The 69,914-nt window shown below is 50.2% G+C and overlaps 2 protein-coding genes across 4 annotated transcripts; one reads left to right on the top strand and one right to left on the bottom strand.

Annotated features, from left to right (window-relative positions):
• The first annotated feature begins 81 nt into the window (after positions 1-81).
• Positions 82-7,775, top strand: C14H2orf49 (chromosome 14 C2orf49 homolog). Of its 2 annotated transcripts, XM_065891584.1 has the most exons (5): positions 82-219; positions 2,174-2,340; positions 5,062-5,188; positions 5,315-5,437; positions 7,719-7,775. In XM_065891584.1, exons 1-5 carry the CDS (start codon positions 118-120, stop codon positions 7,773-7,775), a joined length of 576 nt encoding a protein of 191 aa, XP_065747656.1. In that variant the 5' UTR covers positions 82-117. The 2 variants fall into 2 exon arrangements, with proteins under 2 accessions (XP_065747656.1, XP_065747655.1); XM_065891583.1 differs by having other exon boundaries at positions 121-219; positions 5,062-5,437.
• A 7,305-nt stretch (positions 7,776-15,080) lies between these two features.
• FHL2 (four and a half LIM domains 2) lies at positions 15,081-31,662 on the bottom strand. 2 transcript variants are annotated; one of them, XM_065891345.1, is made up of 5 exons: positions 31,491-31,662; positions 23,324-23,498; positions 20,094-20,263; positions 19,176-19,362; positions 15,081-15,375 (listed from the first exon to the last, which is right to left on the bottom strand). In XM_065891345.1, the coding sequence occupies exons 1-5, from the start codon at positions 31,644-31,646 to the stop codon at positions 15,368-15,370; spliced, it is 696 nt and encodes a 231-aa protein (XP_065747417.1). In that variant the 5' UTR covers positions 31,647-31,662; the 3' UTR covers positions 15,081-15,367. The 2 variants fall into 2 exon arrangements, with proteins under 2 accessions (XP_065747417.1, XP_065747416.1); XM_065891344.1 differs by lacking the exon at positions 15,081-15,375 and adding an exon at positions 17,061-17,212 and having other exon boundaries at positions 31,491-31,646.
• Between the last annotated feature and the right edge of the window lie 38,252 nt (positions 31,663-69,914).

Below are 69,914 nucleotides of genomic sequence, written 5' to 3'. Positions count from 1 at the left end.
CGAGCGGCCCACCCAGAGTGACGGCACACCCGAGGCCGCCGCGCCGGCCTGGACGTCACTTCCGGGACGCTTCCTCGCGGGGCCTTGTGGGTAGCCGGCCGGGGTCTCCTGGCGACGATGATGGCGGGGTATGTGGGCGGTCGCAGCTGCCCCGATTCGGAGCTGCTGCTGCACCCGGAGCTGCTGTCCCAGGAGTTCCTTCTCCTCACTCTGGAGCAGGTGCGGCGCGCCGGGGCGGGCGGGCCTGCTTGGGGGAGGCGCTGGGACTTGAGCTCGCCCCGGGGAGTCCTCGGCGGCGCCGGACACACCCGCCGCCGGCACGCCTGCCGCCAGGTCGAGCTTCTCTCCGCCCCGCTCGGGCCGGCCGGGTCTCCTCACTACCCTGTCCGGGAGAGAGACGTCCTCAGGATATCAGGAACTCCCGGGAGTTAGGACTTACGTTTTTGGGTCCTGGTGACTCGGGAAGGGGAGTCCAGGCGACCCCCGCGGTCTGGATGTAAGCAAGGGCCTCTGAAGAGAGGGGCTGGGGTAGGTCGTAGAAGAACGGAAAACACGGGTGGCGGTCCCCGACTGCCAGGGCTGGAGGGCATCGGAGAAATCGACTGTTCTCCACTCTCACCGCGTTCAAAGATGGGGAAACTGAGTCCCAGAGAAGCGGCATCACTTCTGTGAGGTCACACCGTTGGTAGATGGTGCAGACAGGCGAATTGGCCCTCAGTGCAAAGTTTGCTCTTTTTCAGCTGGTGTGGCCTCTGATAGCAGAAGAGAAATAAGACCAAAGAAGTGACGAGTTTTGTTCAAAGTGGTAGAGAATTACTGAAAGCTTTTGAAGGGGTTTAAGTAGCATGTTTTGTTGTTTTCCTTGTGTTTTTTTCCCCCCTCGGTACTCTTCCTCTGGTTTCCTCAAGCTCCCCTGCTAAGTAGATTATTTTAGGGATGTCAGTTACCTTTCTTACCTGTGGTTCTCAAACTTTTTAGATAGGTCACAGTCACCCCGGAGCTTGTGAAAGCACAGACTGCTGGGCTCCATATCCAGAGTTTCAGATTCAGTAGTTTGGGGTGTGGCCTGGAAATTGCCATTTTTAACGAGTTCTTGCTGCTGGTCCAGAGACCACAGTTTGAGAATCACTGTCCTGGGGCAGTGCTTCCCTAACTAAGGTGTTTATGGATTCTGTAGGAATGTTGTCCAAGAGAAGCCCTAGCGTTTCCCCGTTCTTCTGAGTGAGTACAGGTGACAATTGATAATAAAGAATGGTCCAGTATGAGAGATAAAAGAAGTAAAATTTGTGCTTTAAAATTTTGAAGAACAAAAGGAAGGGGGATCAATTTATCAGAGGGCAGATTGGATTTGTTTTGTCAGTTCTAAACACAAACGTTTCCAAGCCTTTCTGAATTGTTGAGCCCACAATCTCCTTTCCATCCTTACTTTCCTTCCTAAATCCCACTCTATCCGTAACTGCTCCTATGCGTCTGCTCTATGTTTTCTGTTGAGAATAAATCGGAAAGTGAGGTGACGCAGAGAGGGATAGCTGGACGATGACTGGGAGCCGTTGAAAGGACGGGTGCAGACATGAGGGGCCGCTTATTCTAGTGTGTGCCGTTATCAGGACCATCATCAGGAAGGGGAATGCAGCTTCCATCCATAGGGCCATTGAAGTCTGGGTGGTGAACTTCAGTTTAAGAAGCACTATTAGGGAAACATGGGGAATAATATACAGGGTGAGACCTCCAGCCCGCTAATCTGATCATGATAGTAACACTCTAGATAACTTTTTGACAGGATGTAGTAACTGTTATTGTTTGTTTTCTTTTGTCTGGTCTCCCCAGAAAGTCCCTCATCTTCAGTTTTGTTCATAGATTAAGATGCTGCTACTGGAAATGGTCTTTATGCCTCCTGTGTGGGCTGAGCAGTGTGGACAGCTGTCCTTGTCTCACTGAGGACATATGACCGCTGTCTTTAAGATGAAGCTGAACCAAAAATTTGAAGAGCTTAGTGTCTCTGTAATACTGTTTCTTGCCGTATCATATAGAATGTTAGGCATATGTCTAAACGTGAAAATGGTTTTATACTTGTAATTTAAGCAGTCGTGTTTTACCCTGTTAGGTGGGCAGTTGGTTAGTCATTAAAATGAGATGTTGTTTTGAAATTACTTTTGTTTCCTTTTTTTTACAGAAGAACATAACTGTTGAAAATGACATGAGAGTAAACAAAGACAGTCTGACCGATCTTTATGTTCAGCATGCAATACCACTGCCTCAGAGAGATTTGCCAAAGAATAGATGGGGGAAGGTGATGGAAAAGAAAAGAGAACAACATGAGATAAAAAATGAGACGAAAAGGTACTTTTCCTAACGAAAAGGTCTTATCTTATATGACTAAACAATTTTGCTTTTCTTTTTTCCCCAGATAAACTTAGGTAAACAATATTGACTCAGCGACCGTTTATTGAGTACCAGGTACTGTGCTGTAGCCTGAATAAAACTGACAGGATTCCTTGCTCATATCTTAATTGGGAGAAACACAATAAAAAGTTAAGTAAAATACAGGGTATGCTACATTGCGGTAAACGCTAAGGGAAAAGTGAAGCAGGGAAAGGGATGACAATTTTACGTAAAGTGGCCAGGAACAACTTCACTGAAAAGTGACATTTCAGTAGAGAGACCTGTAGAAAGTAGAGGGCAAGCCAGCGTCCGAGGCCGAACCTGAGAACCTGGTCAGGAGTGTGTCCACACGATGTGCCAGGAAGAGCCCAGAGGCCATCAGGCTGGGCAGGGAGAATCAAGGGCAGAGCAGGGAAGGAGGTGCACAGGGGTGAGTGCAGGAGGTGGTCAGTCGTTGTAAGAACCTTGGCTTTGCTCTGAGATGAGAGCCATCGGAGAATTTTGAGCAGAGTGATGGCACCATCTGATGTACATTTTAAGAGGTTTACTCTGGCTGCTGTACTGAGAAATGATTTAAGGTTGGGGGAGGGGAATAGGGAAAGCACTTAAGGGGTTGTGCTGTAATCCTAGCAGCCGATGGCAGTGACTTTGACTGAAGTAGTGGACTTGGTAAGAAGCGGTTGGGGTCTGGATGTGTTTTGGAGGCAGAGCCAATAAGATTTGTTGAATTGTCAGGAAAAAGTGGAATCAGATAAGACTCTGAGGTCTTTGAATAAAATAGAAATGAAGAGATGGTCGTGTAGCTTCAGGTACACTATTTTAAAGTTTTAAATTCCAGAAAATTTTTCATAAAACCACAAGCAAATGAATTTCCTTTTATAAAGAAAGTTACATTTAACTAATCAGTGTAGCTGGTTGGTGAGGACCAAGTATCCTAAGATCCCTAAATGAGCTAATTATTTCTTTTCTCGTGTCTGTTTATCACAAGTGGGTGCTATTGATTAATTGCTGAATTTCTTTTCAGAGCCTTACTGTCACAGGCAGTGCACTAGAGAAGGTGGGGGAAGATGGAGTGAGAGGGCTGGGTGAGGAGAGCTCTGAGTTAGTGGCTTTAATCTCTAGGTACAAAGAAAAATTCATGACTGATAGGGAGATTGTTCCCCAGGTCTGAGGGTAGTTGAAGAACGTAACGTGTGCTCACCTGCGTGTAGTCTTTTGGAGAAGAGGTGTGTGTAGTGTCACTGTTGGTCAGGAACACATCCAGTTCAGGGTGAGCATCATTTTGACTCCGTGGTTACAGGCCGTGCATTAGTGTTAGCTGTTGTAAACCTGTGAATTATGCCGTGTATACCTTTAATTTATTTTTGGTGACTCTTATTAAGAAAGTATTTTCTTCTTGACCTGCACATTCAGGCACTTGGTCGTAAGCAAAGCTTTCAATACTGTTACGTTTTACTTCCTATGGTAATCCCTCTTAGTTCCTCTGTATCATTTTGGCAAGGGTCTTTGACTGTTTGTAAACATCACAGTTTGGCTCTCAAATCAGAGCATTAAAGCTGGAAGGATCTAAGAGACCATCAGGCCTTTTGGAATTGCTTGTGCTTTTCCCGGAGGAGCTGAGCTCCAGAGGTGCTACGGTGTCCCCCAGGGCGCACCACGCAGGCCCGGCTCTCGGTGCAGCGCTTCTCCAACTTCAGCGTGCTCCTGAGTCTTAGGCCGGCCTCTCCCCAGCTGCAGTGTCCTGCCCTCAGTCCGGCTGTCTGTTCCCCTCTGAGGTGGCAGTGGGTGGACATTGAGCTTGTTTTTCATCTTCTACCAGATGGTGCTCACTGGTGACCTAAGACTTGGTGAGTCTGGCCAGGCACCTAGGATCTGGGTAAAAATGCAGCTTCTACACCGGTGCAGGTCACAGCCCAGGTGCTGCGTTTCTTTTGAGCTCCGAGATGGTGCTGAAGCTGCTGGCCCCTGAGCAGCAGAGCTGAAGTGCTCTTCCTGACGACTCAAGTTCTTTTACCATGTTTATTTTAAATAAACAGATCTGTGTTTCATTTGAATGCTTTTATTATTAACCTTTATGATTAAGAGTGGAAGTTAGGTTTTCGGAAGCTAAATGTGAAGACCTGCCAAGTTATAAACTTAAAATTATACAGATGTTACAGTTACAGTTAGTTTAGAAGATGCCGTGGCTTTCAAGACCTTTAATGAATGGAGTAGGATGTCCTGTCCCATTGTTTGTAGACTGCCATTATGGTAGTTTAGTATAGTTTTATAATCTATTTCCTTTCTAAATAATCATTGATACATGGGTAAGATAACCCTATCAATAGGATGGTGATTTTTAAAAATTTAAAAAAAAATTTTTTTGTTACTAAGAAATCCTGTTTTAAGTTTTGGGGTTAGTTGGTGGATTGATGCTTTAAAAATAACTATGTACACATGAAAGGTAACTTTAAATTTTTGTCAATAAATATTTTAAACTTAAAAGCACTGGAAAATTATCATTTCACTTAAACTAATCATAGAAAACTGCATTTCTTGTAGCCCTATTTCCAGTAGTCCTACTTAGAATAGATTAGTCTTATCAATAAATCTTTTTTGGTCATTGTTTTACCTTTGAGTCCCAGGGAACTGGTTTGCTGTCCAGAGGGTATTTTTCATGACGCATCTTTCCGATTTCAGGAGTAGCACTGCAGACGGCTTTCGGAAAAGACCCCTCATCGTGTTTGACGGGAGTTCAACAAGTACAAGCATAAAAGTGAAGAAGACCGAGAACGGAGACAATGACCGACTCAAGTCCCGGCCTCAGGCCGGCGCTACCAGTAATGCCTTTCGAAAATTGTCAGATTCCTCTTCAGGTGTTTCACCCCTAATTTTGTCTTCCAATTTGCCTACGAACAATAGAATGGAACACAGTAATAATGACACTCAACAGAACCATGACTTAACGCATAGGAAGAGTCCTTCCGGCCCTGTGAAGTCGCCGCCTTTGTCGCCTGTAGGCAGTACTCCGGTGAAGTTAAAGCGCGCCGCTCCCAGGGAGGAGGCCGAGGCCGAGGCCGCGGTGAGTGTGGACAGGACATGTAATCGTTCTGCAGCCCGGCAGTGATCCGGCTCACTTGTGCACCTCATTTCTCGTGTGTTTGAGCCCTGGAATCCATGATGATAAGCTAATGTTTCTTAAAGTGCACTCAGTTTATTTCTGCTTAAAATGTGTAAAGAGAGTGTCTCCTAGGCCCTTTTCCTGGATTTTCCTCACTTAGATCCTTTAACTATCTTGGAACTAAAAGAGAGAAATAGTCCTTTGTTAGCAAGGCTTAGAACGTCAACTCAGTTGCCTAGGGTCACACATTTATTAAGCAGCATTTTAGAGCTTGACCCTAAGTCTGTTTTGCACTTACCTTAAAATCACACCAGAATCTCTGGGAGTTACCCCTTGCCTCCTCTGCCCCTCACACGTGCCTGTCTTTAGAAGGCTGGAGTCTCCTCTGTTACGCTCTACTAGACTTAGTATTTGGGTGCTTGGATTTCGTACGGCAGATTTCTGTAGTTACCGTGGTTTATTTTGAGTTCAATTATGAGATTTTACATATCTATATATATTTGATCTTCCCATAGTCTTCTCAGAAAAGTGATTTCACTTTTAAACATCCAGCAGTTTTATAGCTTTTATTCCTTATTTTAGTTCATTCAGGCTGGTATAACAAAAAATACCATTGACCGGTGGCTCAAAATAAACACTTATTTCCTACAGTTCTGGAGGCTGGAAGTCCAAAATCAAGGCGCTGGCAGATTCAGTGTCTGGTGAGGGCCCACTTCCTGGTTCAGAGTCAGCTGCTTTTCACTGTGTCCTCACATGGCAGAAGGGGCAGGGGAGCTCCCTGGGGTCCCTTATGGGGGCACTAAACCCCTTCATGAGGCTCCACCCTCATGACATAAGCGCCTCCCAAAGGCCCCGCCTCCAGGTACCGTCACATGGGGGATTAGGATTCAACACAATTCTGAGGGGACACAAACATTCCGTCCATAGCATTCCTGTAAGTATACTTTGGCTTTATTATCATCTTCAAGTTGTGTGTCAAAGGGAGCAAAACTCTGAGTGGTTCAGACCTTCTAAAATAGCAGACCTGGGGCTTCCCTGGTGGCGCAGTGGTTAAGAATCCGCCTGCCAATGCAGGGGACATGGGTTCAAGCCCTGGTCCAGGAAGATCCCACATGCTGTGCAGCAACGAAGCCCGTGCGCCACAACTACTGAGCCTGCGCTCTAGAGCCTGCGAGCATTAACTACTGAAGCCCATGTGCCTAGAGCCCGTGCTCCGCAACAAGAGAAGCCACCGCAATGAGAAGCCTGCACACTGCAACGAAGAGTAGCCCCCGCTCGCTGCAACTAGGGAAAGCCCGCGCACAGCAACGAAGACCCAACGCAGCCAAAAATTAAATTAATTAATTAAAAAAAAACCCCTAAAATAGCAGTCCCTGGAAAAAGAAAGCTGCTCTGTATCTGAGCCGCCCAAAGTTATCGTGTTAGTTCTTCACTGACTCCTTCCAGCAGCTCTGTGAAGGAGGTGCAATAGCTTTTCCCCTTTCACAGATGAGGGCAAAGAAGCTTAAATAATCTAAATGACCTTGTCCAGGTTCCAGAGGCAGTAAGTGGCCGGCCTGCAGTTTGAATCGAGGTCTGTGTGGCCTCAGCGGACGCACTCCTGACGGCACCGTGCTGCCTCTGCCCTCACCCCGTCACTCCTGTGGGGCGAGCGGCACGAGCGGTCCAGACCGTGAATATTGGGATAAGAGTGAGCTTCGAGGAGTTTTTCCCCACTCTCTTGGAAAGCATTTTTCTACCCAGAAAGCTTTTACTGTTTCAGAGGTGTGATTTTTTTCTCTTTTAAATCTTGTATTAAGGTCTTAGATTGTGAGGTTGGGAGGAGATGGGCTCGGCAGGGAGGAAGCAGGTTGGGAGCAGTCAGTGGTTCTCAACTCCGCATGTGCCTGAGGTCACCTCGATGGGCTTCCAGAAAACCTGGCCAGAGCTGGAGCCTCGTCCCAGCCCCCTCCCGTGGCCGCTGACTGAGTCGGTTCTGCGATAGGGCCCAGGCCTGGGCATGTTGGTTAGTTGGTCAACTTTACCGTGGGTGAGTCTGCAGGGTAAACATCTGAGAACCACAGCTGGCAAAACGGGAGCCCGGGGCTCGCCTTATTTCCTCGCCTTCCCCACCAGATGGCAGCAGTGCCCCACCGTTTCTGCCTCAGTGGTCAAGCTTGGTGGTTTAAAATGTGCCTTTTGGGTATTCTCTGACATTTCTGCGAGTGTAAACTGACTTCTTTTCATGTCTTTTCAGAATAACCTGAAGCCCCCAGAAGCAAAGAGGAAGATACAGCATGTTACATGGCCGTGAAGGAAAGTTTCCAAAAACGTAAATATAACTGTAACTGTAGTTTTTCAAACAGGTTCACATTTACTGACAGTATTTACAGAGATCCTGATTATTGTGGAATTTTCTTAAGAGGTTTAAATTAGGTTCAAAGAAATAAAGTCCTTTCCTTTCCTTTTTCCCTCCTTTTCCTTCCTTTGGGGGGAAGAAATCTTGCCTTTCATGCTCCAATTAGGAAAGAATTTCTTTTTAAACAAAGGATTTAGTATAAGTCATTTATACTGGCCCTACTCAATTAGCTGCAAGTCTGGTATAAAGCATTTGATGAATTTTAGGAGTTATTTGCATTAGTCTCTTTTGGTCTTTGGGGAAATTTGAGGTTTTTTAAACTCGGATATTTTAGAAGTTCACAATTTTCATTTCTTTTCCCAAGCAAAAGAAAATGACAGTTCATTGCAATACTCTAGTGAATTCTGCCAGACTCCTCCTCAAGGTTCCCCGTGGAAAGCTGTTCAGAATATACAGATGAAATTGCTGTTCTTTAAGTGCTCATGTTGCCTCTTTCCCTAAAGATCGAAAGGGGAGCCAGTGCTTGCTATCGCTCCTTCCCCCTAATTGTGAATTGACTTCTGTGAGTAGACCGGCCCAGCCCTTGGACGCTCCTGTCATGTGGCAGCCCTGCCCCTCTTCTCGCGGTGGCTCTGACCTCCCTCTCAGCTCCGGTATCACTCTCTCCTGGGAGCTTAATCTTTTCCAAATGAGGCCGACTTCAGACTCTTCAGGGGAAGTAATCACTTTAGAGGTGGTACCTGATGGCAGAAAGCTTACAGGATAGGAAGGGTGGGTAGAATTCTAGAACCTGAGAATCCAGGAAGCCTGGCAGTGAGGGGAACTCAGCGCGTGTGCAGTCTGCAGAAGGGGGTCTGCTGAGTTGGAGGTCACGAGAGAGCAGCATGGGGGCAGGGCCCGGCACCCGTGGAGGCACTGCTGAGGTTTCGTTGGTGTTAAGTGGTGTCACTCCCGTTGTGTAGCAGAAGTCAGGTTCACGAGTTCTGGTGTCCACTTGCTGCTGTGTATTTCTAACCAAGGCCAAGGGTACTTTATACTCTTCCCTTGTACGACTGATCTCCGAATGGGGTTTGCCTTTCAACACTTTTTAGAGCAGTCCATTCCTTTTTTGATATGTTAAAACAAGCACTTTAGTTCAGCTGTTGAATAGCCTTACAAAAAATTAATCCAGCCTTGCAGGTAAGTACTGCACTAAAACTTTCACCCTACAGTTCTTAGCCTTCCTGCCTTTATCCAGACTAAGTCCATCCGGTCAGACGAGAATGAAAGACACTGAGTGTGGTGTAAGTTGTTAATGTTATGCTAGATTGTTAAACGTTTGGTTGTCTGCAGGGCTGATATTTGGAATATTGTTGAAGGACAGCCATAATCCTATACACAGCTGTGTGTTAAGGGAGATTTTAAAAGTGCAGATTTCAGGGTAGAATGACAAATTATATTCTACATTCTGTTGTCTCTTCTGCTTCCATCTGCATTTCTCTCTTAGTTAAGAGAGATTTAGCCATTTGACAGTTTTAAGTCAGCGGAAACTTGTTTTTAGTTACTCAATAAAATTAAGTTTTAATTTGTATATTTAACTTACAGAGTAGGTTGGTAATAACAGCTGAACTGTGTAACATTGTTGCTTCAAATTGAAGTTTATATTATGAACATTCAGAATCAGTGCTCATATAGCAGCATATTATTGAGCTATTTTGAGTTTGAAAAGTGGAGAAGCTTCAACCCTGTGCTGTGTGTCACGTACACTGACATCCGAGCGCTAGGCCTCCTCGCGGTGCGCGGACACAGCTCCATGGGCCATGGTAGGGATCCGAGGCGGTGCTTTGTGGGCTTTAGAGCTTCCACGGCCTTGGTGTGAACGGCGCACACCTGGACCACCCCTCGCTCCCTAGCGTGGGCTCATCTGGTGGCTTGGAGTCCTTCCTGGGGTCAGCGAAGGGCAGTCGGTCGAGTCAGGTGGCTCCCAGGGAATAGGCATGTGTCCACTTCCTGCCCTTAGCAGCTGGTCCCGTTCTTTTCTTCCTCCCCCTCTTTGTTCCGTTTTCCTTTCTCTTACTCTCCCCTCCCCCATAGTTCACTTTCTCTGCTCCTCCTCCTTCACCCTGCAGACCCTGAGCTCCAGGCTTAGGTTTACAAGTTGTATTGCCCCGGCCCGCTTAGGCGAGCGCCGTGCTTCTTGAGGACCACAGACGCTGCTGCGGGGGTCTGTGAGTCTCAAGGCCCTGCGGCACCAGGCGCTGAATTGCCGCAGTGGCTCTGGAGGCGGGGTGGTTTACCAGGGCCCACTCATTGATCTGGGCGGCTGCCAGGCACTCTGCAAGGCTGGCTCAACTACTGCTGGGAGGCTGTGATATTTCTGCTAGTATTAAAATTCTTCATGATTGCAGTTATTGTTTGAAAGAGTGTTTTGGTTACCTTAAGTTTTGAGAGGTGATTCTAAAACTGATCTAGAGACTCGTTTAATAGCAACGACCTGTCAAAAGCTTACATGAAGTGAAACTGCCAGTGGGTTAAATTGTACGTAAGAGCTTCCTTTGTTTACTACTGTGGGGCCTCAGTAGTCCTGAGGCTCCAGAACTGTCAAAGCGTTTTCAAGTGTTGTGCTCTTTTCATTAAATGCCTGTGCAGGTTTTGTAATTCGGTACAGAAGGGTTAACCTTGTAATGTACACTTTTGTATGTAAAAAGTCTTTTAAGGAGCCTTATCCTTATTTAAATAAAAGGAATAAAATTATTGAGTAGGTTTCTCATTCACAAAAAAATAAAATGGAAACACACTCTGTAGTGATTTGATCTCTTTCCATTTCACTAAACTATGTCAAAAAGTGTTGTTTATTCTTTATAGTACAGCCTTCTGTGCCCAGGTCAGTTGGGCTCAGCCCTGGTGCCAATAGTCCAGCCACGTCTTGGGCCTGCGGGAGGTGCTGGGTCGCCAGGGCAGCCTGCTGTACGGGAGGCCTCCTGCGCGGCTGACTCGCTGGCGGCCACTGCGCTTCGTGGGATGGAGACACAGTGCCCCGGACCTGTCCTGTGGAAGCTTTCCTACCCGGGGGGCACTGACCAGAGATTCGGTTGAGGGGTTATTTGTGTTGGGAGTGATCTTGAAAAAGTTAATATTTTTACTGGTATCTCACAGTTGGAGACTGAAGCTCTAAATTAACTAATTAACTTGGAAAAGCCTCAGGTAACTTTAATACCTTGAACTTAAAAGTAGATCTTTCATTTTTTGTCTGGACAGAAGAGACGAAAAAATCTCATTTCCCTTTAGATCGTTTTTTACTAAAGTGCCCTTTGCTGGCTCGCGTGCTCTGTGCTGTGGCGCTGAACTCGGTTGTCTTCCCTACTGCGGCAGGAGAGTTCAAGACGTGCGTTAGTAAGTTCCTGCGCAGTGAATGACAGGAAGAAAATCAGTCGTGAAACAGTTGAGGGATGGGGGAGGGGGAGGAGTGGTTAGGGAGGGCCTCCGAGAAGAGATGATGCTTTAGGGAAGGCGGTCTTGGAAAGCTCTCAGGAAGAGCTTCCTGTTGGCGGTGGGTTTTAAAGGGCTGCATGGTCTTTGTTGCTCCTCCCGTCGAAGGCGGAGTCCGTGTCCCCTGCTGGGTGTGGCCTGGCCTGGTAGTTTGTGTTGATCAGACTGGTTCTTCTCACTCGTGGAGCCCTGCAGCAGCCGTGGGAAAAGGCTGTGGGAGAAACGTGTCCCAGCCAGCAGCCAGCACTAACCCCCAGACCTGGGACTGCTTGTCACCCTTCCCCACTTGCTGCCAGGTGAGACCAGCCCAGGCAGCTGACTCAGAGCCATGAGGGAGCAGAGTGAGGAGTGTACGAAGCCACTAGGTGTTGGGGTGCTTTGCTCCTAGCCCTGGGTAACTCAGATGCCAGCCAGGGGCAGAGTGGAGCCCTGAGGCTGGACAGGATTTCACGGCAGAAAGGCTGGTGTGGCTAGGATCAGTGAGAGACTGGGGACGCTAGTATGAAATGACCCCAAGGCAAGGGGGCAGGAGCCAGGTTACACAGGACTTAAACGGGCCATGTAAGGACTTCGGATTTGATTCTAAGAGCAATTGGAAGCTCTTTGTTAACTGTGTTCAGACTTAACCAAGCGCTCAGTTTAATCAGAAGACTGAAATAAGACTAGTTCAATAAGTATATATGACAGCCCCAAACATTCTTTTATCTAGCAAAATTATCTAAGTTTTTGTTTTAGCATATTTGAATTAAAATATTCATTTTAAAAATATGACTAATAGAGATTCCCTGGTGGCGCAGTGGTTGGGAGTCCGCCTGCCAATGCAGGGGACACGGGTTCGTGCCCCGGTCCGGGAAGATCCCACATGCCGCGGAGCGGCTGGGCCCGTGAGCCATGGCCGCTGAGCCTGCGCGTCCAGAGGCTGTGCTCCGCAACGGGAGAGGCCACGGCAGTGAGAGGCCTGCGTACTGCAAAAAAAATGACTTAAGTACAGAAACTGTAAAAAGTGTAACATGTTTAAAATTTTTTTTATTTTGATTGAGATATCATAAAATACTATGACTTTTAAAAGTCTTATACAGCTCAGTGAATCTACATATATATGTATTTATGAATATATGTATATAAAAAAACACTGTCCAGATCAAGATACAGAGCAAGGTTGGCAAACTTTCTGTAAAGGGTCAGATAGTAAAAATTTTAGGCCTTGTGGGCCATGCAGTACATAGATGAATGGCCATGGCTGTGTTCCAGTGTAAATTTTTAAGAAAACAGGTGGCAGGCAGGATTTAGCCCGTGGGCCAACGATACACAGAACGTTTCTTCTAATTTGATAAAAATCTTGCTTAATGTAAAGGATTATCAAAGAACTGTATTATTTTAGAGCCAGTCAGAAATATTGTGCATTGCAGTGATTCCACTGATAGAGGGTAGGTGGGTAGGCGCGGGGTAGGCAGAGGCAAGTTTTGTGTGTGGTGGGACCAGCGGTGGGCGTGACAGCTCAAACCTGGGTTCACTTTCAAGATCTTCCCTTTTATCTTTGGCTTTCAGCATTTAGACTCTGATGTGTCTGGGTGTGGACCTCTTTGCATTTTTCCTACTTTGAGTTTGTCATGCTTCTTGGATGTGTTTTTATTTTATTTTTTTGGCTGTTCCCCAACCAGGGATCTTACAGCGTGCCGGATCTTAGTCCCCCAACCAGGGATCAGACCTGTGCCCCCTGCAGTGGAAGTGCAGAGTCCCAACCACTGGACCACCAGGGAAGTCCTGGATGTGTATTTTGAGATGAATGTTTTTAATTGAACTGGGGGGAAGTTTCTGGCCATTAATTCTTAAATATTTTTTCTGTCCCTTTTCTCTCTTCTCCCTGGTGTTCCCATTATGCATATGTTGGTTCATTTAGTGATGTCCACATTTCTCTGTTCATTGTCCTTTATTCTTCTCTGTTTTTCAGTTTCATAATCTTTGTTGATCCATCTTGAAGTTCACTGATTTTTTATCTTCTCCCAACTCAAATCTACTATTGACCCCTCTAGTGAATTTCTTCATTCTGGCTAATATACTTTTCCACTACAGAATTTCCACTTGATTCTGTTTTTTTTTTTTTTTTTTTTTTGTGGTACACGGGCCTCTCACTGTTGTGGCCTCTCCCATTGCGGAGCACAGGCTCCGGACGCGCAGGCTCAGCGGCCATGGCTCACGGGCCCAGCCGCTCCACGGCATGTGGGATCTTTCTGGACCAGGGATCGAACCTGTGTCCCCTGCATCAGCAGGCGGATTCTTAACCACTGTGCCATCAGGGAAGTCCCTCTTTGAACGTGTTTATAACACACATTCAGCAGTGTTTGGTTGGAGGATCTGTGTAAGCACCTTGAGCTAGTTAAGACCTCTGCTCTTTGCTGAGGACCTCGTGTGGCTTGGAGAATGCTTTCAGGTCTGTTCACTGCTCTTGAGTGGGTGGGTGCAGACCAGTCCATGCCCACAGTCTCCTGGCCTAAGTGGGAGTCCAGGACAGCTCTTCTCAGCTCTTTCCCCAATTCTTTCAGTTAAACTTCAGAACTGCCTGCCATTTGGCTTTTTGCTGTTCGTATCATGGAGCCACCAGCCCCCTCTTGACTGCTTGCCACCAAGATCTCTGTTGTTTTTGACAGTCCCCTCCAGCAGATTTCTCCATTCTTGGTACGAAATAGTGCCCTTCTGCAGAGGTTCACAGAGCTGCCAGTTCACAGAGCCTGCCTCCCACCTGGGGCTGGACAGTGTTGGCTTCTCCTAGAGTTAACACTCCTTCTCCCAGGTAGGTGCTGGGGAGGTGTCGGGGTGGGGGGACTGGTAGCCCCTGGTCTTCTCAGACTGCCCCTCTGGATGTGGAACCTCCACCGCATGAGAGGTTGGAGCCCCGGAATTCTCAGCCTATCACCCCTGGGGCAGAGCCCCCGACCATAGGAGCCCTTCCCTTCCGGGCAGCACCAACCTGGAGCAGGGCTTCTGTCACGTGACACTGGGGAGTGGGGGTAGGGTGGGATCAGCTGGGGCTCAAATGCCACAGACTTCACTGGTCTCGTTAACATGCAGTCGAGTTTCCTGAATAAATGTTTCTCCATGTGCTGTATGCCTCTAGGAACATTTTCAGAGACTTTACGTTATTTAGTTTGTATACAGTTTCCCTAGCTAGAGAGAGGGTTGTTCCACTGGGCAGAGGGTCCGCTGAGCCCAGCTGACCTGGGCTGACGGTGGTGCGCACCACCGTCCAGAAGCTCCTCCTCCAGGAAGTCTGTTCTTTGAGGCTTGGCTGGGCTGTTTCCGTGCTGGTGCTTCAGCCAGCAGTTTGTAGGGATTTCACACACATAACTTGGGGCTCTCTTTTCTAGAATTTTCCATCTCACTTTCCAGAGGCTGTTGGTGCCAAACTCTGGCCTCTGGTTCTTCAAGCTGGTGAGGCTGCAGGTTTTCTAACAGAGCTGTAGCTGCCCTGTGGGGCCTGCCCTGACCTAAAAGCCGTGAGACTGGGAAACCTACCGGTTGTCCTCTTCTTCCAGGGCCCACGCCCCTCCAGAGTCCTCCTGCTGTGGGTCGTGCTCCAGTGTTCTCAAATTTTTAAAAATATTCTGTCCAGAGTGGTTCTAACTTGTGGGAAGATTATTCCAATAGGAGCTACTTACTAGACGTGGAACTCTCCTAAGCGTTAATTTAAGGCTGGATAATTGAACGCTGGCTGTCTAGTGTGCCCGTGGCTATCATGGGGGCAGGTAAGATGTTCCATCACAAGATTTAGAAAGCTTTTACTGTTCTAAAAACATTTTTATTTTAAAAAGCACATCTGCAAGAATGCTTTTACTTTTGTATCATAAAGTAGAAGAAGCTGGCAAAACAACTCACAAGGGATGGTGGGCGTTATTCGTTTTAAGCAAAGCCTCCAGCTGACTGTCCATCCAGAGGCCTGTCTCAGCCACGATCAAGGCTTTCCCGCACTGACCAGTGCTCAGGTCAAGAAACTGACTTCACGCATGCTCCGCACAGATGGGACTTGATTTCTACCAGATTTTTCTGTTGCAGAGCTTATCATTTGATCATATTGCATTGTCTTAGAAAACTGAAGACAGGAAGTCACAACTGTTACTATAAACAGAGAAGCATGCAATGCCCTACCTCATAAATTGGCTCAGTGCTTCCCAGCTGTAAACTGCTCTTTCCCAGACGAGTTTACAGACTGCTGCCAGGCTAGGGACTCTGAGTGTCAATCTTTTTTTTTACTTTTATTTGCATTTGTTCCTTACGGCATTTATTCCTGGGCCATACGCTTTTGTTACTTCAGTTTCTTCTGGGATACCTTTTTCTCCTGTGCAGCCGCCTCCTCTGCTTTAGGGAAAATCTGCCCTTTTTCAGTGAGGCTCATCCACTGTGGCAGGGAGAGCTCGTGTATGGGCTGAGCCCACCGTGAGCTCTGGAAGTCCTGGGCCACATCTTGGGGGCTTTGTTCACCTGGACGTGCTCAGTGACCAGAGAATCTACAGCCAAGCCCTTAGGTTCAGCGCTCCTTTCTGCATTTTTGAGCAAGTGCAGTAAGAATTCAGCACTCTCTTTGGGCCACCGACCCTGCATCCAGCCCCCCGTTTGGCCTGGGCACACCAACCAACTCCACCATTCTAACGACGGAATGGCACACACTGCTTCTGTCGAGTGACATCCTTCGGACATTTTGGTGGCTTTTTGGATATGCGTACCCTTAACGGCCTGGGCAGTTTCACGCGTGTTCTTAAAGTGAACACGAAGATTTGAACCTCTTGATTTGCACAATTTTATGGGGTTTTCTGGGTCAAGTGAGTAGCGAACCGTTTTTAGAGGTTTACCGGAAAAGAGTGTTATTCTGATGGCAGCGATTCTCTCTCTCTTTACTGTCTGTCTTTTCAGAAACACTCGCTGAAGTCTCCCAGGATGCCCTCACTTGCCCGGGTGTTGATAACTACACGGGCGACCAAGATGTCATTTCCGGCCTCGAGGTGCCTGCGTGCCTCTGCACCCCTCCGCTTACGGAGGAGAAGGCAGGCCACTGTCAGGTCCGGACCCATGATGGTGGGAGGGCACCGAGCTCTGTCCAGAAAAGTGACCCCATGCTGCCTGCGAGGCCGTCAGCCTATGTGCGGGGCCTGTGTCACTGCATCAGAGGCAGAGCACTGAATGCCAAGAGAAATTCCAACCGAGACTTTCTCTTAAATAAAAGGTGGGATGCCGTTTCAGTCGACACCCACCCAGCCCGCCAGAGTGATGAGTGGCACCCCAGTAAAGTGTTATTCGTACTCAACCCAAATGCCGCATCACCGCTTCACACACTGCGCCTGGCAGAAGGTCTTGCTATGGGTAACTTTATTGTAAGCCATATAATCTTGCTCCTGGCCCCGCACCACAGGAAGTTACACTGTTGTAGATACCAACTCTTCGTCACTTTACGTAGCTTGGAGATGTTCAAGTTCGTGACACATTAATTGCACTTAAAAATTAAATACGCAGTGAAAGAAAAGCATTTATAAAGGTATCACTCAAAAGGAGTTTTACACTTTGATTGGCCTCGCCTGATTACAAAGACTCAAAACCCTCTTCCCGCCTCAGGCTTCCATGGCTTTTCTCCTTCTCTACAGAATGAGCGCAAAGGGTAGATGAAGGGTTTAAACAGACGTGAGTAGCGCTGAGCAGCGCGGAGGCAAGTCCCCAGGTGGCTGGTGGAGCCAGGTGCAGCGTGAGCAGGGGCTTGGGGGGGCTGCCGGGGGGTCGCGGAGGGGCTCAGATGTCCTTCCCGCAGTCAGGGCACAGGATGTCGTCCCTCTCCGTGAGGAAGCCTCGCCCCACCAGCGACAGCGAGCACTTCTTGCAGTTAAAGCAGTCGTTGTGCCACTGCCGCTCCTCGAAGGAGATGTACTTAGTGCCGCCCAGTCCTGTGGACGGAGGAAAAGGACACGGGTGAGGATGGGGGGCGGGCGGGGGGAGTCCTGCGTGGACGCGTTCCAAGCCCGGCTGGTGCGGTGTGCTCAGTGCTGGGCTCCACGTTTAACTCCCATCCTGTGCTCAGGTCGGGGAGCTCCTGAATCGCAGGAGAAAGAGAGACAGACGGGCTCCACAGCTACATGACGATCGCCGTCATTATAAGAAGCCTGCGGGGTGTGTGTGTTCCTCCCACCCGAGTGAAACGCGTGAGTTACAGAGCCGATTTCTCCAACCCCTTCCTTCCCTGGGTGCCTCAGGCCTGGTGCTCAAAAATTGGGCGATTAATGAATGAGTCGCCAAAGGGAGCACCGATGAGAAAGCTGTGAACCGTCTCTGGAACTGCCCAGAACGGCCTCACGAAAGAGATGCTACATGGGCATCTTGTTTCGATAAAGGACGGCTTTCTCCACTGCCCACGTGTCCTCACCCCACGGAGGTCTAGTGAGGCCGGTGGAACGTGAGAGCGGGTTAGGAGGACGTGTGGGCAGTGGAGAAAGCCATCCTTTATCGAAACAAGGGGAACAGGAACTCATTTCAGTTGGGGTGTCTGACTCTGACGTCTACTTATCAAATGTTTAAGGTACGTCGGCTACCTGTTACAATACAGGCGGTCTGTCCGGCCACCGAGGCCCCTGAAACAAAATGGAATCAAATACACGGGGTAATCCTTGGTGAAATTTGGATCGTGACTTGCAATTACAAACTCTTTCCAGAAGTAACGGCTCAATCTGCCAAGTTAAGAACAAGTAACAACACTGGCTAATAGTTGGAGGTCTCAGAGTAGCAGAAGTCTGTCATTCACCCAGCAGTTAGCTCCTTTTGTAATTTAACTGCCTGCTGTCTGGCATTAAATCCATTCACACGTGGGTGGCCTCAGCCTAATCCCCTGGGCTAGTGAGTGACAGGACTGGGGGTGAACCCAGGTCTCCAAGGCTAGTTTTCTTTTTTTTTCTTTTATGATCTGAAACCTAGATAGGGACTTTTTTTTTCTAATTTAACTTTTTTTTTTTTACACTGAAGTGTGGGATTAGCAGATGTAAACTATTATATATATGATGGCTAAACAACAAGGTCCTACCCTAGAGCACAGGGAACTCTATTCAATATCCTGTGATAAACCATAATGGAAAAGGATGTCAAAAAAGGAATCTCTGTGTGTATAACTGAGGCCAGTTTTCTGATACCACACTCCCTCTGCTACTGATGGAGCTGCATCAGCAAAGCTTTTCACCTCTTTCCCTAAATATCTTAAACTGCCTTTACCCATCCTAGGCCCGCAGTGACTATGGGAGACCCGCAGACCACACAGCCCGGGCCCTGGCCCTGAGGCAGAACCAAATGAGTGATTCAGGCCAGAGAGTCTCAGGATTTTCTGCATATATGAATCATCTGAGAAGCTTTTAAAAATTCTAACACCCAGGTGGTCCCCCAGAGTAATTAAATCATGACCAGGCAGCAGACATGTGTAAAGTTCCCCAGAGGTGTTTAAAGTGGGCGCATTTCCAGGGCTGGAGTCCCACCAGCCATCTGCTCTCCGCTCTGAATTTGGGGCACATTCTGTAGTTCACCCAGATTTGGGCTCCACCAAGTGCCTGGGGGGGTGGGAAGGGCCCACCCAGAGCGCGCTCCCCGCACAGGCCGGGGAGCGTCTGCACAGCCCAGCTGCTTCCCAGGGCCTGTGCGGGGATGTCAGACTCACAGCCTGCGGTTTGGAGAGAATCCAGCCGAAAGCAGAAATAACGCCGCCGTGGAGAAGAGGCCGTGGGGATGGGGGGGAGGCAGGGAAGCGCGCCCAGCGTGCGGGGGAGGGAGCGCGGCGGCCCAGAGTCTGCTCTCGTGAACAGACCCACAAGCCAAAGCCTGGCAGCCACACGAGGGGCAGGCGGTGGTGCGGGCCGGGAACCGGACACTCACCGCTGATGGGGCTGGCGCAGCCGGCGCACTTCTTGGCGTACAGGTCGCAGAAGCAGCCCAGGCAGTAGGCGAACTCGTCGCGGGACGTGAAGCGCTGGCCCGACAGAGGCTTCTTGCAGGCGGTGCACACGAAGCACTCGCGGTGCCAGGGCTGCTCCCGGTACGTGACGCCCCCGCTGGTGACGGGCTGCGGGCAGAAGGGCGTCAGCTCCCGCAGGGGCCTGTGCCTGGCGCCCTTGTCCCGGCCCTCGCCGCTGGAGGACGCGCGGGCCTCGCCCAGGACACGCCGCACCGGCGTCCGGGTCCCAGAGGTGCTGTCCTCCGGACGGCAAGGTCGCCCCGCCACCCCTTCCCCAAGCTGCCAGGCCCCCGCTGCAGACCCCGGATCCCCGTTCGTGACGTGGGTACCGGGGTGTCTGCTGGGACAGCACTGCCTCCTGGTCGGCAGGAGGGCGAAGCAGGGAGACCGCGGCTCAGGGGCCGGGGTCTGATGTCACGCAGCCCCTCCTCAGCGCCCCCCTGCGCTGAGATCCCTGTAGCATCTCTCTACCACCAGGTGCACCTGCTCCAACAGCCTCCTCAGCTACTCGGGGGGAAGGAAGAGGCTTAACAGACACCGTGGGGCTGGCTTCCTAGGTGGAAAAAATGAGCCCAGAGCCTGCCTTCCCACCCTGTCTGTGGTCTTAGGACGCTTTTCTTTCTTTAACCTGACGCAGCCCTGGATAGTGACGAGGGATCTGTCCCCACCCCAGGGACAGGCCTTTCCAGTTGCCTTTTCCCCTCCCCGTCTCCCCACTAGGTCTAGGGCCGTTTCTTGTTTATTCAAGGGGGGCGATGAACAAAGACACCTTAGGGATAGGTGGCGGCTCTTTCGGAAAGAACACCAGGTGTGCAAGGGCCAGGGGGAACACGAGGTACCTTTTTGCACTGAACGCACTGCAAGGCATACTGCCTTTCGTAGCAGGGCACGCAGAAGTTCTGGCCGTCCTTCGGGATGAAGCTCTTGGTTCCGATGGGCTGCTGGCAGCGATGGCAGATGAAGCAGGTCTCGTGCCAGCTACTACCCTTGTACTCCATCTTACGGGTGCCTGTCAGGGGTCGGGGAGGAAGGAGGACAATCGCGATGCTCACTAAAGGCCCTAGGCCAGACGACACGTGCCTTCCGCGTGTTCTGAAGGACAGTCTTCTGTCCACCCCAGAGCTCGGGGTGCTGTCCCGTCCCAGGTCCGTAGGAGGGCGCCCGCTGGCTTCCCGCAGCCCCAGAGGGTTGGGCGCAGACCGTGTGGTGCTTGTGCGGCGTCGCCAGCAGAGGGCGGCAAAGCTCCTTCTCACGGGCTGCGGATGAGGACGCGCCTCCGACAGACAGAGTCCACCGCCTGGTGGAAGAGGTGTCTTTTTCTGATTCAAAGGAGCAAGTGAGGAACCCCGTGAAGGCCTGGTGACAGCGTGATCCTGGCCCGGAGGCCGTGATGCACCTGCTAGTCGGGGCTCAGCCTCCCTGGGTGGGGACGGAGCCGTGCACCGCGGTTGGTGATTTGCAGGTGTGGGCAGGGGGGCGAGCTTTGCACCGAGCTTTGCACTGCACTGTCTGATTTCGCTGCAGAAGCCACACTGACCAGTCTGCACCTATTTCACCTTGATTTGGTTGTAGCATTTTCTAAAATCAAACCAAGGAAGGAAGCTAGCGCTCAGGTCTAGGTTTGTTTTTTTTGGTTTCTTGAGGAGGGCGTCGTCTTGAGATCAGCCTGCCAGAATCAAGAATTGACCTTCTACTCTAAGATAGACATATATTTGTCTTTGTCAAAGCGGCAGTTAATATCTTTCTTGCCGGGGCTTCCCTGGTGGCGCAGTGGTTAAGAATCCGCCTGCCAAGGCAGGGGACACAGGTTCGAGCCCTGGTCAGGGAAGAGCCCACCTGCTGCGGAGTAACTAAGCCCGTGTGCCACAACTACTGAGCCTGCGCTCTAGAGCCCGCGAGCCACAACTCCTGAGCCCACGTGCCACAACTACTGAAGCCCACGTGCCTAGAGCCCGTGCTCCACAACAAGAAAAGCCACTGCAATGAGGAGCCCGTGCACCGCAATGAAGAGTGGACCCTGCTCGCCGCAACTAGAGAAAGACTGCGCGCAGCGAGGCAGCCAAAAATCAATAAATTTAAAAAAAAATCTTTCTTCCCAATCTGGAATTTCCAGGCTGTTACCCTGGGAAGCTGTGCCTTTCCCCAAACGCGTGGCCCACAGCTTGGGTCCAGGCAGCTGGGCATCCTCACCCGTCAGTCTCCCCACAGAGTCAGGAGTCTGACTCTAAATTATCCCTGTAGCCTTGATTCTCTTCACATGTCAGGGTGACCCCAGCCGCTGTGAGGGCTAGAAGGACTCAGCAGGTTACCTTGGTTTCTACAAATTGACATTCATTCTATTGAAGTTGAAAATTCAAAACCCTCAATTGAAGTTCATCCTGCACATCTTTATCCTGCATTCATGAATACAGAGAATTTAAAAAATTACTTTTAAGGTGCATTTCTTTGTGTTCAGTTCCATTCACCAATGTAGTGAGCTGAACTCCTTTAAAAGGACACTTGAAAATTTAATGTATTTGGCATGCCTTTTAAGAACCTCAACTAGCAAACCGCACCTCAAGTTCTTCCTCTTTTTTTTTTAAAGTAACCCCTATTTTTCTTTTCTTTCTTTATTTTTTTGGCTGCGTTGGGTCTTAGTTGTAGCACTCAGGATCTTTTGTTGGTGCGCTCGGGCTTCTCTCTAGCTGTGGCACACGGGCTCCAGGGCGCGTGGGCTCTGTAGTCCGTGGCACTCGAGCTCTCTTGAGGCGCTGAGGCTCAGTAGTTAAAGCGCGCGGACTTAGTTGCCCCGGGGCATGTGGGATCTTAGTTCCTCAACCAGGGATCGAACCCTCATCTGCTGCACTGGAGGGCGGATTCTTTACCACTGGACCGCCAGGGAAGTCCCTTAAGTTCTTAAGTAATTGTTGTTGAAATGAATTAAACTTATAAATATGATGAATCCTAAAATAGCTTAAGCATCAAAACCATTTACAAATTAAGAAAATTCCAGTGTAAAACCACAAGCCTAAATCACTTACTTGATTGCTCACTTTCAGTCAGAATCATACGGTTAATTTACTCTTTAGACCAAATTTTTTCTAAACTTCACCCACACGTTACCAGATTATTTAACACACTATTACTGCTCAGAGTTGGAATCTCTTTATATGTGTGCCCTTAATTCTAAACCTTCGCAGGACTAAAGGAAGTGTATCTACCAAAGAAGCTGTCCTGAGAACAGATACCTTCCAGGGCAACTTGAGGGCTCCCTGCGGAACTGTATCGAGCTTCCTAAGAGCTAGGGGTCCCGGCCTGTGCCCCTGACTCCCACTCCCCAGCCTGAGCCTGATTCGGGGGCCACATCCCCAAAGTCGGTCAATGGACAGAGTCCTCTCCTGGTTTTAGGTGGCTCTCTGGTAGAGATGCCAGATTAACGAGGTCCCAGGTGGGATTAGCTGAAATTCCGATTTGTCTGGGAGTCCTGTATTTTATTTGCTAAATCTGGCAAGGCTATACCATCCAGCCACCCCTTACTGGTCACACAGAGGACGTCACTGACCCTAAGTAGCCGATGAACCATCCAAGGTCCAAATCTTAGGCTCTTCTCGCCTGCACTGTGTGCGTGTCTAACAAGATTTGTTTTTTAAATTCTGTACTGAAAAATTCCATAAAGTTTTTTGGTCCACTCTGTTCTTTAAAATGAAAGATTCCTCTCTCCCATAAAACAAAGAAACCAAAGTCCCCCCAAAGAGCAAGGGACATGCTCCCCCACCAACAGACAGGCCACCCATCACTAGCCTTGGCACTGGATCCAGCTGCCGCCGGAGCCTGCCGGGAACATAACCTGCATGAGGGCACAGCGCCCAGCTCCCGGCCCAGCACCCACCTGCGGCAGTAACCGATGGGGCAGGAATTCTGCGTGTGTGCAGAGGGCGCGGAGAGGGCGGGGGAAGCGCGCACACGCACACTCACGCCCGTGCGCGCAAGCTCTGCGGGGGCGGGCGGGAGGCAGAGGGGGCGGGGGAAGCGCGCGCACGCACATTCACACGCACGCGCACAGACACTCTCTCCGCGGCTTGGTGCCCACCTGGCATGATACTCTTCTTGCACTCCTGGCAGCGGGACGAGTACTCCTGCGAGTAGCAGTCGGTGCAGAGCAGCTGGTCCTCCTTGGCAGCGAATGGCTTGTCCACAAGGGACCCCCTGCACCGCGAGCAGTGGAAACAGGCCTCGTGCCAGTGCCGGTCCTTGTAGGACAAGTCCTGCAGGCCCAGAGCACACAAGACGTGAGACGTGAGACGTGAGAGGGGCCGGGGGCGTGGGCTCTGCTGGACCCACAGCGAGGGGGGCAAGTGGGCAAAGAGGGGCTGGAATGAGTTAGGTAGGACGCTTCTCTTGCTGTTCTTAGGGCCACTGTGTAGACAGGGGTGTGTGCGAGGGATGCGTCTGAAAAACGAGTGGCTTTCGCTTGGGGACTGTAAGAAAGAGAAACGGCACATGAAACTCATCAGCGCTTCTCCTGGGCACACAGACCCCGGGAGTCCTCTGGCCGCGAGGACGCTGGGCAAACCCAAATGTGCTGGATGACAGGCTGTGATCCCCGCGGGAGGGAGGCCGGGCTGCTGGGAAGCTCAGAGACAGAGCCTGAGGATGGGGTCCTGGGTCAACCTGGTGGAAAGCAGGTCAGGAGAGATCCAGTAGGTGCCATCAGCTGAGCGTCGAAGACGTGAGCTGGGCAGAGAAAGGGCACAGACCAGGAGGGCAAGACAGAGGGGCGCCGGGCAGGGCTGTGCCACGGCTCCAGGTAGCCGGCTGGGAGAGTTCCCGCCGGGCTAGACCAAGGAGGCCAAACGAATGAATGCAATTCAGCACTGTCTTTGTTGAGGCTTTGAAAGTCGAACAAACCATTTAAAGTCCCATCTGCTGGGAATTCCCTGGTGGTCCGGTGGTTAAGACTCCGTGCTTCCCTGCAGGGGGCACGGGTTCAATTCCTGCTCAGGGAACTAATATCCTACATGATACAAGCGTCGTGGCCAAAAAATTTAAATAATTAAATAAATAATGCCCCGTCCACTAAGAACAATATGCCTAATTTAATAATTTAAGAAGAGCAGTTTCTGATCGTGGGGTCACTGTTACAACACTGATGATAGAGTAAATGCATTTAACAGTTTTTTTGTATGGAAAACAGTACGGTAGTTCCTCAAAAAATTAAAGAGAATTACCATATGATCCAGCAATTCTAATTCTGGGTATATGCCCCAAAGAACCAAAAGAAGGACTCTGCAGGGATTCCCTGGTAGCGCAGTGGTTGAGAGTCCGCCTGCCGATGCAGGGGACACGGGTTCGTGCCCCGGTCCGGGAAGATCCCACATGTCGCGGAGCGGCTGGGCCCGTGAGCCATGGCCGCTGAGCCTGCGCGTCCGGAGCCTGTGCTCCGCAACGGGAGAGGCCACAACAGTGAGAGGCCCGGGTACCCCAAAAAAAAAAAAAAAAAAGGAATCTGCAGACCCACATTCACAGCAGCCAAAGGGGGAAGTCACCCCAGCGTCCGTCCACAGATGACGGATAAACATGGACTATTGTTCAGCCTCACAAGGGAAACAAATTCTGACACACACTACAACATGGATGAACTCTGAGAACATGCTAAGTGAAATAAGTCAGAAAAAGACAAATACTGAATCATTCCACTTATATGAGGTCCCGGAGGAGGTAAGTTCAGAGACAGGAAGCAGCAAGGTGGGTACCTGGGGCTGGGGCAGTGCGGGTGTGAGTGGGGACAGAGCTTCAGTTTTACAAGATGAAATGGTCGTACAGCAGAGTGTAGGTACTTAGCACCACTGAACTGTACACTTCCAGACAGTTAAGATGGCACATTTTATGTTACGTGTATTTTACCACAATTAAAAAGTAAGTTTTGATTATCACGTGACATGTGGAACGCACCCTTCCAGAAGTTCAGCGGGTCCCCTCCGTGAGCCCCACCCCGCTGAGCTGTGAGCCGGGATGGCGGGGCAGGGGACAGCGAGGCGGGCGAGTGAGCCGGGAAGAAAGGAAGCCAAGCCCAAGGACATCTGCCTTTGGGGCCTGACCTTCAACACAGCCCAGGGGGACCCTCCACGGACGACATCGTGAGAGCGAAGCCGCCAGCTGTCACCAGTTGCCCTGGTTAGCGAGTCCCATAGGAGGACGGAGCCGCGCATGGTTAGGGGACTGGACGGTCAGGGGAAAGCTCATTTAAAACGATCTCGTGGGTCAAAAGCACTGCGGAAATCCACTTGCCTACGGTTAACATTTCCGGCATGAAAACACATTAGCTAGGTTGACAAGAGTTGATTTGTTGACAGACATCTGACACTAGAAAGTTCCCTAGAAATCTGGGTACCAGTGCCCTGTCCTGACGAGACCATAAGCACCCAGGCAGGACTTCTAGACCTTCTGGAGGCCCAGCTCCTAGCCTCCACCCTCCCGAGGCTGCCGGTCACTTGGTCACTTGCTGTCCTGCGTCCCACATCCCGTGTCCTGTATTCAAGGGAAGGACTGCTCACGCCCTGGCTTCTGCCTAGTCCTCCAGGCCGTTAACAGCAGCCACGTGGAATCATCCCCCCTTCCTGGTCCCACCCTCATCCCGCCCCAGGGAGCTAGTCTCTGTCCTTCCCAGACGCCGGCTTAGCTGAGTCATCCCTTCCCTGGAGCATTGTGACCCTCACACAGCTGCTCCCCTGTCTGCCCCTCTGAGACGCGCGCGCACACACACACACACACACACACGTGTTTCTGCATTAACACTCCACAGCCCTGAAATGTTCGTTCAGGGGCATTTGATAATTCTCAAACCTTCTGATGAAGTGTTTTTCCTTGAGATAAATACCAACCCACACTCCTGCTCTCAGAAGCCTCAGTGAGTCACAAACAGTCTCTGAACAAGCTACCATCACTGTCGGGGGCGGGGCCGTGGGGAACTGGAACCGGTCCACCCCTGTTCCAGCTGCAGCCAGCGGTGACTGCCCTCCGGTCACCAACCTGCACACCTGCTGTGCCACCAGTGCCCTCGGGGACCCAGGAGCACAGTGTCTAAAATGCCTGATGCATTTCACCCCAGTGCTTAAAGCGGAGGGCTCCAGACTCAAACCCTGGCTCTGCCACGTATGTACCTGCCGTGGGGCTGGGGGTGAGTCACCTGACCTCTCCCAGCCTCAGATCCGCCCGGGGAAACGGGGATGACGGTGAAGCCCTGACAACGGTCCTGGCACATTGACACGGCTCAATTAATGTCAGTCTTAGATGCCAGCTCGTGGTGACAGCAGGTGCCCTGAAGCGTCACTCGCTGAGATCACATTTACTCGTGAAGACGGGGATGGAACGGACGCCCTCACCTAAGCTCCGAGCTCCCGGCTCAGTCACTGCTCTGTACAGGGCTTTTGGCCTCCACAGCCCTTCTGATTCTAAAATTCTTAGTCCCCTCTTACTTGATCTCAACCACACAATAACCCCACCCCATGGAATAAGGTTTATTCCCATCTGATAGGTGAGCAAGTTTAACGTAACAATGCTAAGACACCATGAACCCCGTTTCTTGCATCCCTCCTGCTGACCTGCAGCCCGGGAGCATCTCTGCAAGCAGGTCTCAGCGTGCTCGCCCAGCCTCACCCTCCGCCCCAGTGTCCTCTCTCACTCCGTGCCCGTGCCCTCACAGCCGAGGGGGCAGGCCCCTCCGCCCCCTCGGCTGTGAGGCCCCGCGTGGGCACCAGCCGCTCGGTGACGCCTGTGTGGCCATGAGTGATGGTGGCCCTGCAGGACCTTGTGCCCCTGGTGCCACCCCCGCGCGCACCCCCAGAAAAGCCCACGTCATGCAGCTCGTTCAGGACCGCACATGGAAGCCTTCATCTGCTGCTGTGCTGTCGGGTTTCCCGTAATTCTCCTCCTCTTGTGGGGTCCTGAAAAGGGAGTCTGAGTCAAGTTGATAATTCACGTCACCACCTCCTCCTGAACTCACTTCTGCAGAGTCCATGCCCTGTGGGTGCGGAGGTGGGAAATGCCACTGGCTTTGGGGGCTTGGGGCTCGTGGGGATGGACCGGAAAATGGCACAGAAAGGCCAAGCCTCCAGGTCAGGTTGGGTTGATTCGACCCGGTGCACGGCTGCTCTGAATGCTTGTCTGTAAAACTGGGCTCCCAGTGGCTCTTTCCACCTCTGGCATTCACGGCTCCAAACAGAGTTTTAGTTTTTAGTACCGAGCTAGTCTCGTCTCACTTCATTCTGTTATGTGTCAAGTACGCCACGTGGTCCCCAAAGATACTGTTTAGATGCTGGAGGTTCAAGGCTAAGACATATGGACGCGCTGACTGACTTTCAAGAACTTGGAAATGTTCTACAAGTACCTTGGTTTTAAGGTTCTGTAGAGAGAGAGCACGAAGGGGAAAAACAAAAAACTGGAAGAAAAAAGATCTTTGACACGTCGCAGAAAAAAGGCCAATGCTAATCTTATACACGCAGAATGCCATAAACTGCAGTAAAGTGTCTGATAAACAAGGTCAGGTAAGGCCCAGACACTTCCTTTCAGAATTTATTTTTCCATTTCAGAAATATTCCTAACAGGGTAGGCGCTTGTGGCTTTGCTCCGAATGTGCCCTTGTTGAGACCTCAGCTGAGCCGCAGGGGGAGTCAGTGGCCTGGAGGCACCCCCTCGCCCACCAGTTAATGCAGCTCCGGGCAGGGGGGGGTCCCTCATCCTCCTTTACACCCTGTCTATCCCTCCTGGGCTGGGAGAAGCTCAGCTGCTGATTCCCAAACCAGCCAGTCCTCACCTCCACGGGATTCCACCTCATCAGTGGATCTGCCGTGTCATCCGTGCCCAGCACTTTGAAAAGGTGTTCTGCACTTTGAGACTGTCAGGCTACCACATTCTTTCACATTCTTTCTTGCACATTCTTTCAAATCCTTGAAGAACGACGCTGGGCAGCCCTGTCCCAGGTGTGCCCTCAAGGGGACCTGTTTACTTTTTTTTTAAATTTATTTTTACTGTTAATTTATTTTTAATTTTTGGCCGCGTTGGGTCTTCGTTGCTGCGCACAGGCTTTCTCTAGTTGCGGCGAGCGGGGGCTGCTCTTGGTTGCGATGTGCGGGCTTCTCATTGCGGTGGCTTCTCTTGTTGCAGAGCACGGGCTCTAGGCGTGTGGGCTTCAGTAGTTGTGGCACACGGGCTCAGTAGTTGTGGCTCGCGGGCTCTAGAGTGCAGGCTTGGTAGTTGTGGCGCACGGGCTTAGTTGCTCCGCGGCATGTGGGATCTTCCCGGACCAGGGCTTGAACCCCTGTCCCCTGCGTTGGCAGGCGAATTCTTAACCACTGCACCGCCACTAGGGAAGCCCCTAATGCTGGTTTTAGACCTGCAGAAGGTCCTTTGACTGTTACCACGTCTTCCTCTTCGCAGCCCCCTCCAGGCACGCGGGTGGGTAGGTTTGGAGGCCCGTCTGACTTTATGGCACTGCTCGCAGAGACACGGAAAACCCAAAGTCTGAGCCAGGTACGTGGCCCATAGTTTGCTAAAGACACCGATTTGCTGATGGGAGGGACCAGCAGCCACCTCTGAGTACTGGCCCAGCTTATCTTTTCTTTGGTTTCTTGACTTTTTGAAGCCCGGGACTTAGGTAGACCTATCCCCTGAAAAACATCTGTAATCAGGCAAAAAAAAAAAAAAATATATATATATATATATATATTTTTTGCTGGTATCCACAGGTGTCCAGGAAAAATTTCCGGAAGAGCATAAGGTCAGAGGATCATAAATTTTTATTTGTATTACCTGTTGTCAACTATTCCACTGGCCATAAAAATGAATGATTTTTACCCCTGGAGATCACAGCATTTCCTCAGAGTTAACTAAACAGAAAGAAAGAACAGAAAGAGAGTCTGCATAGAAATGATGCTCAAACACAGGTAAGCTACCTATGGAAGTAGGTCATCCTGAAGTCCTGCCTACCTCATTTGAAAGTCAGTCAATACCCACAACATCAGCCTAACCCCCAGTGGCTTGCAGTATTTTAAGTTACGCACAAATGTCCTTCAGAGGGAGACCCAGGTGGGGCTTATGGCACCCCTGCTATTTTCAGACAAAAGAGCGGCCACCAGACCCGCCAGCCTAGCTGCTCCGCCCAGCACCCCACCTGCCAAGCTGGGGCTTCTCTTCCCGAAGTGCAGAGGCACATTTTTCCTGCCATCACTTCCTCCACAAAACCAACTGCATAATTACTTCTGAAAGCCAAGAAAACCGTTCCAAATATTCAGAAGCCCCAAATGGCAAGGTCTAACTGCAAGTTCACATCTTTTCCCTCCCCACATGCGCAGAATCACGTGGCGGAACTCCGCAGAGAGAGAACCGTTATCCGGGTTGAAAAGTTCAGCGTGACTGACGCCTGGCTTTGCAGCAGTCTTGTTGATTTTGGCCCCATTTGGGGAATTCTTGTTTATCTGCTCCTAAAGCATGTGCTGAAGGATAACTAGTTTCAAGGGTCTGTCCACTAAATCATACTGAAGAAATGATCAGTGACTTCGCTTTTGTCTTTAGTTTAGCTTCCAGGCAAGGATGATGAGCCCTAAATCTCCAAAACGTCTCCTTTAAACCAGAGTTGTTTGTCAGAATGATAGCTGAACCTCTCACCTACTTATGTCTTTTCCAGGTAAAGCCTTTATAAAATAATAACTGTTTTCTCTGCCTCTTATTTCTTCCTCAAAGCGGACATTTTTCTTGATGTTTCTCTAGTGAAAACTGATAAAGAGACAGGGCGAAGCTTCGAGAGGCGGGGGTGGGGTGGGGGGAGCAAGCTGCAGGGAAGCAGTCGGAAGAGAAGAGGGGGTGGAATTTTCCACACCATCAGCCGCTCCTTAGAGCACTGAGTGCATGGTAGCTACACACCACGAGAACCCATGATGCAGGCTCCCTTGTTGTAGCTCCCCCTTTTTTTTTTTTCTGTACACGGGCCTCTCACTGTTGCGGCCCCTCCCGTTGCGGAGCACAGGCTCCGGACGCGCAGGCCCAGCGGCCATGGCTCACGGGCCCAGCCGCTCCGCGGCATGTGGGATCTTCCCGGACCGGGGCACGAACCCGCGTCCCCTGCATCGGCAGGCGGACTTTCAACCACTGCGCCACCAGGGAAGCCCCCTGTACCTCCCTTTTATAAACGTGCGGACGGGCACAGAGGGGTCAAGCCATGGGCCCACGATCACACAGCCAATGAGACGCAGAGCCAGGACGGAACGGGGCAGCTCGGTGTCCGAGCGCTTGTGCTCGGCCTGGAGATGAACGCAGAGGGGCTCGGACACACATCACAGAGCTGGAGGTCGGAGGGCAGGCGGCTTTCAGACGAGCAAGGGCAGCTACTTCTGCCCGTGGTCGTAGCCAAAGCTCTGGATGCTTTAAGGCTTCCACGGGACAGGTGCCGAGTCCCGTTTCCCTTCCGCTCCACGTGCCACTCCTCTGTGGAGCCACGACACGTGGCTGCAGCCTGGGCTCAAGTGGGGGCATCCCACACCCTTTGTCTCTGCTCAGGGCAAAGGCTTCTTCCCCGTAAGATGGAAATTATCCCTCGACTGTCACTAAACACCTAGCGCCAGTCAGCCGGCTGCTTACTGACCGTCATGGGAAGGATGGATGAGACAGAAACAGGGCAGACGCGCGCTGGACCACTCCGGCTTGCCCCCAGCAGAGCCAGCCCTAACTGCTCAGCTGGCAGCCACACATCCTCACCGTCCCCACTTAGAAGAGAAGCTCCCCCGACGCCCCAGTGCAGACAGGGTCTCTCAGCCCCTCCAGCCGGGGGTGGGCGCCGGCTCTCCCACACGCACGCTCACTGCGCCAATACTGATCGCGCGCACCTGCCCCACGAGTCAGCCCAGGAGGGAGAGCGCTGCCCTCGGGGGAGCACGGGATCGGGCGGCAGGTGGCCGGTTAGCTAAGGATGCTGACCACGGGGCCACCACAAGTGGACCTGGGATGCTCGGCGCACACGTCCCGGAAAAGCCCCGACCAGGTGTGGCGGGACTGGGACCGTGGGGAGGAGGCTGGGAAAGGGCAGTGGAGGGTCCGAGCCCAGCAGAGGGGCCTCCAGGGCGTCCAGGGCGATGACCAGGACGTGAGCACAACTGTGCTGAGAAGCACGTGATTCCTGGGGAGTCCAGTGTGGGTGTCCAGGGGGGGTTGGGAGGCCCAAGGGAGGGCGGAGAGCACAGGGCTGGGGGATGCCCAGGGGCGGGTACCTTGCAGTCGCAGCCAATCAGCTTCCCGCACTCCTCGCACGTGCTGGCGAAGAGGGCCTCGAAGCAGGCCACGCAGTAGGGCCGCTCCTCCCGCAGGATGTACTTCCTGCCGAAGAGGGAGTCCTCGCAGTGGTGGCAGTCGAAGCGCTCGGTCATCCTGGCACCGGATTTGTGCCACCTACCAGGGAGGAGAGAAAGGACAGGCGCGGTGAGCGCGCCCGATGTCCCGTGCACACGGCAGTGACCGTCCTGCTCCGTTAGGGTCACCTTTCCCATCACCTTTCCCATCGCTGGCTACATCCTCTTTGTGAGCAATCGACACTCACCCTTGAAGCGGGTGTAATTTTCAATGATACTTTTAAAAACTTAGCCGGGGGCAGTTCTGTGTCTGAGAACATTCCACTTCTTTAAAAGTCCCAATTTGGGTGACTGTGTCAGAAAACGTGATCCCAGTTTTGGACCCAAGAAAGAGCTGGCATCAGAGCCCTCATCCCCTGGAAGGAGTGCCTGCTTCCAACGTGGGACGCAACCTCACATCTTCCCATTCTCCCCGCCCCCAAAATAGCACAGCAGGGATAGAAAACAATATGCTCGTTGCTATAAAAAGACTTTCCGTGAGCTTCCCTTTATGATTCATGAATCTGAATAAGAAGAAACCACAGAAGCCAAGGGAGGAGGGGTCAGAGCCGGTAAACCTGAGGCCGGGGGAGCATGACCTCGACCTGGCTTCACTGGTAAGCACGCCCGGCCCCTGCCCAAGAGGAGGCGCCCCGGAGGCCTCATTCCTCCCAGATGACAAGATTATCCTCTCTCAGCCCAGATATCCAGGGAGCAGGAGAAAGGGAAAGGCTGGCTTCCAAGGACGGGGATGATCACGGTGGGAAACACAGCGACAGCAGTCAACGGCCACTCCAGGCGACACCTCGAGCTGCATTTTTCCACGATGAGTGTGGTGTGTGTCTGAGCAGAAAGGACAGGGTACGGGCAGAGGAAGGCGGGAGGTTTAACCCTCCCCTGCTCCCCATGTGGTTCCTGCACAAACATGTCAGCACTACCCCAGAAAAGAGCCAGTCCACCCTGGGAAGGCTAGGTGTGGAGAAACGCCTCCGAGCCATTAGAAACACGGTCCAACTTCTTTAGAAATATCTTCTCAAGTGGCAATATTTGATTTGCCACAAGTTCGAAAGCTTTATAAATTATTAAATAGGGAGACAGGTTGACTGTGTAACTCTGAGCGACGTTTCACAAACTCTGATTAAACTTGATTCCATTTTCAGTCATTTCCACCCACTTAGGAGTGAAATTCCAAGATCATACCCCAGGATGCAAAATTGCTACCTATGAGATAATAGCGAATTTGATAGTGTTTATTTACTTTGTACTCTTGTGTATATAAGATCCTGACAACTGTAAACAAAGAAATGGACAACTTTCAAGCAACCATACTTGGTTACTTCCGCGTTTATAGGACAGTTTTTTCCCAAAAGTATGAAGCATGCAGCTGGACACATGCGTTGCTCTTCCTGGAGAAAACATTGTCTGGACATTCTTGCAATAACAACACAAGATGAGGCTCTTGAGCGTTTGAAGTTTTGCTCTGAAACACAACATGTAAATATCCTTTGTCCTAAGGCCGCCATCAGGTTGCAGCGGCTATGCTGGCAGAAGATGCAATGCTTTCCTGTAATTCCTCAGTTACTGGCCTTGCAAGCGGCCAGCGTTTAGTGCATCGCAGTTAAGCGCCGTCGCTCTAACATACAGATTTTTCGAATAAAGCCTACCATTTACCTGTGGGATCTTATTTGCCTATTCTGGTCACACAAATGTAAGAATAATGACTCGAGGATTTGAAATAAGAACAAGGAAAGGAGATAGGGCTATAGATCATAAAATTTTTTAATCTGGAAATAATTTGGGAGATTATCTATGACTACCTCATTTTCTGGATGGAAAAACTGGAGGCCAGGAATATTAATGAAAACAGAGATTCATATGAGCATTCCCAAACAGCCGTCTCACTTAGAAAAAAGAAACTCCCGATCTAAATGGAAAGGTGGTTCCATGTGGGTTTGGACAAGCACAGGCCCTGCGGGGGAAAGGAGACGACAGACCATAGCCTGCACCAACCCCGTTGAGCACCATTCCTGTGCTCTGGAGTCATCAAAGTGGGGAACTGTTTTCATCCCAGGTAAGGCCCTGGTGATGCTTACAGACCTGGGATATGCTTTCTACCTCCTCCAACTCTGCAGGACTGGGACAGAAATCAGCTAACAGAGTAAACTGTGAGAACACACAGGGCTCCACGTCGGCTGAAGGGGACCGAGGTGACCCCGAGACAACGCCCCCATCACTGAAACCAACTCCCAGGAGGACCAGTGTGGCCGCAACGGGCCCGGAGGGTCCGATAGCCCCCATTTCTGCAGAACTGTCTTGGACGCTGGTGGATCTCTCTCCCATCCTGTTCTTTATCTCCTCTGAGAAGTCACTGCAGTTTTATTGACTAGGACAGCACTTATGCTTAAACCAACAAGTTGGGGTGGAAAGTGAGACCATCACTAATGAGGGGCAGAGCAGAGGGACACAAATCTGACCGCATTTCCGGCGAGTTACAAGAAGCACAAACCCCTCAGCATCACAATCAGTAGGCCACGAGCTACTGAGGAGACCAGGAGCGTCCCTTCCGCCACAAAGTGTTTAAAACCAATTCTTCTTCAGTCAAATGCTACCAAATAGAAAATTATTATACAAAATTGTGTATTCAAAGTTATACGATCCATCTTAAGCCTCTTTTTAATGACAAAAACTTAGCGATAGCCTTGCATTAGACGCCTCCTATAACTCCATTTTTTAATCTTATAAAATACCTGGTTGGGCTTCCCTGGTGGCGCAGTGGTTAGGAATCCGCCTGCCTATGCAGGGGACGTGGGTTCGAGTCCTGGTCCGGCAAGATCCCACATGCCGTGGAGCAACTAAGCCTGTGCACCACAGTTACTGAGCCTGCGCTCTAGAGCCCGCGAGCCACAACTACTGAACCCACGTGCCACAACTACCGAGCCTGTGCACTAGAGCCCATGCGCCACAACTACTGAGCCCGTGCGCCACAACTACTGAAGCCCACACCCCTAGAGCCCGTGCTCCACAAGAGAAGCCACCGCAATGAGAAGCCCATGCACCACAACAAAGAGTATCCCCCACTCGCTGCAACTAGAGAAAGCCCGCATGCAGCAACAAAGACGGAACGCCGCCAAAAAAAATAAATAAATAAATTTAAAAAACCCAAACAGAACACCTTGGTTTTTTTTGTTTTTGTTTTTTTGCGGTACGCAGGCCTCTCACTGCTGTGGCCTCTCCCGTTGCGGAGCACAAGCTCCGGACGCGCAGGCTCAGCGGCCATGGCTCACGGGCCCAGCCGCTCCGCGGCATGTGGGATCCTCCCGGACCGGGGCACGAACCCACGTCCCCTGAATCAGCAGGCGGACTCTCAGCCACTGCGCCACCAGGGAAGCCTATCTTGGTTTTTTTTAACCTAACTGTGCACAATCTGCTTACCCTCTCTCAATGCCGTATCCCTCCCCGCGGGTTACCTGTCACTCCTGCACATCACCTGGTGCACAGGTGCTGACAGCATGAAGCAGCAGCAAGGGAGGAGACATCTGGACCGCAGGTGTGACTGCTGACTTGTCATTCATGAACCAAACCCAAATCCCCGTGTCTGGGAGTTCTCACCCCTCCCCCGGGGTTACGTCATCCTCTGATATCATCCCCCTTGGCTCTGAACAAGCACCCGGATCTTAGGGGGCAGGTTTACAGGTGTGGCCACAGGCTCAGCCACCGACCACAGTGCTGGGAGAGGAAAGTCCTGGGGTGAGGGGTGGGCGCAGAGCTTTGATCTCCGGTTAAAACCAATTCTCCACCTGCGCTGAGTCCGAGGCAAGGACACAGGTTCAGAGCGCAGTGGGCAGCAACGCGCAGGGCTGCCCCACGGAAAATAATGACTATCTGCAAGGTCCACAGGCTTATACGTGTGGGCTATTTTCATCTTCTCAGGTTTAAGAACTGTCAGTGTCTGGAGTTGCGGGCTGCTGGGGGGGAGGGAAGGGGGGAGGGAAGAGAGAAGAGAAACAAGAAGGGAGGAGGAGAGGAAGTGGAGAGGTGGGGAAAGGAGAGAAAGGAAGGAGGAGGGAGATGGGAGGAGGGCGTTCAGAGCCCAGGAAGCAGGTGCATTTTTTTTTTTTTTACCGGAAACATTTCTTGGGAATCAAGGGAGGGACAGGGTTTCAGGTGTTTCCTGAACAGGAGGCCCTTTGGGCCGCACGAGTGTCCATGGAGCACCCTCTTCAATGCTCCCTTTTCTCAACCATGTACTTTAATCTGACCCCAAAGATGCCATTTGCCTCCTGCCCCTCGAAACCCACACGTCCTTCTCTATCCACGCTGCTCCAGGAGACTGCCCTAACATCCTCGATTCCTCCAGAGAAATCTGTGAACATTCCCAAAGCCTTCCCACAGGCAGGAAGCGGCCTCAGGAAGCCAGTGCCGAAGAAGCCACGCCCAGCTTTAAATGCCACCCGGGTCCCAGGTGGGAAACGCCATGGCTTCCCAACATCCAGGGCTCTTTAGAGAGAATTAAGAAAATTGGTCTGTTAGATGCGGGCTCGCTCTTTTGAAGAATGTACTGGAAAATGCAGTGTTTTCATGACACCGCAGGACGCTGACTGCCCGTGCACCTCCCAGCCCCCAGCCGTAAGCCCCGCAAAGGTGGACCCTAGGATCACTGCGGCCACACCAGGTGACAAACCCGGGTCAGGCGCTTCATGAACACCTGGGGAATGAATGAACGGACACGTGGATGGGCGGCGGGTGAACACAAATATCCCAGAGCACAAACATGTAGACATCCAGAGTGGAAACGAGGAATGTTTTATGTGAACAACCACTTTGCATAGCAAACCCCAGATGTAATGGGGCTTGGCATCCGATGCTGGTACAATTTCTAATGCAACAGATCCTGAGCTGCATTCTTTCTCCTCCGCCTCTGGCCTCTTCCCCCTTCCAGATACACTGCTGCTTCCACAGAGGGTGGAACTGTTCTTACTGTGTTTGGATCCAAACCCATGTGAACACACAGCTGCACAGCCCCGGATGAGGCCTGGTCAGGCCAAGACGCACAAGCCTCACCAAGAGATGCTCCCAACATCTCTGCGGAGCCAGCTCCCCTGACCCAGGCTCCAGGTACCAGTGGGGCCCTGGGTGTCCTACACGGATGCAGCAGCCTTTAAATCAGAGATCCTCTGTCCAAAGGCAGGGGCTCTCACCCAGAAGGGAAGCCAGAGAACACTCTGTACCAGTTTGTTTTTCTGTGGACAGAAGGATCAACGCACGAACCAGCTTTGCTACCCCGACACTCTTTCCATTAGTCCAGCTGAACTGTTTCTCTTAAATAGAAATTCTGGTGAAAGCGAGAGGGACACCAGCTTAAGGGATGTTGCTATTTTAAAAACATATTATAATATTTAAAATTCATCTGAAATCCATTTTGGGATTCTTCTAAGAACGACTATGCCTACTGCTGTATATTTATGGCTTCATTTACTGAGCCTTGTCTGACTATATAGGCAGGGATCAGGGAGGTATTATAACTTGATATATAAACTGGTAACTTTCAAAAACGTCTAACAAGCTTGATTTGTCTATGCTCATGTTAAGAAATGCTTTGTGTGAGAGACAAGGCTTGAATAAGGTGAACGGCTGTCTTTGGAATTATCTTTTGGATACAGAAAGTGGGAAATAACAAATGTCAGATTCTGACCTTAAGACCATAAACTAAGAATAGTGACACTTGTTTTGAGGTCCTGCGGACTTTTAAATCTAGCCAACAAGGATATATTAAGTAACCTCTCTTTTCTAGGTACCGTCTTAGGCCCTGGGAGACTGAGATAAAACACACAGTCTCCGAAAGAGGTTAGTTCTAGCTCCAAAGAGTTTAAATCACCTTTAAGATACTATCTGGATATTTAATCTCGAAACGTGTCAGTTCTGTCTACGCAGGACAAGCATCATTGCACGGGCTGGGACAGCGATCGGCCTCAGGTGCATAGCTAGCACGTGCGGGGTGTGTGTGTGTGCGGTGTGTGTGTGTGTGTGTTGTGTGTGTGGTGTGTGTGTGTGCGTGCGGTGTGTAGTGTGTGTGGTGTGTGTCGGGGTGTGTGGTGTGTGCGATGTGGTGTGGTGTGTGTGGTGTGTGTGTGGTGTGGTGTGTGTGGTGTGTGTGTGGTGTGGTGTGTGTGTGGTGTGTGTGCAGTGTGTGTGTGGTGTGTGTGCTGTGTGTGTGCTGTGTGTGTATGGTGTGCTGTGTGTGTATGGTGTGTGTGTGGTGTGTGTTGTGTGTTGTGTGTGCTGTGGTGTGTGTGTGTGGTGTGTGTGCTGTGTGTGTGCTGTGTGTGTATGGTGTGCTGTGTATGGTGTGTGTGTGGTGTGTGTGTGTGGTGTGTGTGTGTGCTGTGGTGTGTGTGTGTGTGGTGTGTGTGCTGTGTGTGTGCTGTGTGTGTATGGTGTGGTGTGTGTGTATGGTGTGTGTGTGGTGTGTGTTGTGTGTTGTGTGTGCTGTGGTGTGTGTGTGTGGTGTGTGTGGGTGTGTTGTGTGTTGTGTGGTGTGTGTGGGGGGTGTGTGTGGTGTGTATGGTGTGTGGTGTGTGTGCTGTGTGTGTGTGGTGTGTGTGTGGTGTGGTGTGTGTGTGGCGTGGTGTGTGTGCTGTGTGTGTGCTGTGTGTGTATGGTGTGGTGTGTGTGTGTGGTGTGTGTGTGTGGTGTGTGTGTGTGGTGTGTGTGTGTGGTGTGTGTGTGTGTGTGGTGTGTGTGTGTGGTGTGTGTGTGTGGTGTGTGTGTGTGCTGTGGTGTGTGTGTGTGTGGTGTGTGTGTGTGGTGTGTGTGTGTGCGTGCGGTGTGTAGTGTGTGTGGTGTGTGTCGGGGTGTGTGGTGTGTGCGATGTGGTGTGGTGTGTGTGGTGTGTGTGTGGTGTGGTGTGTGTGGTGTGTGTGTGGTGTGGTGTGTGTGTGGTGTGTGTGCAGTGTGTGTGTGGTGTGTGTGCTGTGTGTGTGCTGTGTGTGTATGGTGTGCTGTGTGTGTATGGTGTGTGTGTGGTGTGTGTTGTGTGTTGTGTGTGCTGTGGTGTGTGTGTGTGGTGTGTGTGCTGTGTGTGTGCTGTGTGTGTATGGTGTGCTGTGTATGGTGTGTGTGTGGTGTGTGTGTGTGGTGTGTGTGTGTGCTGTGGTGTGTGTGTGTGTGGTGTGTGTGCTGTGTGTGTGCTGTGTGTGTATGGTGTGGTGTGTGTGTATGGTGTGTGTGTGGTGTGTGTTGTGTGTTGTGTGTGCTGTGGTGTGTGTGTGTGGTGTGTGTGGGTGTGTTGTGTGTTGTGTGGTGTGTGTGGGGGGTGTGTGTGGTGTGTATGGTGTGTGGTGTGTGTGCTGTGTGTGTGTGGTGTGTGTGTGGTGTGGTGTGTGTGTGGCGTGGTGTGTGTGCTGTGTGTGTGCTGTGTGTGTGTGTGGTGTGTGTGTGTGGTGTGTGTGTGGTGTGTGTGTGTGGTGTGTGTGTGTGGTGTGTGTGTGTGTGTGGTGTGTGTGTGTGGTGTGTGTGTGTGGTGTGTGTGTGTGCTGTGGTGTGTGTGTGTGTGGTGTGTGTGTGTGGTGTGTGTGTGTGGTGTGTGTGTGTGCTGTGGTGTGTGTGTGTGTGGTGTGTGTGTGTGGTGTGTGTGTGTGCTGTGGTGTGTGTGTGTGGTGTGTGTGCTGTGTGTGTGCTGTGTGTGTATGGTGTGGTGTGTGTGTATGGTGTGTGTGTGGTGTGTGTTGTGTGTTGTGTGGTGTGTGTGGGGGGTGTATGGTGTGTGTGGTGTGTATGGTGTGTGGTGTGTGTGGCGGGGGGGCGTGTACCCCACCCTCTCTCCCTCTGCTTCCCGGGAACGTGTGGTCCAGTTATCCATGTCTGTTTACACAGAACAAAAGGAAAAACCCTCACTGCCCTTCATGCATCTCCTCCCATCTCCAAAAGGCAGCTCTCGGTTTGATTTGCTCTCATCTGCCTGGCCTTCCATCTGCAATGATCCCAACTTCCAGGAAAGGCTGGCCCCTCACTGTCCTCAAAACCCTGCTCCCCGTGGCACTTCTCTAGCACAACCAACAGGCGTGCACACCTCCTGCGGCTGGCTTCGCTTGCTGCCTAAGTTGGCTAATTCTTATTTGTTCCAAAAGTTGTACCACCAAACATACACAGACCTATTTTCTTTTTTCTTTCTTTTTTTGAGGTACGCGGGCCTCTCACTGTTGTGGCCCCTCCCGTTGCGGAGCACAGGCTCCGGACGCGCAGGCTCAGCGGCCATGGCTCACGGACCCAGCCGCTCCGCGGCATGTGGGATCTTCCCGGACCGGGGCACGAACCCGTGTCCCCTGCATCGGCAGGCGGACTCTCAACCACTGCGCCACCAGGGAAGCCCCAGACCTATTTTCTTGAAACCTAAATGTTTACAGGCTTCAAGGATGCTCTTTTACACTGGTTTTAGTTACCCATAAAAACAAGGCAGACGAACTTCCCTGGTGGCGCAGTGGTTAAGAATCCACCTGCCAGTGCAGGGGACACGGGTTCGATCCCTGGTCCGGGAAGATCCCACATGTCGCGGAGCAACTAAGCCTGTGTGCCATAACTACCGAGCCTGCGCTCTAGAGCCGGTGAGCCACAACTACTGAAGCCCACACATGCTCCACAACTAGAGAAGCCACCGCAATGAGAAGTACACGCACCGCAACGAAGAGTAGCCCCCGCTCTCAGCAACCAGAGAAAGCCCGCACTTAGCAACCAAGACCCAATGCAGCCATAAATAAATAAATGTATTTTATAAAAAACAAAAACAAAAACGGCAGCCACTTCTCCTGTGGGCACAGACACTTAGAAACACCTAAAGGAGATCTGTAAGTCACAGGCTAAATCAGGGCTGGCAACGTGTGGCTGACAAAGGCCAAGGATGAGTAGGGTGACATGTGATGTCCAAACTCAGTGTGTGAGAATCACCCATGAGAAGTGGACTAAAGATGGACAGACCAGAGGCTGCCCTGAACCTCTCATCAGAGACCCAAAAGGGTGGGCAAGCACATTTTGCAGTGAAAGGAAAGTGAGGACCACCGGTAGGAAAGGGGTGATGGAATCTTAAAAAAACAAGACTGAGAGCTGGTGGGCAGAACTGGGAAGCAAAGTTACTGGGGAACGGTGGTAGTCAGGGTTCGCCAGAGAACCAGAACCAAGGGGAAATATATATATATATATATATATGTATAATATGAAGAGGTTTATTATTGATATTAGGAATTGGCTTATATCATTATGGAGGCTGGAAGTCCCAAGCAGCTGACGAGCTGGAGACCCAGCAGAGCTACTGGGTGGTTCTAGTCTGAGTCTGAAGGCCTGAGAAGCAGGGCACCAGAGGTTTAAGTTCTTGCTCAAAAGCCGTCAGGCTCAAGACCCAAGATGAGCTGATGCTTCAGTCTGAGACCAGAGCCTGGAGAGGACGGAGTCCCAGCTCCACAGTAGGGCAGGCGGAATCCCCTCCAGCTCAGCCTTTTATGCTGTTCAGGTCTCCAGCTGATTGGATGAGGCCGCCCACTTGGGAAGAGCACCCAGGCTACAGATTAAAATGTTAACCACACGGAGAAACAACCTCACAGACACACCCAGAAATAACATTGGTGTCTCGGCGCCTGGTGGCCCAGTCAGGTCGACACAAAATTAACCATCACAAGAGCTAACACCGAGATCCACCAGTCAGGACAAGAGAGGCCATTCCCTTAACTCACCCCAAAGTCACAATGCCAGCCTGGACTCCGGAAGACTGGGCTCTCAGTCACTAGAGAAGGGCTTGTGCGTTCAGTTCGAGGTGGCCGTCTTCAGGAAGTGACTGCTCAGTGTAAGTCCACGGGACCAGTGCGGCTCTGATAAAACTGTCCTGAGAAAACCACCTAGGAAGTATCCAATGTCTCTTTCTGCTCATGGGAGCTCACAGAACTGGGTATCTCCTGGCGCTGAGTCAGAGCAGCTTAGGTAAGTTACCTGCCTACTCCAGCCCCCTGCTGATAACGAGGCAGCCTGAGCCCCAGAGGCTGGGGAACCAGCCCAGGGCCGGACAGGAAGAGAACCCAGACCTCCTGAGCCCAGGATGATTTTTTTCAATGTCCTGCTGGGTGGGCCCTTTTGTCTACAATTTAGAGTCTTTTTCAGCACTGGAAGTGGTTTAACAACAACCTTGGATGAAAGTACGCAGACTAAGGCCTCACTGAAATGTTGGGGTACACCCGCCATAGCTTAGTGGTTAGAACTCAGGCTCTCAAGTTAAGAGCTGCCTGGGGTCAGCTCTCAGGGTCCCCATTTCTAGGCTGGAAAACCTTGAGAAAAGTTACCTTGATCTCTCTACGCTTCAGTGTATCTGTAAAGACGAGGGTAATATCCAATTTGTATACACTGCTTCTGATGGGCACGTCAACCCTGCAAAGCAAGCCACCATCTTATCTGTGTTTTCCAACGGTTGAAACGGAGGCACCATGAGATTAGGTGACTTGGCCAAGACTGCACCGCTCGGGGCTGATGGACGGGAACGTAAGCTCAGGCCGCCTAGCTCCAGCCCAAGCACACGGGCTACCTGCCACACCTGCCTCGTGGCACGTTTGTACCTGAGCCTACCCCACTGTACCTGGCACTGCCCGGCCTGTGGTAAGCCAACACAGCCCTCTGAACATGTAGCTGTGCAGAAGCACCGAGGCATGCCGGGCTAACAAACACTGAACCCCATTCTATACATTAACTGATAAGCCTTAAAAATTCAGGATGAAAGACACTGTGAAAAAATTCATATAGATGCACAATAAAATATTCTTCACTGTTTGCTTTTATAGGAGTTTAACAGGCAGCCTAGGAATTCCTGTACTTCTCAGACTTGCCCCAAATGTTTTTTAGTCGAAATCACCTTCAGGATACCAAAGCCTCTCCCTCTAACGTATTATTACAAAACACACACAAGCAGGGGTTAGCGCCAAAGGGCTGGGAAGTATTTGGCACTGGTTCTGAGCACAGTTCTCCCGGCTATGAGCCCCAGCTGTGATTTATTGTGATTTCAGTGCCCTAATGCAGCTCATTTAACCTGGTTAGACTAGTGGGAACGGAAACCCAAATGGGCATCCGAAAGTAAAGAGAACTCTCCTCGTTTGTCAATAAAGCATTTAACACTCTCTTCCTGCAATTTTAGGTATGTTAAGGTATCACACGAGTACAGTTCAAGATTACTACTGTATTCGTCTAAAACAAGCCCTTTTTTTTTTTTAAAACCCTGGTGGCTCAGTAGTTCAATTTTGGGGCGGGGTCCCTCCCACCCAAGGTACCCCCGGGGTGTCCCCGTGGCCCAGCTCTCCTGTCCCCATGTCCCCCCACTGCCCAGCACCCCCTCCCCAGGTGCCCCCACCGCCCAGGTTCCCCCGTCCCCAGGTCTTCCTCCGCCCCCGGCCCCCCTGTCCCCCGTCCCCCACTGCCGGCGCCCTGGCCCCAGCCCGGCTGGAGCGCACTCACCGCGCGGCTTCTCGCGGACGGCGGACGGCAGCGGAGGTCCGGGCGGCTGGGCCCGGGGAGAGGCGCGCCCCGCCCGGAGAACCCCGCGTGTCATTTGACCAAATAAGGAGACGCTCGCTGGGCGGCGCGGGCGGCGCTGCCGGGCGGGCGAGCGCCCCTGGGCTCCGGGGCGGCGCTGGGGACCCCAGCCCTTTGTTTGCCGCGGGCGTTTCCTCCGTCCTGCGGCGTCGCGGGCGCCGGCTCCGGGACTCCCGCCGGGTCCCGAGCGCGCGGCGGCCCGGCCGGGGAGGTGCGGGGGAGCGCGGCGGAGGGGCGGCCACTTACCGGGTCCGGAGGAGTGGGAGGCGCACCGAGGACGGGGGTTGCGGGGGGGGGGGCGTCTCTCCGCGGCCCCCGCGGCCCCTCTGCCACCAAGTGAGCCTGCCGATGGCAGGAAGAATGGGGAAGGCCGGGTCTTTGTCCCGCTGGGGAGGGGAGGGGAAGGACCAGTCGCCCACACTCCAGGCCGAGGGCTCCTCGGACGTTCTGTGGCCCCCTCCGGGCCAGGAAGACCTAGCAGAGGAGGAGAAAGCGCCTCCCACAGCAGAGCCCAGGCCCCCGAGCCCGGCCTGGGGTGGGGGTGGGGGGGTCAGAGGCGGAGAGCTCACGGCGGCCGGGATGGAAACGTCCTCCGCGTGCAGCCCGGGCGCAAGGTGGGCAGAAGGACCGCGGGCAGGCGTGTCGCGTTTAGCATCGGTGGGCCTCAGAGAAGGGAAGCTATCTGATTGCTTTCCCTTCTTTGATGCTCTGTGTCCCGTGATGTTTTAGCGGCTCCCCAAATGGGCCTCCATCATGGAATCACAGAACCTGAGCGCCATCCTATTAGCTACCACCTACATCCTATTAGCTACCACCTACATCCTATTAGCTAACACCTACTATGAGCTACCACCTACCATCTAGCTCTACCGGGCATCTCATTGGATTCTCGCCCCTTAAAAGTTAAGGGTTAATAATACCCCCGTTTTATGGTGAAGAAATTTCAGCTCACAGAGGTTTGCTGAAGGCCTGCTGGGCAATAATTATGGCAGCTGCCATCTGACCTGGAGTGTGTCAAGGTCAAGCCCTGGTATCTCCCAGGAGAGGAGGTGCCCCTAGTCCCTTCAGTGTGACTCCAGGGCCACTAGGGGTTGAGACTCGCCCCAGACCTGAGCCCCCAGAACTCTGCGTCGCCTGCTTCCTGCCTGAACCTTGCAGCTTCTCACCAAGAACGGAAGTGTGGGCTCGGGACCCGATTTCCCACTGACAGTCAAAGCAGGCCCTATCTCGAAATCCAGGGCAAACTGGAGAAAAGCCTTTCCCTCTGACAGTTACCCAGGTATGTTGTCTATTTAGTTGCAAATTACAAAATGATCTAGTTCTCAAATGATGAGCCTAAAGTTTCAGTTTGTAAAAACAAGTTGAAAAAATAATGAAACCTTAATTTCTGCATTTATCTTCTTTTCGCTCTCTTTTGGCTTACTTGATTTTATTTTTCTTTTAGCTTTCTGAGTTGAATGTTTAATTCATTTATTTTAATTTTTTAATTGATAGTTATTTGGTTCTATAAATTTTCTTCTAATAACTACTTTAGTTATGCCACACAGACTCCGATATGTTGTGTTTTCTTATTTTAAGAAATTCTACAGTTTAATTTTGTATATTTCCTTTGACCTAAAGGATAGCGGAACATATTAAATGACCCTATGGGGATGTAATCAGCAAAATCGAGACTCTGGAAGCAAATTCACTCTGTTTCTACAGTAATATCACTCAGGGGAAAAAAAAAAAAAAAGACAGAAAGAAAGGAGAGAGATGGAGGAGGAAACCAATAGATTAAAAAAAGACTTAACCGACTGCAATGAATGGATGGATCTTACTTAGATTCTGAATCAAAGAACAAACTATTGGAAAAATAAGTTTTCATGAGACAATCTTGGGAAATGTAACACTAACAAATGGTGACATTAATAAATTAATATTAATTTATTTTAGGTATGATAATGAAATTATACACACACACACACACACACACATATTTTTTAAATTGCCCTTACTTTTCAGAAATAATACCAAAATGTTTGCCAATGAAAAAACATAATGTCTGGGGCTTCCCTGGTGGCGCAGTGGTTGAGAGTCCTCCTGCCGATACAGGGGACACGGGTTCGTGCCCCGGCACGGGAAGATCCCACGTGCTGCGGAGCGGCTGGGCCCGTGAGCCATGGCCGCTGAGCCTGCGCGTCCGGAGCCTGTGCTCCGCAACGGGAGAGGCCACAGCAGTGAGAGGCCAGCGTACCGCAAAAAAACAAAAAACATTATGTCTGGGGTTGTTTCAAAATAATTTGGGCTGAAGAGTATATATATGAAATAGTACCAGTCATAGATTAATGGTAATCGTTGAAGGTGGTAGAAGTTCATGACACTGGTCTCTTTCTTTACTGAATGCTTGAAATATTCAGTAATGAAAAGAATTTTAACTACAAATGCACATATCATTTGCCCTTAACCCAGCATTTCCCCTTAAAGGAAATTAACTTACAGGTAGACTTGCTCATACGTAAATTCATATACATACAAGAGTAGTCATCGTAGAACTGTTTGTAATAGCAAAATATTGGACCATGTTATATGTTCATCAACTGGGCCTAATTAAATATCACTTGGTACGTTTTAGAATTATTTCTGTATGCAGCTGTTGTTAAAAAGAACGAGGTAAGTATATTTATTAATTTGACAATAGTAACCAACCGTTTGTGTTAATAAGGAAGGGAAGGGGGAAGACAATATATACATATAATAGTGGTTGCCACTGGGGAGTTCTGGGTGGCTGGGGCTCAGGAGTACAAGGAAGACTGCTTTTTACTGTAAATCCTTTGTCTTTTTTGAAATTTTGAGCTATACGTATGTATTGTCCCTTCAAAAATAAAAGTATTTTAAAAGTTAAAGCAACACATGCTCCTTCTTTAAGAAAAATAGGAAACAAATTTGTTAAACTGAGTTTTTAGAAAGCCAAAAGTGGTTTGCTAGAAAACAAATAGAGGAAGGCGGAATGCGTTCTGATCTTAATGACATAGGTACTTTTCTGAACAATTTTAACCAAAGGACAAACTACTAAAAAAATAGTTCACTAGACATTCTGGGAAAATATATTGTGTAAAGTTCTATCTTGTACATCATTGTACAGTTGTCTCTTTGTATCCGAGGTGTATTGGTTCCAGGACCCCTGAGGATACCAAAATCCAAGGATGTTCAAGTCCCTTACATAAAATGGAGTGGTATTTGCATATTACCTCCTGTATACTTTAAATCATCTCTAGACTACTTATAATACATAAACTATGTAAACAGTTGTAAATGCTATGTAACTAACTGCGAGTCTGGCAAGTTCGAGTTTCGCTTTTGGGAACTTCCTGGAAATGTTTTTTCTTTTTTAATATTTTCCATCTGAGGTTGTTTGAATTTTCAGATGCAGAACCCACTGATATAGAAGGCCAATTGTATTCTCAGGACCTAACTGTAGGGCATGGCACATAGTATGTGCTTATTAAATACAGCATTTGAATGAATGGTTGGGTCACAGAAGAATTGTTTAATACGTGATGTCTCTCGCTTTGTAATTGATTATTTCATAGTATAGCAGATGGAAAACTAGAGAAAATATAACTGTCTGTAGCAATATAGCTGATCTCTGGAATCAGGCCCAGGTTTGAACCCTTGTCCTGCCTGTGACTAGCTCTGTGGCCCTGGGCAGCCACAAAACCTCCCTAACCCTCAGTTTGCTCGTATGTAAAATGGGCCAATGACATATCATTTGCAAAATTGTTGGGAAGATCCTTTGACACGCTGCGTATACACCGCTTACCACGATTACACACTTGGTACCTAGTAGGCCCTCAGTAAGTATTAGCTTTTATTCTGTGGGTAAAGGAGAGATGAATCTGAATAAGAAGGAAATGTGAAGGTGGTTAAACAGTACAGACTTTTTTTTCAGTTATAGACAAATAAGTCCTGGGGGATCTAATGTACAGCGTGGTGACTAGTTAACAATACTGTATGGTATAGTTGAACGTTGTAACAGAGCAGATCTTAAAAGTTCTGTTTACAAGAAAAAATTTGAGGTGATGGACGTTAACTAAACTTACTGTGCTCGTCATTTCACAATATATACAAATCTCAAATCACGCTGCACCTCAGAAAGTAATATAATGTTGTAAGTCAATTAGATCTCAACGAAGGAAAAAGCAGGAGACAGAATTCTCATCAGGAAGGATTACAGTTTAGATCCTGTTCTAAAGATAAAAGATTGTCTTTTTGAGGGAAAAATTCTCTGCTATAGATACAAGTCTAGTTCATAGAAGAAGAAAAATTAAGAAATTATATTTCCTGGGAGAGGGATCCAGTGGCAATATTGATGGGTTATCCAAGTTCCTCTAGTTTATTTCAATTCTCCTAAAGTTCCTGCACCAGCCAACACCGCCCTAATGGCTCCTTCCCCTCTTGTTGGGGGTTCAGGGAGAGGTTCGGGGAGAACGCTTTGTGCGGTAGGTAGGCCAGCGTTTCTCCAAGTGACCTGGAACCAGACGCATTAGGATCACCGGAAACGTGGCAGAAGCAAACGTTCTCAGGCCGCCTCAGTGTCTGAACAAAGCGCTCCAGGTAATGCTGATGACGGATAAGTGCTTTGAGGTGAAATACCCGCCAGGGACTCCCTCTCTGGACTCAGTAATTTACCAGAAACTTCTATGGGGGCGGGAACGGGGGGTAGACTAATCACAGAGCAGGCCCAGGGACTCAGATCCAACTGCAAGTACCACTCAGGCTGTCGGACACTTGTCGTGAGGGAGCCACAAGGTAGAAACCTTACAGGGCAAGAAGTTCCAGACGCCTCTCAGTGCTGCAAACGCTGAAACGGAACTCTTTCTTCCCGGCCCTGAGAGGAGGGCCAGCTGCCCCGAGCGTGGGCCTGCTGCAGACCCCCGTGACGGGTACCCACGGGTACCCGGGCCCTCACCGCCGCCAGGAGGACAGGGCTGGTTGCCCTAACCCGCCATCCCAGCGGAGATCTTCAGGACACTTTTCTCCCATTGCAGAGAGCATTTCTCACAGGCAGCTCGTTCCGCCCACTCCAACCCTGGGCAGGAAGCCGGCGGATGATTTGACCCTGATTCAGAGGTAATCATCCGTAATTGCCTCGTGACTGGAGCGGGAGTGAATGTCTCGGATCACAAGGCTGGGGGGGCTCCCGGGAGGGGAGGGGAGGGGAGGGGAGGGGAGGGGAGGGGAGGGGGCTCAGGACACCTGCGCTCCCTTTTCCTGAAAGCGCACGAGACCCTGTGTGGGTGCTCACGGAGCAAACAGAAAGAACTTGGTGTCGTTACAGTGGCTCGATCGCTCTCCCGTGAAGGACCCAAGTGTTGTTCCTGTACCTGGTAGACGTTCAGGAAAAGCTCAGCCCTCACCAAAGACAAACCCTGCCCCTGCCCCTGCCCCTCACGCTCTGGTTTGGAGGGAAGATGCCTGGTTCCTCGTCAAGATGCAGAGTTTCCACATCCCGTTTCTTCCTGCTCCTTTCCATAAACTTTGACTTACTGGGTGCAAACGGTCGTGTGTAAAACCTCCAAACACATCTGACTTGGAGTCAAATCCACGAGCAGCTCCGGGATCCCGGACTTTGCCGTCGTTGGTTCCTGCATATTTGAGCATCTGACACGAGTTTCCAGGGTGCCTTTGCTAAGTCAGTAGGAACGGCTCTGTCCGGTGGCTTAACGTCCAATGAAAGGCAGCCGTTCCCACCGCAGCTCCTTTGGGTCTGTTTCGGATCAGGAAACGCTGTGCTGTTTCAGATGAAACTATTTCTACTGTGCGCCCAGAAAAACTCTGCCTCTTGCTTTTTCTTTGGGATCGTTTGGTCTCTGATTCCAGTCCTGTTCTGTAGCAGGCAATTCACTTCTCTGCTTGCCAGCAGTTCTTTGTGTTTTTTTTTCCCTGTCCAAAATCCATTTAAAGAACACGTAAATGTCCCAGGTCTGTGCAAACCTGGCAAAATCCTGTTTTAAAGGAACCATGTTTGGGTCCTCTGACGGTCCTTCCTGGCATCCTTGATAAGGGAGCTTTTCATGCCTCACTTATTTCTCAGAATGTTGATTTTCAACCACACTGAAATCGCAGTTACTCTTTGTGAAGTAACTTTATGAGTCAACACTGTAACTTTAAAATCCCAACATCTCTCTTCCTGGTCACCAAAGTCCTTTTGTACTATTTGCCCCTAAATCAGGGTCAGTAACAGAAAACCTGGTGGTCTAGCCAGGAAGAGCCTGGGCGCCAGGACCTCTGATGGAGCAGCGTGGCCCCAGGTAACAGACCTCAACCTCACCTGACCTGTGAGACAAAGGATGTACCACCTCACTTCTTACCATAAAGGGTTAAGTATCTAGTTTTTATTCAACTCACTGTTATGGCTAATTAATAATTGAAAGATTTCTGGAATGTCTCCTGTGGACGGTTCTTCACCATGGTGTGGATTTGCGTGTGAGGAAGAACCGTAGTTTAAATTGATTTACGTTCCTCTAAAAAACAAGTTAAGGACTGTCCTCCACCTATTTCAGAAAGTGCTTTGACACTGGACCCGAGAGTCCTGGCAGAGCTTTCTGGAACGGTCAAGCTTCTTCCTACATCATTGCAACAGTGGACTTCAAAAACCAGGAAAAGATTTTCTAAAACGTCTGACCTTCAGCCTCTCCTGGCAGTACTCTTTGTACCTCAAAACATCTCTTAAAACTCTGGGCCATCCTCACGGCACAAATATTTTTTGGAAACTTCTGCACAGTTAGATACTGAGCAATTACTCTATAACTGCACCAGATCATTCATGCGCCTCCTGCAGGGATGGACCAGGGGCAAGTTAACCGCCAGATGTCCAAAACATTCATCTAGCCGTCCTGGCACTCAGGTGCTTTCCCCTCCCCTCCCTCCTCCCTTCCCCCCTCCTCCCCCCTCCCTCCCTCCCTCCCTCCCTTTCCTTCTTCCTTCTCTCTTTTCTTTCTTTCCCCTTCTTTTCAGCAGTTTGCAATTCTCTTTTTACATGGCAGGTGGCCTCACCATAACCAGGCTCCCTGACCTTGTTGACCTTCTGTGGACTCAGCTCTCTCTCCCACCTTTGTCTGTGGCGTGTCTATTTCCCTACATCGATATTGGTCCCTTGAGTCCCCAGGACTTGCTAAAATCAGTTGAAGGAAACGCTTGAGAGGTTTCCTTTTTCTAAGAATGTGTTTGGAAAGTTATCGCGTCAGGAGCGTGGGGACTGAGAACCTTGGCGAGCAGGTCTCGAGGCCCCGCCCACAGGTCCCCCTGCAGCCTGGGAGGAAGATGCCTTTCATCCTGTGACCTGCTGCAACTCCTCTCCTCGCTCTGCTCTGCCCGGCAAACTCCAGTGTACCCTGTAGAACCCAGATAAAGCAACTGGCCTAGGAAGGCTGTGTGCGCTGCCATCGGTAGCCTCACTTTCATCATTCCACACTGCCTCATCTTTCGTTCGTTTAGAACAACAGAGGAGAGAGTGTGAGCTTCCGATGGGCCAGGATTGGGACATTTGTTTCTATATTTCAATATTTGCTGAATTCACATCAGCTTTCCCGAAAACGCCCAAAATAATAAAGGGCCTCCATACACAGGCTCACATGGGCCTCTTTGCGGCAAACAAATCAGGCCTGTCGTCCCTCTGGGCAGCTCAGTTATCAGGGCTGTGCGCTGAGAGGCAACTTGCAGACAACTTGAATTAAGCAAAGCAGAAGGGCCTGCCCTTCCAGATGGCCACCTGAGGACTTGTAATCACGCTTCCTGCATTACCTGGAGGAAGCCCAGGGGTGTAGCACCTGCAGGTACGGACGCTGAAAAGGAGGCTACAGGGGTCAGCGGGGCCGCTCTGGGGATGGTCCTCCGGCTCTTCCCCAGGGACGGAGGGCAGTTCCTCCTGACCTGCTTCTGCCCACACCCCCCACTGGCCTTATTCGTGTCTTTAAATAACACTTGGGGCATTGTGATTTCCTCTTAAACGCTTTCAGCAAACTCCATCTATACAAATGGGAACATACAAAGCAGATTCTCCCTCCCACAGAAATCAGCCAGGTTCCCTCCTCCATAACTGTAGCAGCCTGGGTCGCAGACCGTCTGTGGGAGCGTCTTCTTGAAATCAGTGGCCTATTTACCAGCAACGACTCTGCTGGAGCTTTGGAGAGGGGCCCCAACCCTCGAGGAGCGCCTTTGCCGGGCTGGCCAGGGACACAGCCCAGAGAGGAGCACACGGTTCACCTCCATCCAGCAGACTGTTTTCAGGCAGAATCGCTCAGAAAGAAAACCACTGTATTTTCTCCACTCACTGTAACAGGAAGAGCTAAATGGGACTCCGGGTTGGATCGGTTTCTTTGACTTTAACCTTTGCTTTCCGTTGCTTTTGTTATTATAATCATACGTAATGGCCTCCTTGCTTCAGCACCTAGTCTCCGAGTCATGGGCCTGTCGTGCGGCTCATCTTACTGATGTATAATCATTCCCAAAGGTGGACCAGAGTGATAAACTGGTACTTCCCTTGGCCGTGGCCAGCCACACCTGGCCAGAGGCGAGCATGGGGGCCCAGCAGGTGGTCTGAGAGCCCTTCCTGACTGGGACTGGGGCCGGCACCGTTCACTGGCAGAGTGACAGCCTGTGCTTACGAGACGGACGCCCTCCACAGCCAGCTGGGGCTGCAGGGGGAAGTGGCTTATTCTGGACAGATCTCTCTTGCTCACAGGCACGGGGCGCACACAGAGGACACGTCTGTTTGCTGGAGCGGAGCCGACCAGGCGGAGAGTCTACGGATGTCAGCTTGACATCCCTGATTCATCATCACCGTTACAACAAATGTTACAACAAATGTGTTTGTTTGTTTGTGACTGCTGATGTGGAGGAATGTTCTGTAGAGAAAGGTGAGGTGGGTGTGGATTTGATACGGAGTAGGTGTGGGCTCCTCGGCTCGAAAGCCTTTCTGTGTCCCCCATTTCTTCATTACAGGAAATAGGCTTCATTCAGCCTCCAGGACCTTCCCTGAGTTCCAAAGGGCAGGTTCAAACAGTTGCTAATTAGGGAAGGGAGGGGATGCAGAGACAAGGGAGGAGCAGTCAGGACACAACAGCGCAGCCTTGGGGCAGGGTCCTGGTTCGCCCTGGAGGGATACACACAACAATATCTTTGAGCTGTTTTGCAGGTACTGAAACCCCCTCCAGGTGGGAGAAGTTAACTGTCTGCTGCTCACAAGCACGGAGACCCCAGACTGGTTGGAACCAGGAGGTTGTTGATGCCGACTCCCGATGACCTCACCACCAGCCAATCAGAAGAGTGTCCACGAGCTGACCACGCCCTCTTTGAACCATTTCTATGAAACTCCTCAGGACCCCCTCCAGGGTGGGACACACAGTCTTGAGGGCATTAGCTCGCTGTGGCCCCTTTTGCCTGGCAAAGCAATAAGCTATTTTTTACTACTTCACCCAAAACTCTGTCTCCAAAAATTAATTCGGTATCAGGATCCAGAGGCCGGATTCGGCTTGAGATTCAGACTCGGTCTGTGCAGATTCCTGGCTTCCCCTTTCCCCCTGAAACCCCAGGAGGAGAGGCGGTGTGAGGTGGGCTCTGCATCCACGGTGGGGCGGGGGGAGCAGAGCGCGGGTGGGAGCCCGTGGCAGCCGCCGTCACGGGGGGGCCCCTCCTGATGGGGCCAGAAAACAGCTGGAGATGGTGGCAGGAAAGGCCTTGGGACATAGTGATGGGGCCGCAGAGGCCTCCTGGGAAGGATGCACGGAGGGACAGTGTTGGCAGGAAAGACAGAGATGGAAGTGAGGGAAGGAAGGAGGGAAGGTGGTGAGAGCAGGTGACAGGGAGCTTCGGCTGGGGAAGCTGGAGGTGGCTGCTTAATCGACGCTGGCAAATGAGGCCACTGTTCACCAGTGATGCCTGGAAGTTGGGATGGTTTCCGGGGAAGAAGCTGAAGTTCCCCCCAAATCTCCCTACCTCTTAGCTTCACAGTCAGCTCCAGCCATCCCAAGTGAGGCCAGGACACTAAGCCCAGCAAGATAGCAGCCGAGGGAAGGGGAACGGGGGACCGAGACCTGGCACTTTGGATCAGCCGCAAGTTCATGGTGAGCTTGACATCTCCGTTGAATGGAGTGGTGAATGAAGCTGGGCGCGGGACTAACCAGGTTGGATGGCCCTTGTCTGGCTCTTACAGACGCCAGCTCAGGATGTTAGTAAATCATGTGATATTGGTGTTTAACGCCTACCAAGGCTCTTTGTCTCGGAAAGAGGAGGCAGAGCGGGGATAAAAAAGCCACCCCGCAGGGCTTCCCTGGTGGTGCAGTGGTTGAGAGTCCGCCTGCCGATGCAGGGGACATGGGTTCGTGCCCCGGTCCGGGAGGATCCCACATGCTGCGGAGCGGCTGGGCCCGTGAGCCATGGCCGCTGAGCCTGCGCGTCCGGAGCCTGTGCTCCGCAACGGGAGAGGCCGCAGCGGTGAGAGGCCCGCGTACCTAAGAGAAAAAAAAAAAATCCACCCTGCAGCATCTCAGGTGTGTTCTGGCCTCCCCTGGAGTCTGGAGCCGCCTGGAAGAACCCGGGCTGCGCTCTTCCCTGGGGCAGGTTACTCAGCGAGGCTCGCGGGGCCTCCCCAGCAGCTCTGCCAGGAGGACAAGCCGACTCCTGCCTGGTTCCTGCCACGGGGCCCGAGGCCAAGTTAACCCAGGGGAAGGGACATTCCAGGGGGAGATGGGAGGTAGGGGGTGGACCCCAGACTACCCTTTACCCGCGGCGAAGCTGAAAGGAGAGTCTGTGATTTGGGGGCGGGGAGGCTGGACCACCAAGGACAGGAAAGCAGGAGGGCTTTGTCCCCCCGTGGAAGCAGCTCATCATCTGGAAGGAGACCCAGGGTAGCTTTATGGCGAATCCTTCACCTTCTAGCATCCTGGCCTGTCTACCCACTTCCACGGTACTCACGATAAGGAAGGGAAATAACCCCCAATAACTGCGGGGTGGATGGTTTTCTCCTCTTGGCATCTGAAGAGTCCAGGGCTGGTCCCGACAGATGGAGAGGAGAGGGTTACACTGAATGTTAGTCTGCGTGGATCCAGGGCAGGGCCACGACTGCTTTAGCTGAACATCCCTGGCAGGCCAGTCCTCAGCAGACACTGCTCTGAATGGCAGTAAACTACCTGCCAGCAGGTGTATGAGGACAAGGCCTTTTGAAGTCTGTTCTCACTGCTCACCTCTGGGAGATGTCATGTATTACCCTGCGAGTTGATGCTGGTGTCTGAAACCAGCACTTTGGATGGTCTTACTAAGACCAGGAGGCTTTCTTGGCACCGGGAGCCCGAGGGCGGAGTGTGGGATGCACATCTTCTTGTATCGGCTTGTGTTTCTGTGATGCTGGCATCCACATAGGTGGAAAGAAATGCTGAGAGGCTTGGGTGAGCAGCAGTGACATGAGTGATCCTTTCAGACAAAAGTTAACAGCGCTACAAAGCCGAAGGCAGGAGGTGAATATTTAGAAAATTTAGGTGATGGATACGCTTGGGTATCTCCGGAAGCGACACGCTGCATGCGGCTCGCGGGCTCTCGAGCGCAGGCTCAGTAGTTGTGGCGCACGGGCTTACTTGCTCCGCAGCATGTGGGATCTTCCCGGACCAGGGATCAAACCCATGTCCCCTGCACTGGCAGGCGGATTCCCAATCACTGCACCACCAGGGAAGCCCTGACACACTGCCTGTTAAACCAACCTCAGGTAAGATGTCACGGGACCAGTACATAGAAGGATTTTATTTTAATATTTCCAAGTTCCATTTCATCATTTACAAAACGTTCACCATTTTGGCCCTGAACCCATGGCTTGTTTATTAAACCCTCATGAACTGTAAAGGGCAGGGCAGGCTGGGGGGCAAGCAGTAATGTGAACCAACATAAAAGAATTCCAAATGGGCCTCTAGGGGTACAAACATCCACATTAGTATCATCACTACAGATACTTAAACTTATTCACTTCAGTCAATAAAACTGATCCTAAAATTAAGGCAATCTGACACCCAACATATCTTAAACTGTAGACAAAATTAAAGGACATTAGCATAATTTCCTGGTATTACCTTTGAGGTAAAGTTTAAAAGGGTAACTTAAAAAGAAACACAAATTATCACTCTAGAAAGAGTATTATCAAATATCAATGCTGTCACGTTTAGAGCAAGTTTTTAAAGAAAACGAAGTGTCATGTGTAACACTTCTTTCTCGATAATTCGTTTGGAGCACAACTTAATAGCCCTTGTCTGTTATTCCTGGCTTGAGTTAGAATCTTTTTTCCCTACTCACCCAGAATTCTAATCTTTGAAATGAAAAAGTTGTGCCTGAAACTTGGCACTGTCTTGATGTTAAAAGCTCAGATGACATCCTTCTGAGAGCAATTGGATTGAAGAGGATGTGCAAGAGGAAGTCATCAGGCAGGACCTTGCTGTTTGCCGAGTGAGTCATCCTCACCAGGGCACTGAGGTGAATAAAGCTCGGGCCATTGCTCCCAGAGCTTAAAGTCTAGCACGACCGGAAGGGAGGTTGCCAGCTTGGTAGAGACGAAAGCCCAATACCATCGGTCAGGGTTAAGATACAGAAAGTGTATCCCACCCCCGGGTATATATTCATAAGAGGTGAAAGCAGAGTCACAGAGAAACATTTGCACTTACACGTTTATAGCAAAGTAATTCACAACAGCCAAGAGATGGCAGCAGCCCAAGTATTCATCAGCGGGGGAGCAGATAAACGAAATACGGTCGCTACAAACGGAGGAAGATTATTCAGTCTTAAAAAGGAAGGGAAACCTGTTCATCACAGGATCCAACACGGATGAACCTTGAGGACATTACGCTGGGTGAAATAAGTCAGTCACAAAAGGACAAGTACTCCATTCATATGAGGGACCTAGAGGAGTCCGATTTATAGAGACAGAAAGTAGAAGGGTGGGTGCTGGGGGCTGAGAAGAGAAGGGAGCAGGGAGTTGTTGTTTAACGAGTATAGAGTTTCAGTTTTGCAAGAAGAAAATGTTCTGGAGATCTGTTGTACAACAGTGAATATACTTAACACAGCTGAACCACACACTTATAAACAAAGATGGCTAAAAAAATTACGGAAAAGTGCAAGTGTAGAAAGAGATGGGAACGCAAGAAAAGCACTTAGCCCAACCTGAGGGTCTCTAATGATTCATTTTGTGTGTCAAGTTGGCAGGGCCATGGGGTACCCAGATAATTGGTTAAACATTATTCTGGGGACTTTTGTGAGGGTGTTTTTGGGTGTGATTAGCATATGAATCTGTAGAATATAGCAGATTGCCCTCCCTAACCGGGGTAGATCCCACCCAAGCCACTGAAGGTCTGCAGAGAACAAAAAGGCTGACCCTGGGTTTCCCTGGTGGCGCAGTGGTTGAGAGTCCGCCTGCCGATGCAGGGGACACGGGTTCGTGCCCCGGTCCGGGAAGATCCCACATGCCGCGGAGCGGCTGGGCCCGTGAGCCATGGCCGCTGAGCCTGTGTGTCCGGAGCACAGTCTCCGCAATGGGAGAGGCCACAACATTGAGAGGCCCGCGTACCGCAAAAAAAAAAAAAAAAAAAAAAAAAAAAAAGGCTGACCCTGCCCTGCGTAAGAGAGAATTCTTTTTGCGTGATGACCTTCAAGCTGGGACATCAGTATTTTTCCTGCTTTTGGACTAGAACTGAAACACAGGCTCTCCTGGGGGTCTAGCTTGCCGACTCACCCTGCAGAGCTTGGGACTTCTTGGTCTCCAAAATCACATGAGCCAATTTTTTAGAATAAATCTCTGGAGATTTATTTCTGGAGGACACTAACTGACTGACTGAGACAGGGTCCTGGGAAGGCTTCTGGAAGGGATGTCATTGGATCTGAGCCTTGACAGGTGGCCAGCTGGCCGACATGAATGGGCCACCGAGGCCCCTGTGGCACGTCAAGCATTAGTGGAGCCAGGGATGAGGGTGTGGAGGTGTGGCCAAGCCATGGAGAACCTCGTGTGCCCTGTCAGGGAGCGTTATCCTGTGGGCTGGCATCTCCCATGAGGTCTGCCGATGGCAGCGTGTAACAGGGCCTCACACAAGACACCAGCGAGAGAGCGTGCAAGGCCAAGGTCAGAGAAGGTGGGTCATTCCCAGGTTAAACAAGGTTCATAGGTTTCTTTGCTGCAGGATTTTTCAGAGCCTTCAATGGGCCGGTGTGCAACGCAGATGTTCAGGAGGGGATGTTGCATTTTAACACGGACTCCTCCCCTTGTCTACTTCTGATTCCTATTAAGATGGGGAAGAAAGCCAGTTTCCAGAGGGTGCTGCTAGGAGACTGGAGGCCTCTGAAAAGGCTGAAGTGGAGCCTGCCCTGCTCAGCTCTTTGATTGGTTGCATCAGCGGTCCCCAACCTTCTTGGCACCAGGGACCAGTTTTGTGAAAGACAATTTTTCCATGGACCTGGGGTTGGGGCGGGGATGGTTTCGGGATGATTCAGGCATGTTACATATATTGTACCCTTTATTTCTATTATTATTACATCGTAATATACAATGAAATAATGATACAACTCACCATAATGCTGGCAGGAGGCGGCGCTCCCGTGGTAATGAGAGCCATGGGGAGCAGCTGTAAATACAGATCAAGCCTGGCTCATCGGCCACTCACCTCCTGCTGTGCGGCCCGGTGGGCTGCAGACAGGATGGGGACCCCTGGGCCACATGACTCTGGCTCAGGTGTAGAAGTCTACCAGTGGCTCATCTAGCAGGTTCAGGAGATCCTCTGCTCAGACCCCCTGGGGTCCCTTTGGATCCCTTTTACTGCTTCCGTGTGGATTCCCCGGAGTGGGGGATGTGGAAGTCCAGCCTCCTCCTGCAAGTCTGGTAACCAGAGCATCCCTGCGGGATCCGGCTAAGGCTGGGACTTGACCTGAAACTACGTCCTGGCTCAGCCCTCCCCCTCCCTGTCCTGTTTGTTTCCCCACTTCCTATGGAGGGGGGGGCACTTCCTCACAAAGCCCACACTCTGCTCCTGGGAAACCCAACCTGGGACAGGTGGCTGCCACTCGGTAGAAGGCGTGCGATGAACAAGGGTGGGAGTAACTGGGGGCGGGGGAGGGTGTCAGCTTCAAGAATTTTAAAGATGTCGACTCAGTAGAAATGATAATACTGAGGACGAGTCTAAGATAATTTCTTTGGCTTGGAAAACTGGAAGGTACCAGTTTCAGGAAAATAGAAAAAACAAGTTTTGGTTGGGGATGAACACAGTTTTGACCTATTGATTTTTTTTTTTTTTTTTTTTGGCCTTGTGGCTTGCAGGATCTTAGTTCCCTCACCAGGGACTGAACCCGAGCCCTCAGCAGTGAAAGCGTGGAGTCCTAACCACTGGACCACCAGGGAACTCCTGGGTTTTAACCTATTGAAACGGAAGCACTTTGGGGACAGCCATCCAAATAGAAATATTTTCCAAATTTGTATGAACACTTGGGGGAGGTGAAAGCAGGTGACGTGGATGGGAGGCTAAAGGGCAGTTAAGAAACACAGTAAGTCACCCAAGAGAGGGTGTGGATTGTGAGGGGTGTCAAAGGTCAAGTTCCAGGAGGCTCCAGGGTTTGTGGGGCAGGCAGAAGAGGAAGCACAGGACTGAGGCGGGCTGTCCAACAGTGATAGGGACCACGAGAGAGGGCGGTACACCAGCGACTGACATACACCTGAGAGTTGTGGCCGGCAGTGATGGTGGGCTGAGGCCGCCAGGGCTCCCTGGGTGTGGCGTGGAGACGGTTGGTGGCTTCTGAAATGTATTTCAGTGGGACAGAGGCCAAGCCTCAGTAGGTTGAGGTCAATGCAACTGAGGATGTGGTGATGGCGGTATGACAAGTGTGACAGTGAGACAGGCTGGGACCCGGGACCCTTTGCTGCAGTGCTTGCACATGGACGCGCCTCTCCTTGACCAACAAAATACAAACAAACCGTATGGAACTAAAAATAACTGCGTGTGTGTGCAAGTCCAGGCAAATTCTGGACCCAAAAGATACAAAAGAGACCAAAAAACTCCAACCCAAAAGATACAAAAGAGACCAAAAAACCCCAACTGCCACTTTTGAAGAGGCTGAAGCAAAAACAGCATGTCAGGAACAAAAGCAGGGTACTGTGCTTGCCCCCTGCACTCAACACCACCTAAGGGGTGGACAGAACACCTAAGCCAGCCCTCTGGCCCGACCCCTGGACACACCCCTACTCTCACCAGCTAGTCCCCAACTCAGGGAGGGAGAAAGCGAGGGAGTCTGCTGTTTGCTCTCACTCCCCCCTGCTGCGGCAGGGGCCCCAATAGAGCCTTGCCTGAGTTTCCTGTCTGGCCTCTCGTCAGTTTCCATTGATTAAGGAGGCCAAGAATCCGGGTTAGTAACAATGGGAATAAACAGAAGTAGCAGAGGTGGTCACCCAGGTAGGACCCAAGGCCTGAGGGTCAATGATATGCCCAACATCGGAGGTCACGGTGTGGACAGGGACCAGGAGAGGTTGACTCCACGGCCTGCGGTCCTCCGCCCGCGTTGTGCCACCTTCTGGGACAGCTCACCTCCTCTCCTCACACCTCTTCCTTCTCAACCAGCACAGGAATAAACTCTCCAAGAGAAAGGCAAAGGCTCTCCCGTCCCTTTTCTCTCCGAGGCTCCTCTCTCCCTTCACCCTCCTGGCAAAAATGGACAGAAACTTTCCAAGATCAAGAAGCATAAAACCTGATTTTTCTTCCTAGTCAGAGAAGGAAACTTTCCACTCTCTATTTTTTTTTCCTTTCCACTGTGTTTTTATTTATTATTTATTTTTATTATTTATTTTATTTTATTTTATTTTTATTATATATATTTTTTTGCGGGCCTCTCACTGCTGTGGCCTCTCCCGTTGCGGAGCACAGGCTCCGGACGCGCAGGCTCAGCGGCCATGGCTCACGGGCCCAGCCGCTCCGCGGCACGTGGGATCTTCCCGGACCGGGGCACGAACCCGCGTCCCCTGCATCGGCAGGCGGACTCCCAACCACTGCGCCACCAGGGAAGCCCCACTGTGTTTTTAAAGGGAAGACCACCTCCTGTCCCCAGAGCTGCGCTAACAGCGACTACGCTAAGAGCTGCTTGCCCTGCAATGCTTACCAGTCGCTCTCGGGACCTAGGACATCACTTTCTGTGATACACTGTAGTTTAGGGATGTCATATGACAGACCCTGTGTTGTACTTGTATATATTTATTATACACAAACACACATGTACAAAGACATTAAAGCCTTGTTTACGGTAGCAAAAGATGGGAAACCATCTAAATGCTGATAGGTAGGGGAGAGGCAAATAAACCATTCATCCTGACTGTGGCATCCGACAGCTGTAAAGAATGAGGCGAACTCACTGCATACGGAGCATACGTGCTCAGAACACTCTCCCAAGTAGGGTGTGAGAGAAAAGAGCACAGCAAATCACTGTGCAGAGCACGCCACCCCATGTGCGTAAGGAAAGGACTCATGCCCACCAGACACGTCTAGAATATCTCTAGTTGGCAATCACAGCTGCCTCTGTGGAGGAGAGGGAGCATGGAGGTCGGGGGAGGAACCACTTTTCATTATTTCTCCTTTTGTACCTTTCGAATTTTGCACCTTGTGCATTGATGATCTACTAAATAAAATAGAATAATAAATTAAAATGTGGCATCTCTTATTAGAGCAAAGACAGTTTAAATAATGTCTTTAAATAATAAAATTCAATAATGCTGGGCTTCCCCGGTGGCTCAGTGGTTAAGAATCCACCTTCCAATGCTGGAGACATGGGTTCAAGCCTAGGGGTTGCATTGGTCAAGATACCAAAATCTTTGCAGTGTGATTGTTTTTCATTCTGATTTTTCCACTCAGTAGACACTGTGTCCCTAAGATGGCTAGGGAACCATGGTGAGGACTTCGGTATCAGAGTGTTAATTTTCTCTGTCTCTTGTTTCTTGCCTTTTCCTGCAGCTCAGATGGGCCTGACTCAGGCAGTGGTGTCCCTGGGGCCCCTCTTCCCTCCCCATCTCTGATCTCTGCCCCCAGAGGAGTGAGGCTGCTTCTGTATTTTGCCACAGAACTAGGTAGTTCCTGATACCCAGATGCTAGGAATGCTCAAGGGAGCGACAGGGCTCCAACACAGGCCACAGCGCAACTCACTGAAGACTGGAAATTGTAGCTCAACTTTCAATTATTCAGAAGCCGCTTGAAGATTTCAAAAGCGTATTTCATGACAACGACCCTTGACAAATATGATTATCTGCATCTTAGAGGAGAAGTGAGGACGTGCTTGCTGGGGCCCTGGGATGAGTCCACCATGTCTCTGCAGCGGGAAGGCTGCTTATCTCTACATCCTGCTGCTCTGGGGAAAGGAGCTGCTTCCTCTGAGCAGAAGGGCCGCAGCATCGCATCATCGATCTCTTCCATGCGGATGCAGTGTTTTACCGTCTGCATTTGTCAAAGTCCCCTGGGCTCTTGGAAACATGCGCTCTCTAGTCCCCTGAGGAAGAGGGAAAAGAGAAATTCCCTGCCTTCTGAAAGGTGATACGCTCTCTGTCTCAGCCACTTCCCACCATCCCCAACACCCCCACCCCCGCAAAAGTCAGCATTCATTTTTGAGATAGAAAAGTACTTGCATCTAAGTTGCCTGAACCAAGAGACAGAGCTCCATAATTCAAGTCAAAAGTAACCAAAATCAGAATGAAAAACACATGGCCAAGAATGGAAACGGCATGTCTATTAAAATACCTTTGCAGTTTGCTTTCTCTCTCCTTCCAGACGTCCTGCTCCCTTCTGCTCTGCACGGGGGCCCCTCTTCTCCCTTCCCCTGGCCAGCAGTCACCAAAGGCAGCCTTTGATGTGGGAACCAGTGAGCACCCCCCAGCCCTTCTGCCAAATTACAGGAAGAGGCTGCATGGCTGCAGAGACCATGAAACAATGCGGAAGGGACTGGGCCCCCAGGCTGTGGTGTTGTTACCTATTTCGGGACCCAGAAGGGAGGTGAATTAGAGCAGCACACACACTCATGCACCTCCAGGCCAGGCGCAAGTGGTGCTGCAGGGGAGACGCTGCAGGGGAGATGCTGTGGGGGGGCGGGGGGGCGCGTCTAGCCTTTCCCCCAGAGCTCTGCTCACACGGCTGTCTCCCTCTTGGATGAATGGCACAGGTTGTCGTGTTTTGGTCTTTGTTTCCCTTTTCCTTTATCCACGAAGACTCACATTTGTAGAGCTGATCAAGTAGGAAAGCATTTCATTGGCTCCTGCCTTAAGGAGCGCAAAGCCATCTGCAGAGAGAGAAGAGTATCTGAGGGGGGCTCATAGGCGTCAAGAGGACCCAGGAGAAAGGGAACGTGCACCTGTTGACAGCAGTGCTTCCAAGTCTTTGACAGCAACGCAAACTAGGAAGTACATTTTTACATCCCCACGGCTTCCCCCAGCCCCGCGTGCAGTGCTGGGAGCGATTGTCATGAAATAATTCTTATCCTCACTATGCTTTCTTCTTTTTTATTCTTTCTTTTCCATATTCTAGTCTTTTTCATTTTATTCTTCAAAACGTGAAATGGTGAAGGTGATCGAAATGTACAAACTTCCGGTTGTAAAGGAGACCTGGCGATGTAATATAGAGAGCATGGTGACCACAGTTTACAATATTCTATTATATATTGAAAGTCGCTAAGAGAGTAGATTTTTAAAGTTCTCATCGTATACAAAAAAATTTGTAACTGCGAGGTGATGTATGTGCACCAAACTTATCATGGTAATGATTTTACGATATAAACATTTCAAATCAAAAAACAGAAGTGCAGGTCTCCATCCACTAGATGGATTTCGTGACTCACTAAGACCTATGATGTTGACCCCCAGTTTGAAAAGTTTGCATTTGGGGGAGGATCAGGCAAAGGAGAACTTCTTGTGAATGTGTGGTTCCCTTACAAATGTGTGGGGAGACAGCAGAGAAAAAAAGCAACCGATTCAGGAAAACATCACAGAAGAAACCTCAGAACTGTCAAATGTCAGTTGTCTGTTGGAGAAAGGACACCTGCCTTTGACACGGTGGCCAGTGTAAGGGTCAAATCCCAGATGTTCCTTGTATGAAACTTGACCTGTGGCTCCTTATCTTCCTTGTGAAAGGAACAGAAATGTCTGAGGCTGCAAGAAGCCTACAGGGTTTGAAAACCCCTCTGAATGATCATGTTTCCAGACAAGGCAGCTCCATCCAGGGTCTTGGTGCCTGTGAATGAGGTCTGGAACCCAGAGCCCGGCCCCTGCCCAGCAGTGCCACCAGGCCGGCCCGTTTACACTGCTGACCTGTGCACTAATGAAAAGCATCCTCTTTGCCTCTCACATGACCCACCCCAGTCCACCAGGTGCCGTGCAGGTGTTAATGCCATGGCTCCAGCTGGTTGCTCTCTTATGGGGGGCGGGAGGTGTCCCGGCTCTGGGTCTTTGGCAGCGGCTCCACCTCCTACGTCCAGGCACCCCCACTACCCTGACCCCCATGGGTGGTGTGGCATGGGCTGTCTCCAAGCGGGGCTTTCATTCCCACTCTGCAACCGACTTTTATGGAGTGTCTGTGGTTTCTTTTTTTTTTTTTAATATAAATTCATTTGTTTATTTATTTTTGGCTGCCTTGGGTCTTTGCTGCTTGCTGCACACAGGCTTTCCTCTAGTTGCAGCGAGCGGGAACTATTCTTCGTTGCGTTGCACGGGCTTCTCATTGTTGTGGTTTCTCTTGTTGCGGAGCACGGGCTCTAGATGCGCGGGCTCAGTAGTTGTGGCCTGTGGGCTCTAGAGCGTAGGCTCAGTAGTTGTGGCACATGAGCTCAGTAGTTGTGGCACATGGGCTCAGTAGTTGTGGCATGTGGGCTCAGTAGTTGTGGCACACAGGCTCAGTAGTTGTGGCCCACGGGCTCTAGAGCACAGGCTCAGTAGTTGTGGTACGTGGGCTCAGTAGTTGTGGCATGCAGGCTCAGTAGTTGTGGCCCACGGGCTCTAGAGCACAGGCTCAGTAGTTGTGGCATGCAGGCTCAGTAGTTGTGGCTCACGGGCTCTAGAGTGCAGGCTCAGTAGTTGTGGTTCGTGGGCTCAGTAGCTGTGGCACACAGGCTCAGTAGTTGTGGCCCACGGGCTCTAGAGCACAGGCTCAGTAGTTGTGGTACGTGGGCTCAGTAGTTGTGGCATGCGGGCTCAGTAGTTGTGGCTCACGGGCTCTAGAGTGCAGGCTCAGTAGTTGTGACGCACGGGCTTAGTTGCTCCGCGGCATGTGGGATATTCCCGGACCAGGGATCGAACCCGTGTCCCCTGCACTGGCAGGCGGATTCTTAACCACTGTGCCAGCAGGGAAGTCCCTGTCTGTGGTTTCTTGAAAGTCAATACTTACTGTGTTTGAGGTTGAAGTGAGACTGATTATTTAAAACTGGCCTCGATGAGACAGAGTGACTTTTAGAGTCAGCTGTGCTGCTCTGGCACCCATAGCCGGTGAGCAGGGCAGAGGGGATGAATCGTCTTGTTCGATGTCAAAGACAAAAACCCGAATCCGAGATGCAAGTTTTCCACCCTGCCTTCGTTACTCCCAGGGCTTTCCGTGTCCTACTGTAGCACAGCCGTCAAGAGACCAGCTGGATGCCAACCCCAGTTCTGTCGCTTAGTAGGCAGGATAACAGCTTCCCAGCACCGTTCATGTCCTAATCTCCAGAATTCGTGAAGGGCCTTTGCAGGTGTGATTAGATTAAGGGTCTTGATACGGGGAGATGATCCTGGACTATCCAGGTGGCCCAATGTCATCACAAGGGTCCATGACGTAGGAAAAGGAGGCAGGAGAGTCAGAATAAGAGAGATTTGAAGACGTGACCGTGCTGGCTTTGCAGGTGGGGGAGGGCCCACCAGCCAAGGAGCACAGGCGCCTCTAGAAGCTGGAAAAGGCCAGGAAACAGATTCCTTCCTGGAGCTGCCAGAAGGAACACAGATTTGCCCACACCTTGATTTTAGCCCGCGGAGACCCACTGCAGACTTCTGACCTCCTGAACTATAAGGTAATATATTTGTGTTGTTTTCAGACAATAATTTTGGGGTAATTTGTTACAAAAGCAACAAGAAACTAATATAGTAACTATGCCTAAGATACTTTTCTGGATTTCAGTTTGTCCTCATACCTGTCAATCACAGGTAGCTATTATTACTGTTGTGGCTGTTGCCTTGTTGAATCCTCCCACGTATTTAGGAGGTTATTGTTATAGTTTTCCCCCTTTTAAAGACAAGATTCTGGGAGGTTGAGGTCTCGCCCTGCTGTAAATGGCAGAGCTGGGGCAAAGCCCAGGCAGCCTGACCCCCCAGCTCCCACTTTTCTCCCTGAACAAACTCCAAATGCAGCGGACGTTTTTGAAATGAGGTTCAAGTTGTGGACAGGGAAGCCTGAGACTTGAACCCTGATAAGAATACTGTGTAAGGGTATTGATATATGAATGACACTGGAAAAGCTTCTAAGAATTCAAATGAAATTTATGAAAGTGGATTGTTGGAGCCTTCGTCTCTCACAGATACTCATTCTGCGCCTACACGTCCCTTTGTGGGTGTGAGATAAGTGATTTGAAGAAAAGTAAATCAGGGCAAGGAGCTAGGGAGTGGCAGAGGGTGTGATTTCAGATGGGACCCCTGGGGCTGGCTCTCACATGTGGTGTGATTGAAGGGGGGTGGGAGGCGTGTGGTTTCCTCGGGGGAGAGCCTGACCGACTAGCTCAGCAGCAGGTGCAAAGGCCCTGGGGCAGGGCCGTGCACGGCACAGTTGGGGCAGGGCGGTGTGACAGGAGCCTCCTAGGTGGAGAGGGAGGAAGGAAGGAGATGAATGCAGGTTCCAGGGTCTGGATCCTGTAGGACTCTGGAGGCTATGTAGCACTGGACTTTATTTTGACTTGGGAAGCCATTGGAGAGTTTTGAGCAGAAGACAGACCGGTCTAACATAAGTTGGAACATGAGAGCGGAGTTTAAAGAGAGACTTGAGGTTCAATGGAGCTCACGTGGGCCTCTGGAGCTGCCCGGCTTCTGCTGCCTGAGGCTGGCTGAGGTTTGCTGATACTTCTCAGGAGATAGAGAAGTGTCTCCTGCCAAAGTAGAAACAGCTCAGGGCGGCTCGAGGATCCTGCCAGAGCTCATCCCCCGCCAGGCTGGAGGATTCGTGCTACTGCTGCTCAGAAACAGTGGCCGAAGGGCTTATCGTTCTTCTATCCAAACTGCATTATTCAAATGATGTTGAACTTGCCGGTATGAATTCCGACTTGTAGGGAACTCTGTCTTAATTAGAAGGTGCTCCCTCAGCCCTCCTTGCTGCCTTGAGAGTTTTTCCATCCGACAGTATTTTAGACGTGGGATTGTGGTTGTAAATATTTCTTCCCTCACTCGGACGGTTGTTCACGCAGCTTAATTTGATGCCAACAAGTTTGCACCTGTTGGTAGTGTTTTTGCACGTTCAATTTGCAGGAGTAGAGAGAGGTGCCTAAAAGGAGTTTGTCTCACGCACTTTCAAAACCTCTGAGCTTTCTTTGTGTTGCACACACATGATTATTTTTTCATGGAACCGAACTGATTTGAAAGTCTTGTGGACCTCTGTCTTGATTTAGGGGTTGGAAGGGCATAATAGCTGGTCTGTAATTAAAATTGGGGTTTTGAAATACGGGGATTCCTCTCTCACCTGCTCTTTTGTCTCTTGAACTCTATTTGAAGGGAGCAAAATGTTGTTGTTTCCTAATAAATTAAGCGATTCTTAACAAAATTGGAGAGTTTTTTAAAAAGGAAGCTTACGGCATTTAACATTTATCATCTCCACCCTCTTTCCCTTCCCCCAGCACACAAACACACACCACACACACAGACACCACACCTCCCCACGCTGTACACACATACAACACACACTCCCCCATACCCCACACCACACACTCTCACACACGCCCAGACAACACACACACACACACACACACACACACATACACACACAGAGCATCTCTGCTTCCTGAGGGCCCCGTCCTACACCTGGCAGGCCAGCCTGCCCCCCTTTCAGCATTCCTTACTTCCTCAGTCTCCACACCACACTGTAGGCAGCCTCTACCCAAGTACTCCCTTCCCACTCCAAGCAGCGTTCCTCAGGAATACCAGCCACCATTCCTATAACATTCCCGCAGGCCTTCAGAGAACGCTTGTGCTTCTAACACCAGCTGGATCCCAGGCCCTGTCTTTCACTGGGTTGCACCTTCTGCACTGATAAGACTTTTCTAAGCCTGCTTCCAGATCTGAACGTAGGAATAATAATAATAACAACGATGATAACCATACCCACGTGTAGGCTGGTTGTACGTTAGATGAGCCAATAATACATAGTTCCTGGACATAGTAACTATTCAGTAAATTTTACCTCCTGTTTCAAGAGGCTAAACATTCTGATAGGTTATTTACAGTTTTTATAATTGGTGGCTATAATTAGAATTCTTTACGTTTGCGTGGAATTTTGCTATAAAAAACTTTCATGATTAGTCTCCGTGTAGAAAACGTAGCAAACTATTTAAAATGTGGAGAGAATATAAACTTACTACTAATCTTATCCCTCAAAAACAATAATTGCGTATATTTCGGTATATTTTTTCAGTGTTTATATATTATATAGGTTAAGATCATTAATTATAAGAATATAGCTTTGGGGCTTCCCTGATGGCGCAGTGGTTGGGAGTCTGCCTGCCGATGCAGGGGACACGGGTTAGTGGCCCCGTCCGGGAAGATCCCACATGCCGCGGAGCGGCTGGGCCCGTGAGCCATGGCCGCTGAGCCTGCGCCTCCGGAGCCTGTGCTCCGCAACGGGAGAGGCGGCAACAGTGAGAGGCCCGTGTACCGCAAAAAAAAAAAAAAAAAAAAATATATATATATATATATATAGCTTTGTATTCTGATTATTTTAATTAAAAATTCTGTGCAAATGTTATTTTTGATGGTTGTACATCATCCATACCTTGGCTATATCATAATTTATTTAACCATACTTGACTTTTGAGCAATCTCACTGTTGACCGTTTTAGTATTACATATAATATGTTGTCATATAACTATTTGTGCCTTCATATTACCCATTTTATCTTCCTACAAAGGCTACGAATTAGAGAGAAGTAGAATAATCAACACCATTCACTTTTCTGTTTTGCATTCATGCTAAATCCTGGTCAGGGTTTGTCAGCATAGACCTGAACCCGAGCAGGAAGTGCTCCGGTGACCTCGACTTCCGTGAAGACAGTCGGTCCCCCTGCCCCTTCAGTTCCCCTCCACGCTGAGCAGGCAGGTCCCAGGCGGAGAAAGAGGGCTCACTTCTTAAAAACCAAACGAAAACTCTTTCTCTTTCCCCGGAAAACCTAATTATGCAACCTTCTTTTTTTCTTTTTTTAAAATATTTATTTATTTATTTTTGGCTGCGTTGGGTCTTCATTGCTGGGCGCGGGTTTTCTCTAGTTGCGGCGCGCGGGGGCTACTCTGTGTTGCGGTGCGGGGGTTTCTCACTGCGGTGGCTTCTCTTACTGCGGGGCACGGGCTCTAGGCACGCGGGCTTCAGTAGTTGTAGCACACAGGCTCAGTAGTTGTGGCTCGCGGGCTCTAGAGCCCAGGCTCAGTAGTTGTGGCACACAGGCTTAGTTGCTCCGCGGCATGTGGGATCTTCCCAGACCAGGGATCTAACCCGTGTCCCCTGCATTGGTAGGCGGATTCTTAACCACTGCGCCACCAGGGAAGCCCTGCAGCCTTCTTAATAAAACACCTGGAGCATATTTCATGTGTTGTTGGCTGGATAGGGTTTTACTTCAGTTCAACTTTTCAGCATTACAGTTTAACTGTAACAAAGTCTTCTGTTAAAATAAATTTTTGTCTGTCTTGTATCTAAAATTTCTCTTTTAGATTTAAACAAAGCCCCAAATTGTAAAATGCCCTCAAAGTTAAAATTGGTTTTATTTTTATAGGCTTACACTTAAAAATATTTAATGGTATTTATGAAATATATCTGTTAAATATCACACTGCTCAGAACTTATGTTCCCTTCTGTTTTTCAACCTTACGTTGGTATATTGGAGACTAAGTACGAAGACTGAGAAATCAATGATAATGAAAAAAAATCAATAAAACAAAATTTAGGGGGAATCAAGATCCAGGTCCTAGATGTTTGAGTTGTTTCTCTTATTCAGTAGGTAGCATTAATAGTGTAGAAATCAGCAGATCGTACTTTGAAACAAGTTGTATGTTGATAAAAATTACTTATCTAAATCTCATTTTATGATTTTTTTACGTCCCACTTATCCAGCTATTATGGATATTTTAATATTCTGGTTAAATGAAAAATGTCATAATTTAGTGTATAAAAAAATTGAAAAGCAATTTTCAAAGAATTAGAGCTTGAATGCACAGTAAAAATACACTGACTATGAATGGGACAAAAAGTAGTTTACCAAATAACCTGATCATATATATTTTTTTCCTTAATTACAATTTATATTTTCCCCCCAGTTTATTGTTTTTGGATTCATCTTAATCTGTACAACATAGGGGGAAAGTTTCCCCTCTCTTTTAAAGCTAGCATTAAATTAATGGTTGATGTTACAATCAAAGACCTCTTAGAATCAAGAAACAGTTAAGATACACAATGCAATGCTGAGTTATCTTTGAATAGTAAGACTGCACATCATTTTCCATTTTTTTCTCTCTGCTGGTTTGTACTT

Source organism: Phocoena phocoena, chromosome 14 (genome assembly GCF_963924675.1).
Source record: "Phocoena phocoena chromosome 14, mPhoPho1.1, whole genome shotgun sequence".
NCBI classification, from domain to species: domain Eukaryota; kingdom Metazoa; phylum Chordata; class Mammalia; order Artiodactyla; family Phocoenidae; genus Phocoena; species Phocoena phocoena.
Note: the sequence above shows the minus strand (reverse complement) of the source record. Positions and strands in the feature narration are given on the sequence as shown.

Excerpts from the sequence above, each read along its gene's own strand:
- C14H2orf49 (XM_065891583.1), top strand. The coding sequence starts at position 121 with ATGGCGGGGTATGTGGGCGGTCGCAGCTGCCCCGATTCGGAGCTGCTG. Across the intron at positions 220-2,173 it reads TTCTCCTCACTCTGGAGCAG|AAGAACATAACTGTTGAAAA; the intron begins GTGCGGCGCGCC and ends TTTTTTTTACAG. Across the intron at positions 5,438-7,718 it reads GGGAGGAGGCCGAGGCCGAG|AATAACCTGAAGCCCCCAGA; the intron begins GCCGCGGTGAGT and ends ATGTCTTTTCAG.
- FHL2 (XM_065891344.1), bottom strand. The coding sequence starts at position 31,646 with ATGACCGAGCGCTTCGACTGCCACCACTGCGAGGACTCCCTCTTCGGC. Across the intron at positions 23,499-31,490 it reads TGATTGGCTGCGACTGCAAG|GACTTGTCCTACAAGGACCG; the intron begins GTACCCGCCCCT and ends CTGGGCCTGCAG. Across the intron at positions 19,363-20,093 it reads AGTGCGTTCAGTGCAAAAAG|CCCGTCACCAGCGGGGGCGT; the intron begins GTACCTCGTGTT and ends TTCTGCCCGCAG.